A 60,948-nucleotide genomic window follows, 5' to 3' on the forward strand; every position below is an offset into this window, starting at 1 on the left:
TAATTACGCCATAGTTTTGTATGTTTTACTAGTTAGATTGGTTAAACGATTTCAAAGAAATAAAGAAAGAAAAAAAATTTATTTGGTACATAATAATATATCAAAAACAGAAACTTTAATATATAACAACTTTTGTACCAAAATGCATTTGTCGTGGTAAATACCTCAACACTGGTCTTCCGTGAGCACTAACGTGGAAAATAAAAATAAAAATAACATCACATCACATATAACCGTCTATATCCCTTGCGGGGTAGACAGAGCCAACAGTCTTGAAAAGACTGATAGGCCACGTTCAGCTATTTGGGTTAATGATAGAATTTAGGTTCAAATAGTGACAGGTTGCTATCCCATCGCCTAAAAGAAGAATCCCAAGTTTATAAGCCTACCCCTTAGTCGCCTTTTACGACATCCATGGGAGAGAGATGGAGTGGTCCTATTCTTTTTTCTGTTGGTGCCAGGAACCACACGGCACAAATATAAATAAAAATATAATAATTAAAATATGCTCGTTCGTGTTACATTAAAAAGAAATATTAAATGGACTTTGGAGATAAATTATTGATTATGAATACTGCTTTGATAATTGCCATTTTTACTCGAAAGCGAGCTCGTAGTCACCACATGGACTGAGCTAATGCCAAAGTAAGTTCAGGACTTATGTTATTAGAAACTAACACAACGTGTATGCCCAGGCAAAGGCAAACATCTTTTTCCATCATGACCTGACCAAAGATCGAACCCTGGACTTTTTGGTTCAGAGGCGAGAATCCGACAACTGTACCAAACAGGCCATAAATTCTTAACATTCATAGTACGATCGTAGTTTTGACGGCCTCTGTAGCGCAGCGGTAGTACGCTTACGTCTGTGACACCGGAGGTCCCGGGTTCGAATCCCGGCCAGGGCATGATGAGAAAAGAACTTTTTCTGATTGGCCTGGGTCTTGGATATTTATCTATATAAGTATTTATTATGAAATATAGTATCGTTGAGTTGGTATCTCGTAACACAAGTCTCGAACTTACTTCGAGGCTGACTCAATCTGTGTAATTTGTCCCGTATATATTTATTTATTTTATTAGTACTACTGGTTGAAATTCCACTCTGGTCGGATTGGTGGTATTTCGATATGATAACGCCAAAAGTCTACTACAACACAAACATATTTTCCAGTTAAGGTTTGTGCCAAAGATAACAGATAAAAGTGAACGTCATCCATCATGGATCTGCCGACTCATCAATCATAAAACAGATGCCGCAGGGTCAGAATCTGTGTATATGCAAACTAGTAATATGTTTGTATGTTAGATCAATCATTTCAAATACTATTACGCTGTTAGGCCTTTTAGTTCTTGACACTTTTTTTTGCACGTCTTATTCTGTACTTTATATCACGTCTATTTCCCTGCTGGGGTAGACAGAGCCAACAGTCTTGAAAAGATTGAATGGCCACGTTCAACTGTATGGAATCTAAATGATGGAATTACGATTCAAATACCAACCAGCAACTAATAGCATAAAAAAAGAAATCCTTAGTCAGATAAGATACGATAAAATAAGACATAGGTACCTTTTCAACATTTATAAATAAATAAATAATAATAATAAATATATACCGGACAAATTACACAGATTGAGTTAGCCTCGAAGTAAGTTCGAGACTTGTGTTACGAGGTACTAACTCAACGATACTATATTTTATAACAAATACTTATATAGATAAACAGCCAAGACCCAGGCCAATCAGAGAAAGTTTGTTTCTCATCATGCCCTGGCCGGGATTCGAACCCGGGACCTCCGGTGTCACAGACATTTGTGAATTAAGAGGGATGATGTTAATCCCGTGTCCATAACTCTTTGTAGAGGTGCCCAGGGTCTGAATAACACCACTTTCTTGGAGAAGCCAAGTCATATTTCAACACGAAACTTCTCCATCTGACCTCCGCAACATTATATAAATAAATATCGCCATGTTATTCTACTAGTACCTGTCTAGTGCATAACATATCGGAAATAAAATACAATTCCTACACAAAATGACGGACGGAAAATGGACTCCGCGTGACGTCATCGTATTGCGAGTTCGATTTTATTTTACTTTTCCCGTTATTTTTATTTCATTCTGAATAATATTTTATGGAAGAAAAAAATTGTGATGTCGTGAAAGGTGACTAAGGGATAGGCTTAAAAACTCCGGATTCCTTTTGTAGGCGACGAGCTAGCAACCTATCACTATTTAAATCTCAATTTGATCATAAAATCATTCAGCTGAGCGGTGCATTTTAATCTTTTCAAAACTGTTATATTATTACGATATGCATGGATAAGATATAGAGTGGTTCAATTCTTTAGTGCCGGTAACCACATGACACCAAAATCACGTCCATCGAGAGATATACCTAAATAAATTCGTTTCAGTTAATAAAGAAAAGCGATATATTCTCAATACTTAACCCTACTTCAGCCCAGCACAAAGGAGTGAGCCATAATGGAAATAATTTCGGAACATAATCATCCAAGCGAAAGGGAAGTATTTAGGGCAATAATTGAACGAAGTAATGAAGTCTCATTCATTAAACGTACGAGATGGACTTATGGCTGGCACTGGCGGGTGAGAAAGAGATAGAATATGTAGGGTTAACCCAAAGTTTAGTCATTATGCGGAATTTTACTCAAAGACTTTTATGCGCCCTCGTATGTTACTTTCTTTGGTTAAGTCAAGTTAATGGTCTGGAAAAATAGCTCTGTTTGGTAACGAGGTTAAGTGAAAAACGTATAGTGAAAAAGTTATGATGGATGTATAATAAATTAATTAATTTTTAAACCACCAACAACAGTAAAAACTGTGAGTCGTAAAGGTTTTTCGCGTTATCGTGGCATATTCAGGATCATGGTTATATAAGAACCCTGAGCTCCTGTCAAGAGAGGTGAGTTGCGAGCAAAAGCTAGTCAAAAATACAAACATACATATAATCACATCTATATCCTTTGCGGGGTAGACAGAGCCAACAGCCTTGAAAAGACTGGCAGGCCACATACAGCTATTTGGCTTTAAGATAGATTTGGGATTCAAATAGTGACAAGTTGCTAGCCCATCGCCTAAAAGAGGAATCCTAAGTTTATAAGCCTACCCCTTTTACGACATCCATGGGAAAGAGATGGAGTGTTCCTATTCTTTTATGTATTGGCGCCGGGAACCACACGGCACGGCGCACGATCAAAAATACGTTTAAATGACTGAGAGCACCTGTAGGCCACATGAAGAAACTACATGCTCGATTTCAAATATCTAGTTATTTTGACATTGACATGTGAGACAATAAGTTAGTCAGACTCTTTTAGGCTGTGTGTGATACAGTTAGTAAATAAGTCTGTCAGTCTTCTTCTTCCACCTGGTTTTAGTCCCGTTTCTCGCCAGAGAGGAACCCAGGGTATGCCTTTGACCATGGATCCTGAATTAGATCTGATCTGATCTGATCGGATCTGATCAGTCAGTCAGTGTGTTCTTTTTAATGTTTATATTTTTATTTGTATATCTATCTTACTCTCTTTTCTAAATCTTCTATTACGACTGTCTCGAATTAAACGGAATTTGAACTTTTGATTGACTACTAATGAAGTAGTTAGAGATTGACTAATAACTAAGAATGAAGTTCTAAACTTTTATGTCGGAAAAAATAAAAGTACCCGAAATAATTTCCTAAATATATATTAAAACCTATGAAAGCAGAAAATATGTGTTTCAATAGTATAAGTAATTAATTACACAAAACTCCGGTGACGGAATTTAAAATATCATGTTATACCCGTATAATTGTTCCGACGTGAGTATTTATCTTAGTATTTACGTTTTGATCCCCAAACGTGAATAAAATAACGTTAAGTTTAAAACCAACCCGTGTAAAAATGTAACCGTGTATCAACTTGAGCTAATTTTAACATAGAAACGACAAAAACCTTTTATTTGTAACCCTTTGTTTGTTTCAAAATGAGTAAATCTTTATCATACATAGGAAATAAATAAATTTCTAATTGCATTATATGAGCACAACGTGGTTTTTACTTAATAAAACAAATCATCATTAAATATGATGCCTTTCGGATATTGCAAACATTTATATAATAAAAGGAAGAAAATATTATCGTGGGAAAAATGGATTCCATAGACACATTGGAATCATCAAGTAACTAGAATTGTAGAATACTGACAGCAGATTGTTGAGAGCAGAGAATTGTAGTAATCATTGTCAAATATAATTTACACTCTCCACGTCAGTCTCCTGTGACTCTCCTTACTCTTAACTCCAACTAAATAAAAATCTTTTTGTTACTTGTCATTTCTATATTTTTTTTTCAATGGTATCTCCACTTATACATAACATTTAAATAAGGCTTAAAATACAGGTTTCACTCAGAATTGAACGGCTTAATTGACGAATTGTACGAATTTTTCATGGCACAATTAAATTGTGGACTTTCATTGGCACGAATAATTTTTATTCTGTAAATAAATCACACGGTAACAACCAATGTATTGGTGGGATTTTCACTTCGACTATAAAATGTTTTATTGCGTTATAGTTGTCGGCAGACATTGATTTATAGCGTATACGATAAACTTAAAGGATTCGCGTTAAAATCAACACTGAAAGTTCTTATATAAGAATAGAATAGATTTTTCAAAATTGGATACAAGGTACTTATTGACGTCACATTTATACATAAATGGAGTTTAGTCACTTTTTTGTTTTTTAAATGGAAACAAATGTATCTTTTTTTAGATTTTACGTTACAATTTACTTTTTATATGACTAAACCAATAATGCACAATGGTAGACTTGGTATATTCCAAAACATAAAAAAAACCATACAAACATAAACGACTATGTCTTTGTCCCAACCGGGGTAGAGGTCAATTAACGGTGTTTCTTTAAGTCGACGTTCGTTCAGCTGTATTGCTAGCTACTGATGTAAGTATTTTTTTTTTAAATAAAATATTAGATACTTAGAAAATGCTATATCAATTTTTATGAGGGCTCATGGTGTTTTGGTTTATGATTTTGAAAAAGTCATAGCTAAAATTACACACAGAGCCAACAGTCTTGAAAATACTAAAAGGACACGTTCAGCTGTTCGCTTTGTTAAAAAAAGTGACAGGTTACTACCCTATCGCCTTATAAAAGAATCCCACGTTTATAAGTCTATCTTAGTCGCCTTTTACAACATCCATGGGAAAGAGTTGGAGTGATCCTATTATCATCTTTTTGGAGTATAGTATCTTTCTCATTATTTACGGCGGAACACCGACACGACTAATTCCCCAAAAGATAAAATAGTTATTGAATATCAGTAATATAAGAGCGAGCTTCAGAAACCTCGAGTGAGTAAGGGAATATAAATAACATTTGGCAAGCAATGACCAGTCATGGTTACAAATTAGTGAGCGTATAGATATAAAGGCAGTAGAACAACAAATTTACTACTGTTCAGTTTTTAAATGTTCTACTGAAATATTTTTTTAAGAAGTGTATGGTTAACTACAACATACATATACATATACAATATGTATGTATATGTAATGGGTAACTTTTCTTTACCGGAACTATTTCACGACATTTTACTTTTCACATGTTTTGCAGTGAGATGTTTGTCGCGTATTCAGTTTTATTTATTTATCTAAATTTGAAGCGCATTGTATCTACAACCTTATGTCATATGTCATTCTCTACCAGTCGAACCTTTAGAACAAACTGAGATGACTGGTTCTTGACTTGGGCCCGATAGATACATGTATACAAGAGATGATCATCGCACATTTCTTAACTTCTGTCCTTTTGGCGTTAGTGCCGATTCTGTCCTCTGACCTCAAACCCGAGGTGCGCCTGTCACCACGATCGTGGGTTATGCTACTATTTTTTTTACAATTATCGATTCCCGTCAAAAATTTGCAGAAGAACCTGACCTTGGATGGTTGCAAAATAATTAATTGAATGAGCAGATTAACTCTGTTAATGATAACACTATTATACATAACTCAGAAAAAGTAGTAGGTAGAATTTGAATTGAAGAATTTGACAAAAAAGCATGACATGACAGGGAGACACCCCTGTATGCGTCATGCTTTTTTATTGTACAACATAAACCGTTTCATATACATTCTAATTAATGCCTAATTACTTAACTTCTATCTCATCAATGATTTGCAACGCTCGCCTCCGATCGGCAATAGACAGTTTCCGTGAAGTCATCGCTCAGACTTGGCTACACTGGGAGCAAGTTTAACTAGATCTGGGTTTTAGATCTACTTTTTGACCTTCCTGACCTGACCTTACAAGAGATGTTTTATGAGTTTGACATGTCGTTACTTCGTCATATCTGTATCTCTTCGTATCAATGAGAAATAGAAAAAGATTTGTGTTCCAGCAACATATTTTAAGCATAAGTATATCCTTGAGAAGAAGCGGCGAAACAAACTATACTCCAGCATTTTCAACCAACGCATTTACTAAATCTCATCTTTGCGTATGTTCACTGTTGCAAGGCCCTTTCAACATAGTGCTTCGGGACTTACACTTTTCTAAGCAGTAGATACATATACGTATAATCCCGCCTCCTTCCCAAAGGGGTAGACAGAGACTTCTGTCAATCTGTTTATGCAAGCTCGTTTAAACTCTAAAAAATAAATGGTAACACGTTTAGTCGACAGAATGTGCAGATGTCCTTTGATGTTCTCCCTCGCCGTAACAGCTTCGGTTTGCATTCAATCGAATGTTATTATAACTAAGAAAAGATTTATAAATAAACTAGCTGTTCCCGCGACTTCGTCCGCGCGGAATAGTTATTTTGGGCATCATTGAAGCCCTCAAGGATAAATAATTTTCCCCGTTTTTTTTTTTTCACATTTTCCATTATTTATTTGCTCCTTATAACTGCAGCATGATATTATATAGCCTAAAGTCTTCCTAGATTAATAGTCTATTGAACGCAAAAATAATTTTTCAATTCGAACCAGTAGTTCCTGAGATTGGCGCGTTCAAACAAACAAACTGTTCAGCTTTATAATATTAGTATAGAAGTCCTTGTCACGATTTAAAACTTAAGCTCTTTGAACGAGCGACCATTTTCAATCCGACCACCATAACTACTGGACCACTGATACCCACTGGCTAATAAGAACTAGTTCAGATTCATGGATTTATAGTTAAAAAACTGTCACCCATTGAATCGCTATCCTAAACCGCGGTTCAAATGGTCAGGGACGCCTTTGTATTGTAATCAGTTTGGGAGTTTGAGCTAATCAATGGAACTAGGTCATTCTATTAGGTATGACATCTCTTCTATAGCACCATTAGCATGGTTATGTCATGCATCTCTTTTCGTGCTGTCAATTTAATCAGTTGTAAAGTCAATCAAGGGATAGGCTAATAAACTTGAGGATCCATGCTGTCCTAACGTAAAAAAATTAGAACCTTTTATTACTTTGGATACAGTTATGAATTGAAATGATATCGAATTTAATTCTTCTTTTGGGCGATTGGCTAGCAATCTGTCACCCATATGAATCTCAATTTAGGACATGACTTTTTAATTTTCTCGTAATGTATAGTAGTACGAGTAGATTCGGCTCTGTCTACCCCGTAAGGGATTAAAATGTGGGATATGTATCATACTAATATGCGAAAGTAAGTTTGTTTGTTTGTTTGTTTTCTTTTCACGCGTTATCTACACAACCAATCTTCTTGAAATTTCGGATATGTATAGTTCAGAGTATGGAGAAGGACATAGGGTACCTTTCATTCTGAAAAATACTATCGCTCCCGTGGGATTAGCGAAAAACCTGCGCTCTCTTACATAGGTGGCGCTAAATGCGCGGAGTGAATTTTGAATCAATTGGGCAGAATGTCAGATTATGACTTGGAGACGTCTGCTAAGAATTTATAACTTTGCAACATGATCACTAGATGGCGCTAAATGCGCGGAGTGAATTTTGAATCAATGGAGATACAATTTGGCAGAATGTCAGAATATGATTTCGAGACGTCTGCTAAGAATTTATAATTTTGCAACATAATCACTAGATGGCGCCTGCTTTACGACGATTACAGCAGACACATACAGATATTAGTTTGACCACATTTATAATGAAGCACTGATTAAAATTGAAAACAAGGTCGGGAAAGAAACTACAAAATTTTGGAATGGTAAGCCCACAAAGAGTATATGAAAATGACTTAGCCGACGACATAGTTAAACTATGATATTACAGTATTACAACAGCAAGTCAACGAGTTAGTCCCTCAACTACTTCCAGAACAGAGTTATCAACGAGGGTTAAATCAAATCAAATCAGGAAATGGTGCATCTTTTTTCTCGATGCTCCAGGAGGCACTGGAAAAACCATTTTATTAAATCTTTTATTAGCGTCCATTAGAAAAGACCAAAAAATTGCTGTTGCTTCTTCTGGCATCGCCGCCACATTACTGAATGGCGGCCGCAGTGTACATTCTGTATTAAAATTGCCTTTAAATCTTATTTATGATGTAATGCTGAAACAATGTAAGCTTTTAGTGTGGGATGAAAGCACGATGGCTAACAAAAAAGCTGTAGAGGCTTAAACAGGACTCTCCAGGATTTGAGAGACAGTACAGATATTATGGGAGGAATGTTAGTTTAGATTGCAGGTGACTTTAGGCAGACTTTGCCAGTAATCCAAAGGGGTACACCGGTAGACGAAATCAAAGCCTGTCTAAAATCGTCCAGATTATGGCCAGCATAATCTCTATAATGACGCAGATGCGAGACATTATGCAGATAATCTAATAAAATTTGGCGATGGACTCAGGCATACAGACAGTGAAGGTGAAATTTCGCTGACTCAGGATTTCTGCAGTTTGGTAGAAAATGTGGAGGAGCTCATTGCCAAAGTTTATCTGGATCTGCAACAGAATTTACTTGACGATGCCTGGCTATGTGCAAGAGCTATTCTTGCGCCAACAAACGACACTGTGAACATAGTCAATGTCAATATTTTAAATGAGATTCAAAGTAAATCAAAACTATATTTGTCCATTGACACAATCATCGACCCAGAACAGAGCACTTCGTACCCAGCTGAGTTTTTGAACTCGCTTGAACTTTCAGGTGTTCCATCGCATCAGATAAATTTAAAGGTAGGTGTACCTATCATGCTGATGCGAAATTTAGATGCTCCCCGTTTATGCAATTGAACTAGGCTTAGGGTAATTCAATTAGGGCAAAATATAATTGGCGCCACTATTTTAACATGGTAGGTAAAGGGGAAAGTGTAATACATACATACATACAAACATAAAATCACGCCACTTTCCCGGAGGGGTATGCAACGCCAACGCCAACGAATATACTGAACCGATAACAATTGGAGTAATATTGAAATGGATTTAAACTTGGATTGAATTTACACACTGCAAAGGCGGTAGAGGCAGATTATTGAGATTAAATATATATAATACACGGGACAAATTACACAGATTGAGTTAGCCTCGAAGTAAGTTCGAGATTTGTGTTACGAGATACTAACTCAACGATACTGTATTATATACATACATACATAAAGTCACGCCTCTTGCCCGGATGGGCAGGCAGAGACTACCTCTTTCCACTTGCCACGATCTCTGCATACTTCCTTCGCTTCATCCACATTCATAACTCTCTTCATACAAGCTCGGCGGTTTCGGGTACTTTTGACCTGACCCTTTACCAGGACGTCCTTAATTTGATCAAGATACGTTCGTCTAGGTCTTCCCAAAGTAGTGCAAGTGTAATGATACCTCGAATCGGAGTGCATCTGGAAAAGCCATGTTTTTCCCATGGGCAGCTATATGTAATGTAGCCTGTTCGCGTGTATCCAGTCCACAAAATTTGTTTATTTTGGCACCAAATGGAAAAACTAACAATGTTGTGTATAGCAGCGTACTAAAATAATTCTCAATTTACATACATACGGTCACGTCTATATCCCTTGCGGGGTAGACAGAGCCAACAGTCTTGAAAAGATTGAATGGCCACGTTTAGCTATTTAGCTTAATGATAGAATTGAGATTCAAATAGTAACAGGTTGTTAGCCCATCGCCTAAAAAAGAATCCCAAGTTTATAAGCCTATCCCTTAGTCGCCTTTTACGACATCCATAGGAAAGAGAAGGTGTGGTCCTATTCTTTTTTGTATTGGTGCCGGGAACCACACGGAACAACCAATTTTATACTCTCATAACAAATTATCCCAATCCCATTCTAATATGGAGAAAAAACTGTTTTCATAGGATGCCTCGCGGGCGAAGCCGCGGGTAAAAGCTAGTATACGAATAAACATGAGTTTTATGAAATACCCGGATATAAAATCAATGTTAAAAACCTCAATGTAACTAGAAAAAACGGGATTCAAACTTTTTAACTCTTTAACTCCCACGCTGACTGAAGAGCATTATTTAAATCTCAAAACCGTTCACTGATCAGCTCATACTTCAAAACTTTTATGAGCAATATTTTAATCTCAAAAACTACGTATTTAAGTATTTCAAAGACTTAATCGGGCCGCATTATACGCGCTCAAAGATTTAATTCCAAAATGAAGGAGAGCTGAGACGAGTTAGCGTATGGAAAACAAGCTTCGTGATATAGAATTACTTAGGGAATTTACTAAATACTTTTCCTCCTAACTATAGTCCTGTTAACATCCTCACCTTTCTGGAGAGGAGCTCGGGGTGCGCCTTTACGACCATGATTCTGAATTGGGTGAGTCAGGTTTTTACAAAGCATCGTTAAGGAAAAGAAGAGTCATTGGTACATGACCGAAGTAGAATTTGAACTTGTACCCCCTGACACATTACGTACCCATTTTAGCAGCGGACCGATGTTCCGGTGATTACTGGATACGATTACTTAATCGTTAATTGTGAAAATATTTATTTTTTGGTAGGATTTGAGACCCAGTATCAACAGAAATTATCTGATGAAGTGATAATTTCCAATTCCATCGCTTATTATTTCAATTGTCCATTAGAATGTTCCCTTGACTGTCTTTTGCGATTTGCGCACACAAGAGAATCAATTATAATAGGATCATAATCATCATTTCAAAAAATATTTTCCAGTAAAAAAGGTATAAATTGCGTAATAAATAGGATAAACATTTGAATACGTGCACTATGTCAGACTGATTTCTCTACTCTCTCTATTTCGCGTCTGGGGTCAAAAATTCAGAATTAAATTCTTTCAACAATGGGAACTTTTTTAATAAAAGCCACCACGACAGGTGGTGACTGTTTGATTTATACACTTTTCAAATTCGCTATGGAAAATGCATAATGCGGTGTATAATTAATTCGCAATTTCAATTTATTATTAGTTTGAGTAGAGGTGTGGAGGTGACGTCAAATTTTAATTTTTCTCAATATTTTCCAGGAACACCTTAAAAATATTAGTTCGTAGAAATTTTTAGTGTTCCAAATAGAACTATATTTTTCAGTGTTTTTAAAATAATTATTCCTATTCAAGCTTAAAGGTAAACAGTACTTTTGAACACCCCTTTGGCACAGATGTCTCCAATGTGAAAAGAGTGCGTTATTTTACTCTTCCCCTTTACACGTTTTCATTAATATTCCCTTGTCGGTATTTCCTTCGTCAACCTGCTTTAATTCTTCCTCTTCAAATAATCACTACCCCATGGATCGCGGGAGTGAGGCGTCATTCCCGGAGGTTTAGATAAAGAATATTATGTAGGTACTAGCTTTTCACGAATAGTGCCACCTTTAAAAAAATCTGATTTTTCGCAAATCCCATGGGAACTTTCGTATTTACCGGGTTCAAAGGTACCTTATATCCTTATCCAGACTCTTAGTTACATACCAATACGTGAAATTTCAGTAAGATTAGTTGATAACGAGTAAATAGGTGACAATCAAACAAGCAAAGAAACAAACTAACTGTCACATTTTCTCACATTAGTTGCACGATCCTTGTATACTTCTTTCGCTTCATATATTCCCTTGGTGAAAGTTTATTCTCAAATATTTTGAAATGTCCAATATTTTGCTAAGTAACAGAGCGTATTTCGCAAAGGAGATCGTTCCGTTTCCATTACATTTCATAAATTCCAACATAACATATTCCATTCAACATTACGAGGTATTCGCCGGTACTGATGTAAAATCGCTTGGTCCGTACATCGGAACGCTCATAAGAATTCAAGGAGGATTCAGGGCTTGAACCGTTTAGGCATAACCTCATTTCGTTACAAAGGGAAATCTTGCGCCGTGTGGTGCCCGGCACCAATTCAAAAAATAATGGGACCACTTCATGTCTTTCACATGGATGTCGTAAAAGGCGATTAAGGGATATGCTTACAAACTTGGGATTTTTTTTAGGCGAATGGTTAGCAACCTGTCCCTATTTAAATCTCAATTATATCATTAAGCCAAATAGCTGAACGTAGCCGATCAGTCATTTCAAGACTATTGGCTCTGTCCACCCCACAAGGGATATAGATGTGACCATATGTATGTATATATATATATATATATATATGGGAAATCTTAGAACGGCGCTATTTGACTGGTTAAGGTATACGAATAAAAAGCGGATATAGGTTAAATCCTGCTCCAACTTTCTTCCGAGGTATGTAGGTACATTATTTCAGTATGTTCAGATGCACTTTTGGTAAGGAAATGGAAACATAGTGAGGAAAACTGCACATTCAGTCAATTGAACAGCAATGATATAATATTGTTATTTTACATTGGGCGCCGCCTAATGGTCATGCCTAAAAAAGGTTCCTAAGTTATAAGCTCCATTCATAATTTTAAAACGAATATACTTAACACTTAGTTGGCAAATAAATGAAGATAAATAGATTCAATATGAGTTAGGTTTCCTTGCAAAGATTGAGGATGTGAGATGGGAATCCCTTAGTGTAACATGACTTATCCAATACGTTGAAATGTTCAATTATTTTTATGATTAATGAAATCTCTTCCATTAGACCCGTAAAGTAGAATAAAGATTCAGATTATTCTTTAAATTGGTAGCAAGTAATCATGCGTAAATGCAATCTAACTCAAATGCCAATAAAATCCAACACGGGATTGGCGATACCAAAGAAAAAAAATTATATGTACCAAATGGGAAATGGTCATATCGATCCCAGCCCTATCACAGAACGTGAGCGATCAATACAATCTTCAACTTATATGCGAGGAGCTGGACGTCCCGCGGGTACCAACTAGCGACGCCGCGCGGGTCGCCTCGTGCCTTGAATTGTATTCTAGCCTTTGAATACTGAACTAGGTCCTTTTATTTATCGATTGGATAAAACATTGTACTGTGTTCTGATGATTAGGATTATATTTTTTCACCGTCTTATAGTAGATGGCGACTTAGTACAAGAGTTAGTAAATAGGTAGTTTTAATTATATGCTGTATTTTTTTGTACACTTAAACTACGAAATAGTGAGAAGAAGAAGAGAGTAGAGTATAAATTTGGGTTGCACCATAATCATGACCTGACCGTAACAAGCTGCAAATCGTAGGTTAAGAAAAGTTTGGGATGCAACATTTTTAATGTTCAATGTATTTTAATAACGCTTATGTAAACTTGAGGTAACTATAACCAAGGCTAATCAAAGAAAATATTTCAGAGCGAACCGTGACTTTATAATTCAATTACTAAGAAATCTTAAATTATAAGAGAGCTGCAAAAACAAAATTTATTTGTTATATCACAGATTAGTTTCCCTAATCCTGCCTAAAAGCAAAATTGGGTTACCTCGACTATATAAATTGAAACTTTCTCATCCCTATAACTTACGGCTACCGTTATAAATAACATTTATGTGTTCGTAAAGGCTGTATCGCCATAAAAATATTTCATCGGCCAGCCATTCATCTGTAACGTAACAGGTAGTGCGTCCACAAATTAAATCTTTACAGGTTTTGTAGCCAAAATTGGATTACCAGCTCATACACGCCGTCGACGTCTGTATCTTTTGTGGGCATGATAGTGCCTTTTTTCAGAAAACTTGATGGCAAAGTATGATGGATGTGAGTTTCAGGGACGATTGCTCTACCCATCTCTCTCTTTGTCTTTTGATTGATTTTGACAATCAGAATAAATGAAAAAAATTCTTTGCTAACTTTTAAGCATGCGGAAAGAAAAACAGCTAACATACACAATATTGTTTTTTTGCTACCATACAATCATGCACAATTTTTTTTATAGAACCGTCACTTATAAACTTAAACTGAAACTTGAATATAGTCAAATATAATATACTATACTATAAGTAAAATAAAATGAAAATCTTAAGACATTTCAGTCATAATGAAGTGAATTGCTAACCCCTTAAGCGGTTCAAAGGGAATTGATAGTATTTTTTAATTAATCCAATTTTCGCAATCTGAGTGCAAATCGGTCGGTGTTTTGAGAATAGCCCGAGGGACTCAATTAAGAGGTGTTCTGTTTCTTCAATTATTTTGAGGTTGTAACGTCTTAAGAACTGGAACTTTTACCAAGCTCAGATGGAGAGATTATCCAATGATTGGCATAAAATTACTTATTATAACTACTTTTAAAAAATGAATTACAAAGTTTAATTAATTCACACATATACATACACATAAAAAAGCTATGTAAGAAAGAGTAAGTAAAAATATAAAAAACAAAAAAAAAACCAGAGACAAAGGATTTATCGACGGTAATAATGAAAAATTTTCTTTTTTTCATTTACTAAGTTTAAAGTTATCAAATTGCATATTTTGGAAACGTTTAATGTCTATGATATCTCATACAATATCGCAATATGATTTGAACCTATACTCGTACATCATCCAAAACGCCTCGAAATATTCTCACAAAACCTTTAAATCTCAAAGAGTGACCAACCATCTTTTAAACACAGAGCAACCTAGTTATTTTCATCTTAAAACAACCTTAGCGCCATCAAAAGAATTCATTAGCACTTTTAAATAAAACACCTCACTTTTTCACAGCGTTAAGCTAAACAAAATGGCGGGCTTAGGTCGAGGTTTTAAGGCTTAGTTCCGCATAAATCTAGGTAGTAATAAGGACCGGTGTCACTCGCTCATTTAATATATGGCCTGCGTAATGTGTATTTAAATTGGCACACTGTAAAAAAGATTTTATTCGTAAAAAGATTTGGTAGATTAAAAATTTCTAGAATGGGCAACATTTTAACATAACAGTTTAGGGTTTTTAAGATATATGTATTCAGCAGATTGTTCATTAAAGATGTCGGGTAATTTCTATTTGTTATCGATAATATAATTAAGAAAAAAAAGGGGGGTCACTGAAACAAATAGAGCGACCCTAGCTAGTGTTTTTTTTTTCTTGTCTCTTGCTTGAACCCTGCCAGTTGTAAAGAAAACCAAAATAATTTTATTAAGTACATTAATATTTAAAACCAAATGGTCCAGTAAATTTACCTTAAAAAGTATAGGACCGATAAAATTATTTATGCCTCTTCTAAATTATGCGTAACTCTATATCAGTTCCGATAACTTTCCCGCCGGCCTGTACCTTAACGGCACAAAAGTGAAGTGTCGATAGGATTTGGCACAAATCAATACGTAATTCAACTAAATGCTGGCACGATTCTAAGTAATTTTTGCGAAATAAACAGGTGGGCGTTTCTTATCTACTTGTTTGTCCCGGTTGCGTCCTCACCTCTCTGGGGAGGAGCCCGGGGCATGCCTTTGACCATTTATCCTAGATTGGGCGAGTCAGGTTTTTACACGAAACGACTCCCGTCTGATCTCTGCAACCTTTGCTTTGTTTTGTTTATTTATTTATTAATTGTTCATGACTGGTTGAAAACCAACAAATTATTGCGCGCAGCATATGCTTAACATTAGTGACATGTAATCTTAATGCATTAAATACAATTTATAAAAGAGGAGACGATCATCTGTATTATAACAGCGGTATTCTGACAGAAAATAGCAACAATACAACAAATGAAGCGAAATCGTTTCTCAAGTGCACATGCAGAAAAGCAGAAATTGCATACGACATTGAGTGCGGCAATTCAGGAGTTTTACTTAATTACTGCTGTTTACAGCGCGGGCTGAATCACATGTGAAATGCCGGATATAGGCTAGGAGACAGGCATGGATTTTCATAAACAATTTTTTTTTATAAACATCTAACATCTTAAGGACAATAAATGGATTAAGATGGTTTGAATGGCTTGGTCAAGCCGACATTTTATGGTCAAAAATGAGCGTGATATGGTTTGTTAGCCTTTGATGGTCCAGTGTGTATTACCGCATCTCCTTCCAAGGTTTACACTCTATTTATATATTATTCGCTTCGTTGACCGGAAACTAAATCCACGCGAAACCTTTTTTAGATAATGCTGAATTTCTCATATTTTGATACCCTACGAATTTAAAATAATATTTACAATTTGTATTTGATTTATCGTATGTAAAGATTCGGGTCAGGTTTACACAAATCCCACGGAAACTATAGTATGAAACAGGATGAGAGGAACTCCAAACTCTTAATTATACATATATACGCATAATACAATAATGCACAATAAACTGACAACTAACAAACATACAAACAAAATTACTTTCGCACATACAATATGAATTAGGATATAATATAAGTTGGAATTGAGATTACACTCATGTTTATAGCTGCATAGGCTCACATCTCTTTCCACCGGCCACGATGGTAAATCTCTACTACTTTAGCTTCATCCAAATTAGTGTCGTTCGTACTATAACTCAATCTTTTCATGCATTTAATTGTTAACCCTAACTCGTGCAAACAGAAAATCGTATAAATAGATGTATTTCCCTGGACTATGCCTTCCAGCAATCGAGCGCACATGATCGTCGCATTTCACCGTTGCGACGTCGACCCGGACATAAAACCGCTTATAAATGCGCTTTTTAATATAAAACATGTGTTTTGTGTACTGCCTTTTATTTCCTGCGGCACAATTCCTGTTTTTGTTTCGATCAAACGACTGCGTTTACTGACGTGGTGTAAGTGTTTTAGTCTCTTGTTTTTTAAGCTACGGTTAAGACGCAGATTAAAGGTTTCTATTTTGTTTCATAAATATATAAACATGAAGGAAAAAGTTAATAAACTTGGGATTCTTCTACTAGCTAGTATGAATATCTGACTCTTAAAGCCATAATTAAGCTAGCTCAACGTAGTCTTTCCATTTAGTTGCCTGAATCTGCTACTTTTCCTTAAATCTTTGCTCTTAAGGTAAGAGAATGGATTAATATAATCACATAACTCAAAAAAGAGTTTTTGGGACATGATAGCATAATTTCAATAATTTATCATTGTTGGTACTTATATTTCCACGAAACATGACCACGTATAAAACACCTGGTTTCACCTGCAGGAAAACAGTGAAGCTAATGTTATAAATTTTAAAGTAAATCCCCGCGGATTTTGCGGAAATATTAAAGTGAAGATACGCGTGGGAGTCGGTTTATAGAGATCGGGAGACTAATAAAGTAGCAACTCTGTTTTTATTCGCATAGGGGTGAATTTTAATTGGATTAACGGCTTTATGGAATCTGTGATTTTATGAGTCTTTGCTGGTTAATAAATTTGACAGAATATTTCGAATCTGTAAAAGTTTAATAGAAAAATATGTAACAAAATGGAAACATGAGGTGAGGTCTATCGTATTCCCAGAAGTGTGAGATACAAAACAATGAACAACCAAAACAGTTTATAAAAACATATGTACATACATACATAAATAACTTTATAGAATTCTAGTTTCTGATCGCGTTTTCTCTAAATGCTCTTCTTGACGGTAAGAATATCAGTATGAAATCCAACTAATGAAATATATATAAATAAAATTAATATAAATCAAGATAATGAAACCTTAGAAAATATACTTTTATTTATCTACATCAAGATTTGAACTTGTGAAAACATTATAAACACATGTGTGTTTTTTTATTCTAGTACCATAATCATTCGACCACCGCCGCGTTCTTGCAAAAATATGCTCTATGATATTTTTGTGATCCATTACATTTATCTTAACAGGTTTATTTTATGTCATCGTCAAACAAAAGTTTCGTCCATTTCAAAACTGTCCGTCTATTGACCATCAAATACACGAACAGCCATCACCATAAAAAAAACGGGTCTGAAAATTGATTCGGACACTGAAAACAAACGATTCGCATATAAAATGTTTGAGAATTCGATAAAAAAATGGACGAATGGAAATGACGTTTGTCTTATTTTGTTATGGAATTATTGATTGACAGTGTTTACATTTTAATTTCTTAAAAACATAGTGTGCGGCAGCTGCCTCTCTTCGTAAAAGCCGATCAAGTGAATAAACATGAGATTCTTCTTGTAATAAGCGAAGCGGAAGAGGCGTTTGGCTAGCAATCTATCTAAATCAATTCCAACATCAAGCTTTCCAATTTAAGGTGGTCGTTTAGTCTTTAAGATCATGGGCTCTGTCTACTCTGTAAAGGATTGAGAAAGACGTTATGTATGTATGACTCTTTCACTCTTGAATCGTGATATTTTTTTGAAATAGTGTTATTAATATTGTTTGGACTTTTGGTTCCTCCCTAAAAGGAATTCGTACAAAATCAATGACTCTGCTAAAGAAAATTTTAAGGCTTGAAAGGTTAAAATTACAACAAATAGCTTCTTACTATAAATACTACTAACTTTGTAACCTGGAGCGCCGTTACACAACAAATCAAAATTAAAATCTCCCATACTACAACTTCTTAAAAACACTAAGTTATCAAATTGCAGTTTCCCGAACATTCCAAATTTTACAGCGTGAGAAATAAAATAAATAAACGAGCATAAAAACCCTATCGGATAGGCAACAGCTTTAAAACTCATAAAAACATCGGCCGAGTTTCGAAGACACATAAAACGCTCCATGGCGACTATAAAGATCACTCTTTATAAACAAAGTTGCGGGGCGAGCCTAACTTACGAATCGCTCAGTTTATTCAAACTTTGCGGGGTATGTAGGGACGCTATTCATAAGCGAGAGCGTTTTATTTTTTTTTCCTCTGTAGCTCGCCCGCGTGAATTCAGCGCGTGAAATTACACGCACGAATTTAGATTTATTTTTTATTAGTAAGATACTCTTAGACCTTCACGTGCGAATTTAGAAAAACACACCTCAAAAACACCTCCAAAAAAGTACAGGTTTTTCGCAAATCCCACGGGAACTTTAATTTTTAAGCTTGAATGAAGAGTACCCTATGTATACTTCAGACTAATAATATGTATTAAATACAAAATTTCAAAAATATTGGTTTAGTAGATAACGTGAGAAGAGGTTTCAACATACAGAGCAAACAAGATAGAGCCAACAGTCTTGAAAAGACTGAATGGCCACACTCAGCTATTTGGCTTAATGATAGAATTGAGATTCAAATAGTGACCAGGTCACGAACCCAACGCCTAAAAAAGAATTCTAAGTTTGTAAGCCCATCCCTTAGTCGCCTATGACGACATCCATGGGAAAGAGATGGAGTGGTCCTATTCTTTTTTGTATTGGTGCCGGGAATCACACGGCATCATGAAGAGGTTCCAAACAAGCGAATAAACTAACTTTAGCATTTATAATTATTAGTTGGGATAAGTTGTTATATTTTTCATTATATATTTTGCTGCCATTATAAATGATGTCAGTCATGGTAGACACCCAATGTTGGATGTAGGCAACCTTCTTATTTACGCCATAGCAACGGTTGTCATGGTTTGTTTAGTTAGGAAAAAACGTCAGAATTATTTCTATTGTCAAATATTTTTATTTTATTTCCATAATTTAGTACTTTTAATTCGATAATTTCTCTCGTCTTATCTCCTTCTGCCTTCTTGTCTTAAGTCTTAAAAAAACCTATATTTGCCACAAATTAAACTGATACATAATTTAAAACAAGCATAAAAGAAGACCTAATTTACTTAACCTATACATATTTACAAATGAAAATTTCGCTAACAAACGCTTGTAACTTAGACCACAGTCTCACGGGATTCGAACCCAAACTCCGGATCGGATAGCAACGGAAATTGAAAGCGAGCGCCACTCAAACTCAGCCAATCGCTATCTCGCCAACGTATGAATGCATTGGGCCATTCAAACTGTTACTTGCGTGTTTGATTTCAGTGTTTATAATTGCTTCTCTATTAAGGAAACAAATCAGCGTTAAGTTATCGTTATACGTATAATCACGTCGTTATATTACGGGCTGGATAGAGCCAACAGTTTCGCAAAGACTGAGAGGCCATATTCAGCTATGTGGCTCAATGATGGAGTTGAGATTGATTGAGATGACCATGGATCCTGGATTTGATGAGTCAGGTTTTTACACGAAGAGACTCCCATCTGACTTCCGCAACCTTTACAGGGGAAAGGGTATTAGATCGATCATGATTACACATCCAGTTGCCTGAACGTGCAGATTTCCTCACGACGTTTTCCCTCACCGTAAGAGCATCGTATAGTATTCAAACTAATGTAACAAAAAAATAATCATACTTACGTCTATTAATTCATTGCATGATGGTTGCGATATCCGATATCCATCTAAAACTTCACATCTCTAGAACTAACATGCCTCAAATTGAGTTAAGTTTGCAACACGGCCCGGTCAAGCTCCGGTTATCTCAGGTTCAACTTGTGTATAGTATTACAGTCTCAAGTTTCAATATTATTTAATCAACAGCATAGAGTTATCGACAGAATTGAACGGAACTTTATTATCTCTAACTAGTGTCGTTTTGCTAATAATATGAATAGAACCATTTGATAATAGGACCTTTTTACGACGACGACTAGCGATTCCTAATTATCGATAGTTTTAAAATCGATATAGGTCTTAGAACTCATCTACAACATCGATACTCTCGAAAGTTTTGTCGATAATTAGATAAGTAGACTATCGATAGTAGAATATCGATCGTCAAAAAAGGCGACTAAGCACATAGTGTATTCTATTACACGTGAAATCCACTGAATCGATTACCATATAATTTTGCATACATATAAAATACTTTTAACACTGATGGAGCCGCGGGCAAAACTAGTATATTGAATAAATAAAGAAATAGGCGAAACATAACATTTTACAAATAATATAATAATAAAAATAATTTTTAATTTATATAGAATTTATTTATGAATAGTTTAAAAATGATAAGATACGAAATATGTATTTTACTACCTAAATTATTATTTATAGATGTTTTGTGAATTTATGACTGTTATAATCAAGCTAACTACTAAAGTTTCAGTAACAAAATACCTTGACTTGAGAAACACAAATTATACTCATCATTCTCGGCCAAGATTATATTAATTTTGTAGATGTACTAAGTTATAACTTAGCCAGGGTTTACCTTACACGACTCCTGGAACTTGTTGGTAAGCGGTAGTATAATATCAAAGTACCGAATCCAACTTTATTGTAGGCAAGTTCCGCCTCAAATTGAGACTTAAGAGATTGGACTTCATTTAGATTTTTTTTAATTTTGCTACATATAAAAATCTACACAGCCTTAAGGGCACTTTGCCACGGGACTACACATTTTAAAAATTTAACTGAATGATTGTTATTTATTTTTCATAATTGAACTTAAATGCTTTGCGGGATAGACACAGCCAACAGTCTTGATAAGACTGATAGGCCACGTAAGCTGTTTCAGGTTGCTAACTTATCGCCTAAAACAAGAATCCTAAGTTCATAAGCCTATCCCTTAGTCGCCTATTACGACATCCATGGTATCTTTACCATGGATGTCCATGTACCAGGAGTATTTCTATTATTTTTTTATTGATGCTGTTATCAGCAAATGTATCTAAATTATATTCTAAATATGCTGAAAATAGAGATAAACATAAACACGAACAAAACCCTAAGCCTATTTAACTCCAAGAGTAACTTTCGGCTTAATTCATAAGAAATCCAAGTTATCGTTAAGTAAAATTTCCATAAATCCAGTTGAACCGGAGTTTAATCCTGGATTTGTAATTCATCGTCGCGATAAGAGCGACAATTAAAACGAAGGCTATGGGTCTTGAGCAATGGAGCTGCACCTTAACTTTCAAGTTTTTCAACTGACTTTCGTGAACTTAACTTTGGATTCTTCTTTTAGGCGATGTGCTAGCAGCCTGTCACTATTTGAATCTCAATTCTGTCAAAAAGCCAAATAGCTGAATAAAGAATGAATAAAGAATCCCAAGTTTGTAAACCTATCCCTTAGTCGCCTTTTACGACATCCATGGAAAAGAAATAGAGTGGTCGTATTCTTTTTTGTATTGATGCCGGAAACCACACGGCATTGTGTATATATGGGAAAGAAATTGAGTGGGGGGCCATTTCTATTACAGTTCTCATATCTTCCTCTAATCGCCATTCTGTTCCAATTCACAAAAAGATGACAACAATATCTTAAAGATAGTACCCTCGAACCCTTTATAAGTCCCTTGCCACTGAAAACACTCATAAATACACGAGCCCATAGAGTTTCGACATTGGCGAGAAAATAGCCTGTTTATGACGATGCCTGGCAAGCCGTGAAATTGAATATGTCCACTGGATTCGTACGAAACCGAATATTATTACATGCTTCGATATTGACATGGAGTTAGGGAATTCTAGAAGTGAATTATTAATGTCATTTCTCTGACACCGTTGGAACTACTTGTTAACTTAAGTTTTAATCATCTGCTACAAATAAAGGGTCAGGTCAAAAGTACCCGAAACCGCCGAGCTTGCATGAAGAGAGTGATGAATGTGGATGAAGCGAAGGAAGTATGCAGAGATCGTGGCAAGTGGAAAGAGGTAGTCTCTGCCTACCCCTCCGGGAAAGAGGCGTGATTTTATATATGTATGTATGCTACAAATAAATACTTGATTATTTTGAGTAACTAATGTGAATATATAGGATGAAGAAAAAAAGTGTCAAGGGATTGTGTTCAGTGGAAAGATGAAGTCTCTACCTACCCCTCCGGGAAAGAGGCGTGATTTTATGTTTGTTTCCCGCTGACAACCAAACAAAATCATAACAAATAAATGCCTATTGAAAAAAAAACGAACTAAAAATAATTATTTTCTAATGTTTAAAAAAGTCAAGTCTAAAGCCGTAAGTAAATTTTATTTTCATCAGAAAAGTAGTTATCTTTTGAACAAACTACGTCTTTTCAGAAATTCTTAAAAATCTATTTTTATTTAAATCTATTCAGAAATTCTTATTTATTTTTAATGAAGAATGCATAAGAGACGGACAGACGTTCTTATTTCTAATGTTAGTATGGATGGATTTCATAATGTATCCGTATGTAAAAAGTACCATAATTCATTTGTCCGTTCCAGATAAACCCGGTTTATCCGGGTAAAGCGCGGTTTCGGGTTAAACCTTGTGCCGTTTCTCATTCATCATCTTCTGAATTTTAAATTCAGGAGAAGCTTAACGTCACTTACAATTCAGAGGAAAACATACCTTATAATATAAACACAAAGAATTAATTTACACTTTTGATATTAAATCATACGTTGAAGGGTATAAAGTGTAAAATTTGAGCTCATACGAAATAGTGAAACCGACAAATACTTTTCCGTTGTTAGAATGATAGTGACATTATAACGTTTAATTAAATAGATACATACATACATACATATGGTCACATCTATATCCCTTGTGGGGTAGACAGAGCTAACACTCTATTTAGTCATACTTGGAAAGAGATGGAGTGGTCCTATTCTTTTTTGTATTGGTGTCGGGAACCACAAGGCATTAAATAGATACCTAATTAAAGAAGCAATGTCCCAGAAATACAATTTATTTTGAAATAACTCTTTACAGTATCGACCCAATTTGTATAAGGTTTTATCATTTCCTCCAAATATCTGAATAGAAATTATAAATTGTGGTTCTACGGCGAGGAAGCACATAAATTGAGACAACTGCATATGTAATCCATGATCCACTATGGGTTAGATTCCTAGAAAAAATAATATAACGACAGAATAACGGAAAAATATTCTCTCCAAAACTGAAACTTAACTTCGACAAACGTTTCTCTCTCTCCACGGTTTTAGATATCTTGTTGGTAACGGGAAAATAATTTCTCCTATAACACACGGTGTTACGCATACTGTAATAAATTTCGATAAATTCAAACCCAAAAATCCGGTTGCCTTTGTCATATCGCACACGTTAGGGTTTGGTATCGCACGAAACATATGCCTTATTCATAGCCTCGACTGAACGTGAAGGGTGCTGGTTTGTTCACAAGCGAAGCGGGTTGGAAGCGGAATAAGTTTACTAGGCTAAGCGGATTTTGAACTTGAACTTCTTGCGACGGATAATAATAAGCGTTTTTGGAAAATATTCAATCATATTCAAATTTTATAATTTTACTTAGATTTTCCTCCTGTTCCTGAATGCTATTTCGAAATCTCACGAATGAAAAAATTTGTAATAAAATTCGTAACACCGTTGGGTAGTATCACAATAGAATAATAGGTCAATGAGTATCACGTAAGTAATCACGTCAATATCCCTTACGGGACAGAGTTTTAAATAATATTCACGATTTCTCTTCTTCTGGCACTGTCGGAGCGACACTCGTAGTTTTCTTTTTTAATCTGTTCTCTCATCACCACGTCCTCACCACAACATCGCCAGGCGCGTCCGCCATCGATCATCCGCTCCGTTCCGCCGGCCGGAATCATCCGAAACTGTTCCGGTGAAAAACAGCCCAAAAAACCGGTTTAAAACGCACCACACTGGCATATAATTGCTTTTGTATTGAGCACTTGGCCGTTTGGACTCCGAAATCAATTTAAATTTGAAATACGTGAGTTATTGAAGGTTTAATCAATTTTATTGTCTGTCAATTAATTAAAGTACGATGTGGGAATAAGGGAGATATAATGAATTTTGGAACCACATACGGTTTACAAAGGAATTTCTCCCTTAAATATTTTTTAAAATTAAGAACTCTGCGTTCGATGAAAATTGGTTATTGTAAAATATTTTCCCATATAAGCAACATACATACAACGTCTTTTTTTGTTTTCCGGAGAAAATAAACACTATTTACTTTTACATACTTTTTATAGCAATAAACCAGCTTTTGCATGCGGCTGCGCACATGAAACTTGTCATAAACGCAAATCCTAATAAGTGTTCAGTCTTTTTACAGGGAATGAAAGGTACATTACGTACTTCTCAGTACTCCTAATAACTCTATACTTATACACTTCATACAACTTTTGCATGCGACCCACAAGGAGTCGATTTCCCGTTCCGTGGAAATTTCTGGAAATATTCCAAGTACTCCCTGCACTGTCAAAGGAACATGCCTTACTTTTCTACATACATATAGTCACGTCTCCCTTGCGGGGTAGACAAAACTAACAGTTTTGAAAATAGTGACAGGATGCAAGTCTATCGCTTACAAGAAGAATCCCAAGTTTATTAATCTTTTCCTTAGTCGTCTTTTACGACATCCATGGGAATGATATGGAGTTGTCCTATTGTAACTTTTCTAGCCAAGTTACAGTTTTCACAAAAGAACCCACTATTTACTATTTATTTTAAGCAATTTATTACCTTTTCGAAATAGTAAATTGGTACATTCACACTTGAAATAGTCCGAGATTCGCGTGAAATACAACAATGAGCTTTCAAAATTAGCTTTTTATGAACTTAACACCCCGTTCCGAGCTTTTTCTGAGGTGCTTTTATATGATTCATGGCTATTTGCATAGGCCTTTTGCGTTTCTTTTGTTAAGACATTCTTATTACTGTTTATTTTGCTCTGTGAAAAATATTTTCTTATTCTGTGTAGCTTTTTTTGTAAGTTGAACTAAAGAGAGAATAGGACCACTCCATCTCTTTCCCATGGATGTCGTTAAAAGGCCAGTCTTAGTCGCCTTTTAACGATTTATAAGCCTTTCCCTTAGTCGCCTTTCCATGGGAAAGAGATGTAGTGGTCCTATTATTTTGTGTGTTGGTGCCGGGAACCACACGGCACACAAATCATTCTATTATACATACATATGTATATATGGTCACGTCTATATCCCTTGTGGGGTAGACAGAGCCAACAGTCTTGAAAATACTGATAGGCCACGCTCAGCAATTTTGGCTTAATGATAGAATTTAAATTAATTCTATTATACATACATACATAATTATGGTCACGTCTTTATCCCTTGTGGGGTAGACAGAGCCAACAGTCTTGAAAAGACTGAATGGCCACGTTCAGCTATTTGGCTTAATGATAGAATTGAGATTCGAATAGTGACAGGTTGCTAGCCTATCGCCTAAAAAGAATCCCAAGTTTGTGAGCCTATCCCTCAGTCGCCTTTTACGACATCCATGGGAAAGAAATGGAGTGGTTCTATTCTTTTTTGTATTGGTGCCGGGAACCACACGGCACATTCTATTATGACTAACATTATGCACAAACCAACAGATTCCCGACACAAACTTGTATAATGGCAACTGGTACATTTCGCAGTCTTCATTAGCACATGTACCAATATTGGCGAACACAAATGGTGATAAACCTCCTAAATTGCCAACATAAACCCTTCCCGGCTCGATCTTCCATTGTGATAGGCACTATTCTCAAGTTCCTAACAAATATTTGCCAACAATTCGCATTAGTTCCACGTGAATTTCTTGCCAACACGAACAAGCCAAATTTCACCGTATAACTAGGTAATAAAGTCTCATTTTGTGGGGTAAGTTTGTTTGTTTGTAAGCAAAAAAAAAATACCCGTATGATGGAAAGTGTGTTGGGGGAATTTGTTTGTTATAGATACGGATTATGTTGTTAGGACACGGCGAGACGAACTCGTGACATTGAGAATTGAGTCATCATTGGAAAAATATCATTTGGTTTTACCAGTTCTAAACTTGTTCACAAGTTTTCCCGCTACAGAAAAAGAGCACTACATTTTTTTTCCATCTAGATTGTTGACATCTGATTATGAAAATGTGCATTCGTCCACTATTTAGATTTAAGACAGCTACAAACATTTTTAAATTGATGACCGACAAAATGTTGTATTGTAGTTTGTTCCACCGCTTCTTCTAAGCATGTGCTTTGGAAGCGATAGTAGGTATAATTAGACTTAAGTTATGTTGACGTAAATAAGTGACATATTAAAACCAATTTTGAAAATAAATGTATTCTATTCTATGTTCTTACATACATATGTATGTATATTTTTTCATTACATGTTGTCAATGCAAACTGTAACAAAGGGAAGATTTTACGCCAAGCTAGTTGTTTTAGGGAATCTGACATGTCCTTCTAGTCTTTTATTATTGGATCTGTCTACCCCTATAACGTAAGGGTAAGGGTCTATAACAGAAGAACACAATCAGTCAAAAACTATGATACAACATATTTTTCGCGATAGGCAAAAAAACATGGTATACAAACAAGAAATAGAAGACCGGATATTACTATGAGCTATATGTTTCATATCGCCTCTAATGGACCACGAAAACTGGCTACATTACATTCGGGATTTCGGTAGATAATGAAAAATATCTGGAATAGGTCTCTTTTGACGCTCTTAATACCAGCCTTTGTTCCAATATCCGACGGTCCGTTGGATTTCCTGCGTGGAATAGATGAAAGTTTACCAAATGAACTGAAATTATGGATAAGAAATGATACATTATTATTATTATTATATACTTTTAACACACTAGCAGCCCATTAAGCTGATGCGTGTGAATTTTGATGCTTGGAGATTTTTAAAGTTTGTCTAGCCGATTCTTAAAACAATTGACTGAAGGAGCAGTTATGACACTCGTAGGAAGCTTGTTCCAGTCTGTAACAACACGATTAGAGAGAAAATTTTGTAGTGGATTCTTTTTATTTTCGTGCGGCATGACTTTAACGATTAATACAGCTTAAGTTTAAAAACTTGACGCTATCAATAGGTACCAAATGTTATATGTAGTGATTGATTTGCGATTGTTTTTTTGGGAATATTTTTATAATTTAAATGTTAACTTACAATTTGGTTCGCGGCACTAACTTAAAAGAATAAGACCACTCTATCTTAAATGGATGTCGTAAATGGCGACTAAGGATACATCTATAAACTTAGGATTCTTTTTTTAGGCGATGGGCTAGCAACTATTTGAATGTCAATTCTATCATTAAGCCAAACAGGCGAACGTGGCCTATCAATCTTTTCCAAACTGTTAGCTCTATCTCCCCGTAAGGGATGTAGATATGTATGTATGTATGTTAACTTACTAGTGTAACTGAATAGGAAAACAACACAAGAACTCTTTTTTATTGAGGGTGATAAACAAGCATTGAATTGGTAGGCATTTAGGTGCTAGACAAGCTATCAACAGTAAAAACTTTATTAAACCTTGTTACTATTAATGTAATCGAATATACGAGTATAATGGAATTTTCTACGATGAGAAAGTATTTTTTATTTTATTTAATGGAATATATAAATTATTTTTTCTAGTACAATATGCGATGTAGTAAATGCTTATTTTATAACGAGGCAATAAACTATTTCAAAGTAAAAAGTATCACTTACTCCGCTCACTTGCAGGAACCGTCGAGTAAAAAATATTTACCGCACTTAACTTCAGAAAGGAACAAGCCTCTATTGATAAACTTATACAAAGTTAGCGACTATATTTCCACTGCGATAAAGATCTGAGGAAATAAAATTTGCAAGTTGTATAAAGTCGCAGTGAGTTTCGAACCGAGATCTAGTCGGTATAAGTGAGTTCCACAGGTACCGGCTTAGTGACACACGGCCGCTGAGATCTTACAACTGACAACAGTATAAAAATTATCTAATAATTATTTTAAGATAAATAACTTAATTCATCATTTTTCTGGTAATCGATCTGGTGATTTTCAGAGATCGTGGCAAGTGAAAAGATGTAGTCTCTGCCCTCCTCCCTCCCTCCGGTAGAAGGCGTGATTTTATGTATGTATTTTTCTGATGTTAGTCACGGTCGCACCCTCACCACTCTGGAGGGGAGAAGTTTTTACACGAAGTTAATCCCGTCTGACCTCCGCAACCTAACCCATATTGGATCTTGGCATCACACACAGTTGTCTGAATGTGCAGTTTATATATATATAGTTTATATATATTGTGTATATCAGTTTGAGTGCTAACACTCAAACTAATATACATAACTCAGAATAGAGTCATCGTTACACGGCCGAGGTGAAATTTAAATCACGCTTTTTTTTGTCCTTTTGTTATGGTGTTCTTTGAATAAATTCTTTTTACTTTTACTTTACTTTTATCGGATACCTTAAAGTTTCAATCACCGTATACGATTTTCACTCTTATTTTGTTTTGACTCATCCCCCCAAGAATTCGGCCACGATCCTAGAGTGGCCGCGACTAGCGATTTTACATGACTGACCAAAAACGGTTGGTGATTTCATTTTATTGAGATTAAACAATTAGGTATTCTTGGTTTCTATTATTTACATGTTACTGCTTAATGTTGGCCATTCTAATAATCCGTGTGTCCGCAACTCAGGGGGATTTCGAGATAACCGTCGACGGAATTTCTCGCGAACCGACCGTGTTCAGGTTATAGTGATTTATGTGTGACGTCACCATGAGGAACTCTGTGTATTGAATTGTTTTATCCTGGACTAGAGTATGTCCGCGGCTCTGTCAGCGTAAAAAGAAACTACCGCTCCCGCGGAAATTTCGGGAAATGTTTCTTAGTGCACCTTTAGATCCAATCTCAGATCTCAAGACCCTGCGTTTTGGACTGTGCCTTTACATGTGAGTCAGTCAATAGGATCTACATTATGTGTGATCTATGTGAGGTATGTGTTTGTCCTGAAGGTAAATAAAATACTTTGGCACATTTATAATGTTGTAATGCCTTGTTGCAGTTATACATATAAACAGAGATGTTTGGAGTACCCGTAATCGTCGAATATACATGAAAAGAGTAATGAGAGTCTGTTGGGGTCGTAGCAAGTGTAAATCCATAGTCTCTGCCTACCCCAATGGGAAACAGGGGTGATTGTATGAATAATTCACGAATACATAAAAATACGTTTCCTTCTCGGAGGAGTAGGCAGAGATTACATCTTTAGACTTGCCACGATGCCTACATATAATCGTTTCTTCCACATTCATAACTCTCTTCATGCAAGCTTGTCGATTGAGACACTCTAAGCCTGACCTTCGCCAAAAAGTTTACATTTTTATTAGGGATTATGTAAAATACACAGATCTGTGTTAGAAAAAAAGGAAAGTTAAAAAGAATAATGAAAATTTCATGGACAAAAATAAAATTCTGATGAGAGCGTGTTGCGAAGAGTTCAGAACAAAAAAGAAAGAAAGGGATAGGCCTACAAACTTGGGATTCTTCTTTAGGCGATGGGCTAGCAACCTGTCACTATTTGAATCTCAATTCTATCATTAAGCCAAATAGCTGAACGTGGCCATTCGGTCTTCAAGACCGTCGGCTCTGTCTACCCCGCAAGGGATATCGTATGTATGTATACATACGAATTATGAATAACAGAGATGTTTAACATCCACAAAGCCAGATTTACACGAATAAAATCGCTTTTTTATCGATACTTCCGAATAATACCGAATATTTTCGATCGGAAAATGACATTAAAAAAACACCAGTCATGTAAAAAGGCGTAACACGTAATATAAATATTATTTATGGCATAATAACAGTGTTCCTGGCGTATATCCATATTTTATTTATTGTAGAATCCCATGGGTTTTTGAAACATTCTATAAAAATATGTGGTGTTTTAACACAAAGAAAGTTGTGTCTACACAAAGAAAGATATTGATGCTTATTCTTCTTCCTCCTGGCGCTAGTCCAGGTTACATCCTCACCTTCCTGGAGAGGAGTCCAGATTGCGCCTTTTGACCATTATGCTGGATTGGGTATGTCAGGTGTTTATCCATCTTACCTCCTTCGCAGGAGAAACATTGGTTTATGCATCGAGTTGCCTGAATGTGCAGGTTTCCTCACGATGTTTTCCCTCACCGTAACTCAGTGCATAGTTCAAACATAAAACAATTAAAACAGAAACCTCCATCAATTTTAAACCACGGGTAAAAATAGAGTATCGATTTCCAAATTTATATCAGAAATCAAATAAGCTAATACAACTTCAATATGACCTTCCGAGAATATAATACCTCTATTTATAAAACTCTCATCAATATTTCACGACCTCTGAAAATTCCTTCGAAAAGCCCAAAAATGACAAAGAAAATAAAACAATTGGAACAACCCTTTGTTCATTGAAAGGGACTTAAACCTTTATTGTTTAAGTGGAGTACACTTTGAAACACTTCGGTGGAGTAGTTATGATGCCGATATCCTTAGGCAAAAGTTCCCAGTTCGAATCAAACAAAGACATAATAAAAAAAAGACTATTGTCTGATTTATGTAGAAGAATTTGCGATGAAGGAAACTCACTCCTACACTATCCCTTACGAGGTAGACAGAGCTAAAAGTCACTCCAAGACTCTAATAAGGCCGCAGAGATACCGTTGGATTGCTGGGAAAGAAGAATTCGAATATTTTAATTTTGTATTGGTGCCGGGAACCACACGGCACAAGGAAGAGGACATAAGACATTCTTCCCAAAGGAGAGACATATGGGATAGTCACCAGAATGATAGCAATGAAACACTCAAATTTTCAATTCAGAGGAAATTATTCAGAGGGTAAAAAAAAGTATTACGTATTCTGTTTAAAGAAAAAAAAAGGCCAGTGACGACGAAAATTAGATTTTGACTATACGCTGTCGACATATCGTCCTAATAGTAAATTTAAAAGAGACCTTATTTTGTTCCTTTTGAGGTTAAATTCACCGTACGACTTCGATAGGTTCTAAGAAAGGCTACTACAAAAGGTATGTAACACAGTAACGCAGTGAGCGATATCAAGCAAGCAAGATATTTATACGATTAAATCGCATTTTCCCGATTGCCGTGTGGTTTCCGGCACCTTAGAAGAGAACCGCCGCTCTATGTGCTTTTAAAATGGTTTTAACTATTTGAATCTCAATTCCACCATGAAAGCTCTCTCTGTCTACCCCGCTAGTGATATAGACGTGATTATTATGTAAGTAAGTATGTATGTACAAATGTTTTACAGCTTTTGCCCGCGTTTTTCTTAAGTTTCAATTTGAGTGTTACTTGACTTACTAAGCTACTTCTGGATTTTGGTCATTATGCTGACCCCAGGCTTTGCACCAGAGAGGGTCGTAATAAGAGCAAATGCCAGGAATATAAGTAGCAGAGGTGAAAAAGAATGAAATGCGATAACAGAAATCGACATAGATTCACATAATTTCTAATCATGTTCTATACATACATAAGTATTACTCCTCTTTTCTATTGAGGTAGGAATAGCCTACATCTTTCCACATACTTCTTCAGCGTCATGAACATTCATCATTTTCTTTTCTTTTTCTAACATAGTCAAGATTAAAGAGACTTAAATAAAAATAAATCTATACATATAATAAAACAGTAAAAATATTTCGTCAGTACGTTTAGTATTTTTGTCTGAAGTAATAGGGGGACACTTAGAACAAATAATAGAAAGCAAAAATATTTTTTTTGAATTTCTTGTCTGTCTGTATGTATGATCAAGATTCAACTCGAAATTTACGCGGAGGAAGTCGCGGGCAACAGCTAGTATTATATATTTAGAATTCTGTACTTAATACCAATTATAGCTTAGCATCATATTTGGATGGAATACCGGCCTAAACAGGGACTTTAATGAAATTAGGTGAACAGTATGTAAGCCACACGTTGCGGGCACAATACTAGCTATACATAGACTTTGAGAAAATTGGGTTCTTTCACTGCTTACGAAACCGAATTTGGTCTGGATTCGGAAATATTGCACACGGCTTTGTTATGTTAATTATATTTATTACAATCGGAATAATTTTAGGATTCTAAACGATAATTAAGTAAATCGTTAAAATATACCCAGCAGTATAAAAAAGAACCACTCCATAGCATTCCCATGGATGTTGTAAAAGGTTCTTCTAGTAAACAATGGGCTTGCACCTTAGCATTATTTTAGTCCCAATTTCATCGTTGAGCTATACGGTTCGAACGTAACCTTTTAGTTTTTTCAAGACTCTGTAATTATATGTATAAGTGTATGTAAATAAATTAGTTGCACACCATAATACTAAAAAAATCACGATGTCAATGTAATAGTTTCAATATTTTAATGACCTTTTAATTCAGTAATAGGTATACTAAGGGAGTGTGAATGGGACTATACTATATACTATAGATGTAGACTCTGCCTACTCCCCCGGGAAAGATGGATGATTTTATGGATATAGTAATCAAGATATTTCAAAAAAACCTGATTAAAATAAATTTTTCTCACAGTTGTGCTGGTATTGTCGATAATTCCATCCACAATGCTGACAAAAGAATAGAAATAATATGAAAAAAAGTCGACATCGTCCGCCTTTGGTTGTACCTATGATTTAGTTTGTTTCAAAGAATTTGCATTTACATTACAAACAAGTAAGCTTGCGAAGACAAAGTACCAATAGCTGGTGCCTTAAAAGTGAAAACACACGAAACGGAATAATGAACGGTACCGAAACCATTTTATGAAACAAAAAAGAAACTATAAAAGGTCTTCGTAGTATTTGTTAACGTAGCACTTTACAAATATTCCTAGTACTTTTTTGTATTTACGTACTTTTTTATTATATTTACGTACTAATAAACCAAAATACTAACAGTAGTTCAGGTCACTCATAATCATTGGTTATATTTAAAGTATGGGGTAGTCTAGTCATCTTCCAAATGCTAATTCTAACAGACAGAGACGAGCGACCGGTAAACTTAAATAGAGTCAAAATCCTCTTTTCAAAAAAAATATCAAAAGATTTATCATATCACTGCTTAAGTTTTTTACTAAAAGAAACAAATTAAAAGCCTATTAAAAATATATTATATATAAAAATTTGGCAAACTTTCCAAAAAGGCATTCAAAATCCAACACATCATTTGGAAATAAAAGGCAAATCATACATCTGAATGGAGCTTTATAAGTAAAGAAATTTCTGACAGCACCAAAAAAACAGATGTTTTTTAAGTTTGGACCAAGCTATCTGTCTAGTAGGTGCACTTTATTTACGCGCTTCTTTTTTTTTTTTTTTGAAATGAAATTTATTTATTAACATTTAGGTTTGCTACAATTGGTTATACAATTGGTCCCACACTAGGCAACATGCCTGTCCTATGGTAACCAATGTTATAGAACATATATATAACGTTAAAAGTAGCCGACAATAAGTTTACAGGAGTTAATAGTTACATGCTATACAAGACATTAATCAAACTTCTAAATTACATAGATATCGTTTGTTTAAAGGAAAAAAGGTGAAAAAAGAAAACAAATATATAAATTACAAGTGAAGATGCTTCGCAGGACCTGACAGTAAATTAGACTGGAATTTGTAAAAACTGTTCAGTATCAATATTATCCCATTTAATTAGGAGCGATTTAATTTGGTGCTTACATTTAAAAATGCTCGAGCTTCTGATGTTCGTAAGACGCGCTATTTTGTTATATACAAAGTTCGAAATGAACGGGCTAAACCGATGGGCAAACTTAATATTCACACACGGCAAGTTAACCATGAATATTCGTTTCCTAAGCATATCTTGATAGTTTGGTAGTTTCAAAACTAATTTGTGTTTATTCAGAGCTAACCTTAGAATGAATAGTTTTCGAACGCTTAGTACCTCGGCCTCTTCATATAGAAGGGTTGTAGCGTGACGATATGGCTTTCGAAACATAACTTTCAGTACAGCTCTCTGTGCACGCTCCAGTTTTATTAGGTAAGTAGCCGCTGCACTACCCCATACTACAATGCAGTAGGATATGATTGATTGACAGAGTGCCAAATAAATGGTTTTCAATAATTCGAGATTGGCACATTCTTTTAATATCTTCATAATAAAGATGAGCTTACGCACCCTTGAGCAAGTTACATTGATATGGGTCGAGAAGGTAAGTCGTTCATCAAGCGTTACTCCCAAATATCGGACAAACTGAGATCTCTCAATCTCCTCACAGTGTTCTTCGGAGCACGGCAATTCCGTAAGCATGCATTTGTGTAGTTTTATTAAGGGATTCTGCTTTGGAGCCGAGGCTGCTGTTTTATGGAAACATAGTAATTATGATAACTGTGACATCGGGGGTCCCGGGTCCAAATCCCGGCCAGGGCATGATGAGAAACGAACTTTCTCCGATTGGCCTGGGTCTTGGATGTTTATCTATATAAGTATTTATAATTATAATAAAATATAGTATCGTTGAGTTAGTATCTCGTAACACAAGTCTCGAACTTACTTCGAGGCTAACTCAATCAGTGTAATTTGTCCCGTAAAAAAAAAAAAAAAAAAAAAAAAAAAAATAGTAATTTCGTTTTTTTTATATTCAGGGTAAGAAGATTGTCTGATAGCCATTTTGATATCTCAGAGAGGCCTTTGTCAACTTCCGAGAAACACTTTTGCCAATTTTCAGCAGAGAAAATAATGGCTGTGTCATCTGCGTAGCATATTATCGACTCATTCTCCGATGCCAGGGAAGCAATATCATTGATGTAAATCAAGAATAGAGTTGGCCCCAGAATACTTCCTTGAGGCACGCCAAAACTAACCGGTTTACGTTCGCTAACATCTGAGTCTATCTTGGTGCACTGGTTTCTTCCATGTAAGTAGTTAGCAAACCAATTTAGCGCTGTGCCTCTCACTCCCATTAATGCCATCTTTTTCAATAGGATCGGAACGGAAACTGTGTCGAACGCATTCTTCAAATCAAGAAAAACGCCAACACAGACCCGTCCTCTATCGAGATGCCCCGCTATACTATTTACTAAAAGAGACACGGCGTCTTCTGTTGACTTGTTTCTCCTAAAACCAAACTGAAATTCTGATAATAATTTGTGTTTTTCTAGGAATGATATCAGTCTCGAGTTTACTAGACCCTCCAAAAGCTTTGACAGAGCGCTGAGAAGCGAAATAGATCTGTAGTTTGCTGGGTTGTCTTTTGTGCCGTTTTTGTGAATCGGGGATACAACAGCTGTTTTCCAGGTATCGGGAAATATTCCCATTGACAAGCTAAGATTAAATATATGCACCAAAGGTACCGCAATTATCTTCCCGATAAGCTTTATTATCTTATTTGTAATGCCATCAAGACCAGGCGCGCTGTCAGTTTTAAGTTTTTGAATCCGAGACCATACCTCTTCTGCATCAGTTGGCATAAGGAAGAGGGATTCCAATGGGCTCGCGACAGTTTGAGAGATTCGTGCGACTATGGCCTCCTCGGTCTCGCTCCTTTCATTCAATATTTTGTTTGCCAACGTTTGACCGATGGTTGAAAAGTAATCATTACAGTAGTTAAGAGATTCAGCGGGTGTGCGCTTGATTCCTAAGAGTTCTGTTGGCGAGGATTTTTGGATTCGTTTATGAGTAATTGTACCTATATTTTGCCACAGTTTTTTTGGATTTTTTAAATTGTCAGTTAATTTTTTTGAATCATGATCCGACTTAAGTTTCCTGAGCAGGTTTTGATAAAAATTCCTATACCTTAAGAAGGTCAGTTTTAGGGTAGGGTCATTTGGATGCTTTCTAACTTGCGCATGGAGTTTATCTTTATGGTTTGCACACCTTATTAGACCCGGTGTCATCCATGGCTGTATATTAAACTGAGAATGACTGATTCTAACTAATGTTGAGTTCCTTAAGATTGCTTCATTTATTAATATGTTTAGTTTGTCAGCAGCTAACGAGGGACAGTTACTATCCATGATTTCTACCCAGTCAGTCTGTTCCATATCTTTGGTCAGTTCTTGATAATTTATTTTGGTACGAAATCGATGTTTGTCTGGATTTTTATTAGGTGGATCAAATGTTACTCCGGCCATTTCTATGTGGTGATCTGTAAGCTCTGTATGGCAGACTACTGAGGTCGCTGAAGCTTGATTGTGGACGTAAATGTGGTCCAGACATGTTTTAATTCGTGTAGGTATGGTAATCGTAGGGATATAGCCTAATTGAGACATGAGACAGGTGTATTCAGATATCTTATCATTTTCATCCTCATCTGGGGTCGGTTCACAAATGTTAATATTTATGTCACCGGTTATTATAAGACGGGTTTTTTGAGTAACTTTATTAATCATACGTTCAAGAGAATGTAAGAAAGGTTTAACATCCTTGAATGATGGTGACCTATAGATTGCCAATAAGGAAAACACGCCTGGAATCTCAGCCAGAATACAATTGGCATCATCCAGTGGCATTTCTAAGAAAACTGGAGACCAGTTGCTTTTTGTGTACAACACCACGCCCCCACATTTATTAATAAATTTACTAGTGCGGAAGGCAACGTAACCAGGGATCTGAGGAATGACAGATATATCGCTTAGCCAGCACTCCGTCAGAACGATTGCATCAAATTTTATACTTAATCTAGCAAGAACTATCAGAAAAGAGTTGAAATTTTTCTGTAAGCTTCTAATATTTATATTTAATACTTTGATACTGTGTGCGGGCATGAATTCTGCACATTGTTCAGCGATATCAACAGAGTGGCATGAGATACTAAAAGAATTATCGACTTCGTTAATTAGATCTAAGGAGGCCGTAGCCGGCCCCAAAATGTATACTTTAGATTAATATTATTCACAGCTGCCACACTGTATTGTGAGAATAGTGGGAAATATATGAAACAGTTTATTAGAAAAATATAAATGCGAAGCAAATCCATTGAGTGTGTTATACAACGATATAAAAAACTGTAAAAGTATGCTACAGTAAATAGAGTGAATAATCTCAGAAGGTGCGAGTCCAACGACAGGTTATCAGAATCAGCGACTCGAACGCTCGAAGAAGGACTGCTGGTCTGAAGTCGCATGCAACGCTGGCCCACCCAGGCAGTGGATGTCACTGGAAGAGTTAATTCGTAGGGCTGAGCTCCTCTCGTGTTTTTTGACATAAATGTTTCCGTTTTTGACCCAGCAGAACTTGTATCCGCACTCTTGTGCGCGGGTACGTGCAGCGCGAAATAACTGCCTATTTTCAGTTGTCAATCTCTCGTTTACATACACCTTCCGAGCTGGTCCGCCCTCAGCGATATCTTTGCTGTCTAACGTTCTCCTTGATCTGGCAGTAGATAAAAATTTATCCCTGGTGGCCTTTGTAGTAAATCGTACAACTATAGGTCGAGGATGGCGTTTCACCTCGGGGTCTTCACCAGCTGATTTCCGTTTAGCGCCAGCGCGGGTAGCTTCATCGATGTCTTTAACATCTAAGTCTAGCCCAATCTTAGTAGCCGCGAGCAAAGTCAGGTGTTTGGGCTCCTCGCCGTCAGTCTCGTGGACACCCAAAATCTCAACTTCCTTTCTTAAAGCTCGTTGTGACATCTGGGCAATACGCTCTTGAAGTGTAAGAACGGTGGTCTCTAATTCTGTATTTCTACGCTCCAGCTCTTCCTGTTTATTCTCCAATATGTCTATTAGATTTCCTTTTTCTAGCAAGGAAGTTGCAAGAGTTTCGAAACGTGATGTCACGTCCATTCGAAAGAGATCCATGTCTGCTCGCATTCCACGAATTTCATTGGCTAATATTCTAATATTCTCCGAGGCGGATACTTCCTGAACGTTTTGAGACTTTGTTGCCACTTCATTTGTGTCCTGTGATTTCATGGAAGTCTTTTTACGCATTGTGACATTGTCGGTCTCCGAGCTTGCCGTAGAGGAAAGGCGAAGCGGCGTGGTGGTGTCCCCCGTTTTTCTTCTGGCTGCACGACATTCAGGACATATCCATATGTTAATCTCCTCAGGCTTGAGACCCGCAGCTTTAGTACATGTCAGGTCAAAAATCTTCTTACAAGACGAGGACGTGCAACAAATATGTCGACCACTAATTATTTGACGACAGCCAGCACACGTATGCCCTCTCTGTGGGGGAGTCATCCCTACGCCAAACTTTAAGAAAGCAACCGTAGTGTCGTAGAACCGAGCGGCGCGGCGGCTTAGGCCGGGGCAGCAGGTAGTGTCCTGTACCTGTACTAATGTTCGCCTATAAAAACGATATCTGTTATCGCTGAACCGGTACTAACAACGTAGTACCGGGCGACGACACGGTTACGTTGCGATTGCGACTAGCGGCGAGCGACAGTTGTTATCGCTGGATCGATCGGTGCGACCATAGTACGGGGGCTCCCGGCATAAGCGAAGATGACTCACGCACGCGCACGTAGCTTAGCGCAGATGAATGTAATTGTGGTATCACTGTTTATTACTAAATATTTACACATTCACTTTTGAAGTCCAATTTTTATATTGAGAATCACAAAGCACTTTTATAAATGTTTCTGTTCTTGTATAGTCACTGGTAAACCGCGTGATGTTTTGTCCGGGAATAAATTATTTGTTAAGAGCGGTACGAAACACGTCTAAACTGATTGGCGGCTGCCTACCCTCCTCAGTTATGAAGTATGAAGTATACTTTGTAATAGTATGTAATTCCCTTCTGTTATGAAGTATACTTTGTAATAGTATGTAATTAAAAATATTTTATAGGTGGCTTGTAAAAGACATGATGTTTCGCAATAGGTCAACATAATTTAAAAAAAAAAGTGTTCTTTATTTTAAAGACATTCGCTGTCGCAATACATGCTCGTATGTTTCCAAAAATACAGAACGTACGCAAATAGCCGTCCTATTTCGACGATAAAGGTTCAAAGCTGTTTTGTTCACATTTGACGTAAAACAGGCATGAATAAGACCAAATCCGTTACTCTGTACCAAGAAAGACGGACTCTGGATGCAGCAAAATAATATGGTACTTAAGAGGTATGTGGAAGTGAATGAAAGGAACAATATAATAAAGATATTTCTCTAGGAGTAAGAAGTGCCCTTGTACTAAATTTCTCCTTAGTCTTTTTTTCCTTGATGTACATAAATAAATTAATTAAATTAAATGAGGGAGAAATAATAGAGAGATAAATTATTATTTAACTTTAGACTCCAGAAAGCACTAAGTGAGTACCTGAAACCGACGAACTTGCATAAAGATTGTATAAAGAATGTGGTTAAAGCGAAAGAAGTATGCAGGGATCGTGGCAAGTGGAAATAAGTCTTTGCCTACCTCTCCGGGAACGAGACGTGATTTTGTCTATGTATGTATTACTCGTATAAACTTGGGATTCCTCTTTTAGGCGATGCGCTAGCAACCTGTCACTATTTGAATCTCAATTCTATCATTAAGCCAAACAGCTGAGCGTGGCCTGTCGGTCTTTTCAAGACTGTTAGCTATGTCTACCCCGCAAGGGATATCGTCGTGATTATATGTCTATGTGCATTTCACCGACCGTGTAGAAGTAAGAAAATAAAGTTATTTCCATAAATACATTAACTAGAACAATAACTGTAAGCAAAATAAACAAGAAGTTGTTCACTCCAGTCATCAAATTGACGTGTTTGCGCATTGACTAAGGAACTGGCTTTATTTTTATTTGACTTCTAAACTTGGTTACAGATTGGCTGATGTGGACTTACGCTGAGTAAATCTTAGCTTTGAATTTATTTGTTTTAAATTAATTATAGCGTTGGCTGTTCAATGGATTTATCGGAGGAAAATGGATAGATTTTAAAACAGAGAATTTAAATTAACAACTGTATTCTTTATATTCCTTTTATTTTTTAAAAGAGAAATTGTGGGTTTTTATAATTCGATTTTATATTTTTATACATCGTCACACATTTAAGAACCAATCTGTGTGAAATAAATGCATACACATAGTGAGTACTTAAAAGGCATAGGAGATGCGTCTTATTATAGGCAAAATACCTTTCACACATAAATTTTGATTTCTTCTTTACAATTTAACTAGCGATCGCCTGCTGTTCCTCTCGCGTGTCAATTGTAGTCTGTGTTTTTCTGCTGAATAGTTATATTACTGCAGAGTTTCGTCCAAATCCATTTAGTTATATTTTTTGTACATACATACATATAGTCACGTCTATATGCCTTGCGGAGTAAACAAAGCCAACAGTCCCGAAAAAACTTAAAAGTTCGGCTGTATGGCTTCATGATGGAATTGAGATTCAAATAGTGACAGGTTGCTAGCCCATCGCCTACAAGTGGAATCCCAAGTTTATAAGCCTATACATTAGTCTACTTTTACGACATCCATGAGAAAAATATGGAGTGGTTCTATTCTAAAGTGCCGGCAACCACACGGCACACAACAATATATTGATTTTTGTGAATTAGTAAAATACAAAGTTTCGCATTAACTATAACATAATTAGTATTGATTAAGTATAGTTAAAATTTTCATTTCCAATACTCCATTCCAGAAAGTATCCTTTATAAATAAAAAAATCCAATGTTGCAGATAAAAGATCAGCCGTTAAATAAACCGTGGTCTTTGACGTAAGAGAACAATGGCTGGCTGTCGATAGTTCACAATAGGGGCTCTATCGGGTTATAATGTCGATACAATTACCAGGGCCGCTGATAGCAGACTTGAACCATTATTGACTAGTTTGAAATCTGATTTTCACAAAACTTTCATCGCCCATATTCGAGACAGATCTTTAAAAATCATCCAATCTGAGGAATTTATTTATTGCGTCTTACCTACGTAGCGTAAGCTCAACGTCACATGTCAACAGCCAATCACAGCGAAGTATACTATGCCGACATTGTTAACAGCCAATAGTGTGGAGACTCTAAATCAGTTAAGCAAGTTTCTACGTATTGGAAAATTAATTTAAAGCAAAGAATCCTATTTTGATTATGGATTTAAATTTGTATAAACGTCCCTGATGCACAAGATATATGATATAGATACATGATCACAACCAATATATACATATCAATGTACCAATGTTCTTTTTCTGCCAATTTCTAATCGATACTCTTGCGGCGAGCGAAAATATTCTGAGGAAACCTGCACATTCAGACAACTGGATTAGTAACCATGATCCAATATGGGCTTGGGTCCCCCTGCATGTTGCGGAGGTCAGATGGTTGTCACTTCATGTAAAAACCTGACTTACCCCAATCCCGAATTTTGATCAAAAGCGCATCAGGAATCAGCCTAGGTGAAGACTGAACTAACGCCAAAGGGGATGATGACATGACACATGACACAACTACATACATGCATGCATAATAGTTAATTTAGCCGGGAACCTATAAATATAGAATTTGATGACAAACCAAAATTAATCTTTATTTAAATCCAATAACGGCAATAACGTTGAAAATAACAAACTATCTGCTCTACGTGATTCTTCAACAATAAAACTGTAAACGTTTTTATAGCTTTGTTTTTATCGGGAATGGAATCAATCCCATTGCTTTTAATGCAACACTGTCGAAAAACAAGTAGCCTTTGACCTATTTGCCGCCGTGGTTATGTGCCTCTGAACCACGGGTCTTGGGTTCAATGTCAGTCGAGAAATAATTGAATACGAACTTTTTCTGAGTGGCCTGGGTTTTGGATGTTTATGGTATATACTAGACGGCTTCATCCGCGTAAACTGAAAGATTCTTTTGGTTTCGGTTCCTGCTGGAATTTCAGAAAATCTTCTCTCAGTGTACCCCTAGATCATAAAAAAAACTATGTGCCAAATTTCAAACCTCTAGATCAATGATTTATATTTAAATATATATACTCTTACAGTCAAGAATATCTGAAACCGACGAGGCTGCATGAAGAGAGTTATGAATGAATGAAGCGAAAGAAGTATGCAGAGATCAAAACAAATGGAAAGACGTGGTCCCTGCCTATCCCTGCGGGAAAGATATGTATTTACTCTTAGTTTCAGACCAAGCCGTTTAGGCTGTGTGTTGATATGTCAGTCATTCAGTAGGTATCATGTTTTACCTTTTCTTTTTTATCTTCCCGTAGAAATAAACAAAAGTGGTAAATTACTTTCTTCAAAGTACAAACAAAATTTTTACCAAGTTTCATCGAAATTGTTAAACGTGATAAAGTAAGAAATTCACTTTCTAATTACTTAGATCATCATATTTCCTCTATTTATAATACTAGTTCGCACTAGGATTTTTTAACCAGAATACGAGTATTCTTTCATCTTGGACCGACCGACTCATTTATACTACCAGTTCTATGAGTGACTATTATGTATAAATATATAAAAAAAAAGAATAGGACCACTCCATCTCGTTCCCATGGATGTCGTAAAAGGCGACTAAGGGATAGGCTTATAAACTTGGGATTCTTCTTTTAGGCGATGGGCTAGCAACCCGTCCCTATTTGAATCTCAATTCTATCATTAAGCCAAACAGCTGAACGTGGCCTATCAGTCTTTTCAGGACTGTTGGCTCTGTCTACCCCGTAGGGGATGGAGACGTGATCGTATGTATTATGTATAAAACTAAATGAAAATCATAATCAATGAGTGTTTATTGACATGAAAAGCCAGCGAAATTAGCTCGGATGCAACGTATGCACTATGCAACGCTAATGCACCGTTATCATATCACACACGCCTCGCCGCGCAGATCTCACCGAACTTATCAGGAACCGTTGGCTGTTTCATTCAGTTATAGACTACCTGTCTCTCTTAGTTACATATAATTATGTAGTCCATTTCTGGTAGTGAAATAAAGATTAAAAGTAATGGTAGGTACCTACGCACTTTTTAATGATCAATACATTTCTAAATTATAATATGGTTAATTAGCAAAAGTATCACATTAGGAATTTTTTATCGTTTTTTTATTAATTTTACTTTTTCTTACAAAAGATTAATTTTAAAATGTATTTTTAATTAAATTTTTTTTTTGTTTATTTCATTTCCTAATAAATTGACGTTACATATATTTTTCCTTTTCCTTACGGGGAAGACAGAACAAATAGTAGCACTAGCATTCAGCTTGGCTTAACAATAGAATCTAGATTAAAAATAAAAGGTTATCAGCCTATTGCCTAAAAGAAGAAGCCCAAGTTTATCAGCCTTTCCCTTTTGTACAAATTACTTATTACTTTTTTGTTAATATCTGCAATAATGTGTAGATAGTTGTTTATCGCTAACCAAATTGATAGCACAATTAACTTGATAAACATTATACTACTCGTATTAACATTGCATATAAATGTAGATGAAGCGAAATACGTATACAGGGACCGTGGCAAGTGTAACTCTACAGTCTCTGCCTACCCCTCCGGAAACGACGCGTAATTTCATATATGCCTGCATAAATGTATGAATTTTAGAAGCATTTATCAAAAAGGTAGAAATACCTTACTCTCAGTCCTCCAAAAATAATGCACAAAACCTGGGTGAAATAAAAGAAAATCCATTAGAATCCTTAAACTATTGCAATAACTTCTTTGCTGATATTGGGCAGCAACTCGCAAATCAAATTTTAGATCGACTTCATGAAACTCAGGATTCCCTTGCAGCTAAGATCAAATCTTCAAACCCTTTTTATTCTTTCTTCTTTCATCCCACAAACACAGAACAAGTAGACGGGTTGATCTCTCAACTTAAAGAATATTGTGCCCCGGGACTGGACAGCATTACCAATGGTCTCATTAAATACATAAAACCGTATATCCTGCACCCACTCACACACATTTTTAACTTAAGTCTATCCACTGGATCTTTCCCCGATATCTGGAAGATTGCAGCAGTCATTCCTATACACAAATCTGGACCATCTGATGATCCCAACAACTTCAGACCCATTTCGCTTTTAAGTGTTTTTTCTAAATTACTAGAAAGAATAGTAAATGCCCAACTGGTGCAATTTCTGGAATCACACAAAATCTTATCTAGCCAACAATTCGGCTTTAGACAGGGTAGATCTACCGAAGACGCAGTCACACTTTTGACAACATTAACAGCAAATCATCTCGACCAGGGAAGAAAATGCGCGGGCGTTTTCCTGGATCTGACAAAGGCGTTCGACACGGTGTCTATTCCAATCCTTTTGAGTAAACTAGAGTCTATAGGAATCAAAGGTATTTGCCTAGACTGGTTTCGCAGTTATCTCACCGAACGAAGACAATGCACTAAAGTGAGCTCCTTTGTCAGTGACTCCAGGGAAACAACTTTTGGAGTACCTCAAGGCAGCATTTTGGGCCCGACTCTCTTCTTAATTTACTTGAATGATCTGTCTTCATTGAGTTTGTCAAGGGCTGATATAATTAACTACGCCGACGACACTGTCATTCTTTTTCACGGGGACTCGTGGACTAGTGTATTTCATTCATTGCAAAGTGGCTTGAATGAAATAATGTCTTGGCTAGATAATAACCTCCTATCTCTTAATGTAGCTAAAACAAAAATGATTTGTTTTCACAAAACAGCCGCTTCCGCACCGAAATCAGTTTCGGAAATGGTGAGACATGTTTGCTGTCAAGATTCAGGTGATCGAATGACAACGGTTTGCACTTGTGATCGTATAATGAGAACTCAGTCCATTAAATACTTGGGTATTATTATTGACGAAAAATTGAACTTCAATAACCACATTACTGAAACGTCCAAAAGAATAAGAAAGATAGTATACGTAATGAGAGTACTTCGTGATGTAGCATCACCCCAGTTGCTTAAGACTATTTATTTTGCTTTATGTCAATCAGTGCTAACGTATTGTATCCTTGCTTGGGGTGGAGCGGCTGCTTCCCATCTTATATACTTAGAGAGAGCACAACGTAGTGTGCTAAAAGTAATGATCAAGAAACCTCGCCGCTACTCCACGGATCAGTTATTTGAAGAAACCAAGGTTTTAAGTGTCAGACGATTTTATATATTTAAAGTTATTTCTCTTACACATAAAGAAACCCTCAAATCACCTAACTACGAACGTATGTGCAGAAGACGAATATTCAGACTACCACAAAAATTGGTTAATACAGCATTTGCAAAAAGATTTAGTCCGTATTTAAAGCCCTTCATGTATAATAAATTTAATAGGGTATGTAGAATCCATAACTTGTCTTTGACCAAAGCAAAATTTAAAATCAAAACCGAATTGTTGAATTGGTCCTACATAACCACAGAAGCTTTTAGCAAAAGCGTGTGGTAAATGTAGTTATTATCACTATATTTAATGCATGCTTACTTACCATAATTATAATATCGTACCGATGTTCTTTAGTCCGCTTTAACTCTGACTGTTAATCCCATCTTGAAAGGTTACCCACGAAACAGGCTTAGCCTAGTGTGGGAATCTTTGTTAATACTGTGTAGCATGTTTTGTTTCTGTCCAAGTTTAGATATTAAGTACTTTTATTTACTTTTATGTCTTCCTTTTGTATGGAATGTATGTAACATGTTTTCTTTTAGGCCAATAAAGATTTTTAAAAAAAAAAAAAAAAAACCTACTAATAATTGCCGTGTGGTTCCCGGCACCATTACAAAAAAGAATAGGACCGCTCCATCTCCTTCCAATGGATGTCGTAAAAGGCGACTAAGGGATAGGCTTATAAACTTGGGATTCCTCTTTTAGGCGATGGGCTAGCAACCTGTCACTATTTGAATCTCAATTCTATCATTAAGCCAAATAGCTGAACGTGGCCATTCAGTCTTTTCAAGACTGTTGGCTCTGTCTACCCCGCTAGGGATATAGACGTGACCATATGTATGTATGTATGTACCTACTAATAATTCTGAGCTTCCCAAAATGTTGCAGCAAACGCAACTTATTCAGGGGCCCAATTAAATTGGTGAGTTTTATACGAGGTTTTTACGCCCAGCCCCGTCGGCTAATAAAACTAGTCGTAAAGTTAATTTGATGTTCTTGACACTTCTTTCTTGTGTCCATTTTCGTAACGACTGTTGTAATTAATTCGGCTCGTAATAACTTTGGGCGTATGACTTTGGTTTCAAATCGTTTATGCAAGTACTAATTCATTACTTCGACGTATTTACTTGAGTGCGTGTGGGTTTCTTTTTAAACAATTAATAATAGCAACGTGTGATCAACGGATAGACAAGAATAGAACTGTTCCATATCATTCCCATGGATGTCGTAAAAGGCGACTAAGGGAAAAGCTAATTAGCATTGACTTTTTCTTGTAGGCTATCTGAATTCCATAATGTAGCCACACAGCTGAATGTATGTATGTATATAATGTGGATATAGGTGTGTTGTAATATTTCCGGGAATGAGAAAAACAGAAATTTCAGTTTGACACCGGCGGTAAAAGGGGACACTGACGGACTGATATCAACGCAAAGCCTTAGCCGCTGCGTCTAGACCACAGAGCATCTTCTTAATTTTTAATCAATGGTCCAGAGATTTGAAAGGCACATAAGCCCATGTAATGGTCTAGGGGTAATCCTTACGAACTTGTCATTTTAGGGTACTCTCTAAAATTAGATCACCTAGATGTTTTTCTTCCAATACTCCTATTCACACCCCCTCTCATTTCTGCATGTTCCCGGTTGCACCCTCCACAGACATGTTCTGGAGCCCGGGGTCCGCCTTCCAACTCTTCTCTCTCCACTTGCTCCGGTTTTCAGCGTCCTCGGATTTCAGTCCATTGGCTCGCTTCAATTCCTATTCACACTCTCCTTATATATTTGCCAAGTCATCGCATTGACACACGTTGTTCCGACCAAATTTACCATCCGGTAACAACCAACTGGGAAAAAATACCTAGAAAAATCCAGTAAACAGATAACAGGAAAATAGCTGTCAAATTGATAAAACATTATTATTGATCGAAATCAAAAATGGCCACTCCCGGCGTAATGAGATGGAGATACTTATCTCGACAATCAACAAAGTTAGATTAAATAAGTTATTTTTGTTATGAATTTTAGCGAAACTTCATTAAAAAAGTTTCCAGACAAACACGGCCGGTTATTGGAAGAATTTAATTTTTCAATGTTTGTCGTTGAAATAAATGACAAGAGGGGACATTAAAAATCTTAAAAAAATATATATATACGTATATGTAAGTATAAAACCTTAATGAAACCTCTCATTGCTCTAAATGCAAAACTATTAATCTATAAAGATCCACCTAACCACGATTATTTTAAGTCTGTGCACTAGATTTAGCCAGAAATATGAGTTATTTATTAAAATATTTAGTTAGAACAAAACAGCAAACTCTTTGCAAGAATTATCTGTTACAAGCTCAATTTACCTGCTTCGGACTTTTTCTATTTTTTATATGTATGTGGCGTAGAAGGGGTACCTCTCAGGTCGATTTCATAAAGATGATGTGGACATTATCTCGCCACCGCATGCGAAAAGAAAAAATGTGTGTGTGTTTAATCTCTTTCACACAATAACTGCTGAACAGATTCTCTTGAACCTTTGCAGCAATATGGTTTAGACGTTAGAATAACATGATAATTTTAAATATACAGAGATTAATAGAATGCCGTGTGGTTCCCGGCACCAATAAAAAAAGGATTGGGACCACTTCATCTCTCTCCCATGGATTCTGTAAAAGGCGACTAAGGGGTTGGCCTATAAACTTGGAATTCTTCTTTTAGGCGATGGGCTAGCAACCTGTCACTATCTCAAATCTATCTTAAAGTCAAATAGCTGAACGTGGCCTATCAGCCTTTCCAAGACTGTTGGCTCTATCTACCCCGCAAGGTATATAGACGTGATTATATGTATGTTTGTATGTATACAGAGATAAAAGACCGACGTTTTTATAACTTTGTTCTAGGCCCGCTCTACGTAATAAGACCTCATTGGTCTCAATGTTAATTTCGTCATTATATCCAGCAACACTTTTCGGACATTTTGTAGAATTTTACAAAAGGATTTAGGAGTAAAATACCCTTCCAATGTTTAGATAATTTTGGTAGGTATTGCCAATAAAATCTAATGAAATAAAATGCTAAATGAAAGAATGTTGAATGGTTATTTAGGAACTAAAAATAGACTTCCACATTCATCCTGTCATCACTGCCTTGTTTTAATTCTTCAACGTAAATAACCCTTCACCAAGCCAGCATCGGTTACAATTAACACATACATACATATGGTCACGTCTATATCCCTTGCGGGGTAGACAGAGCCAACAGTCCTGAAAAGACTGTATGGCCACGTTCAGCTGTTTGGCTTAATGATAAAGAGATTCAAATATTGACAGGTTGCTAGCCCATCGCCTACAAAAGAATCCCAAGTTTGTAAGCATATCCCTTAGTCGCTTTTTACGACATCCATGGGAAAGAGATGGAGTGGTCCTATTCTTTTTTGTATTGGTGCCGGGAACCACACGGCACTTACAATTAATAACTTTGTAAAAAGCGAACCGCATCCAATCATTCTTTTTTAAAGCCATTTAAAATGTTTAAAACCTTCTCCTAAGTGTAACAAACAAGTACCTGAAAACCACATCAAAATCGGTTCAACGAAAAGCGAGATAGTCGCGGACAAATATACATACATACAATTAAACATGCATACAGGTCAAACTTAGAATCACTGATCCCTCACTCCTCTCCAGAGTGGTGAAGATGCAACCGGGACTAAAGGAGGAAGAATATTTTAAGAGAAATTATAATAAAATATATTTTTTCTATAAATATAATTATAAAACACTTTTATGCAGCAACAATGTGTCGCAGAATTACATTTTTACCACAAAAAGTAGCCGGCACTTGGAACTTTACGACGCACCAATAAAGTTAATCGTCGACGTACGTACATATATCACGTCTTTATCCATTACGGGGTAGACAGAGCCAACGATCATCAAAAAGATTGAAAGGCCACGTTAAACTGAACGACCTTTTTGTGGAATTGAAATTCAGATAGTGATAAGTTGCTAGCCTTTCCAAGAATACACAGTTTTTAGTTGTTTTTTGTGTGTTTTTAGTTTATTAGCCTTTCCCTTTTACATTCTGCATGGGTAGAGAAGCAGCTAGTATATACAATTTTTTTGCTAATAAACCTTGAAGCTTGTACTGATTGAAACCATAATAATTTAATCACCTTTTTCGACAACCACGTTAAGAGATGAAGTGGTCCCTATTTTCATGTGAACGTATCCACACGGCACCAATGTTTCCCAGAATACCGTTTTTTTTTATTGCCTCCACTTGAAACTTTACGATGCATCAATAAAGTTAATCGTCTACATTTCGTAAAATTGAGGCAATCCTATGGAATTCCACCCACCTTCGCACTTCAATCTACAGGTGGCGATGAAAAACTAAATTGTTATAAGCCATTGGACATTATCGCATTAAAATCTAAACGTTCCAATTTCGTGTTCCAATGTCGATTGCAATTTCACATTTTATACATACATATAATCACGTCTACATCCCTTGCGGGGTAGACAGAGCCGACAATCCTGAAAAGACTGAATGGCCACGTTCAGCTATTTGGCTTGATGATAGAATTTAGATTTAAATAGTGACAGGTTGCAAGCGTATCGCCTAAAAGAAGGCTCCCAAATTTATAAGCATATCTCTTTGTCGCCTTTCATGACATCCATGGAAACGATATGGAGTGGTCCTATTCATTGTTTTTTATTGGTGCCGGAAACCACACGGCATTTTCATATTAAAAAAATATAAAATACAGTAAATACATACATACAATAAATATAAAAACCAGTTTATGGAACTCGTGACTGTCAAAAAAATTATAACATTAAGCAAACCGGATAGAATATGTAAAATCGCAGGAGAAAGTGAAAATGCAGACTAGTCATAACAGGCTTAAAGATTATTTATTAATTAATACTAAGTATATCCAAAAAACATTTATCAATAAAAATAACTACAACAAATCGTACATAATATTTTCTACCAATTCGTTCTATCTACCCCAATAAGAAATATTTTATTAAGAAAATAGTCATTCAAAGATATATTTATCACATTCTTGAATAATTTGATGTACATTCGACCAGAACCTGGGGTGAGGAAGTAGGAACAGCAGCACATTCACCAGGTACCACAATGTCCCAGGGCGCTTCACGCCGACACGAAATGCTCTTAAGGCAAGATAGGTTATTCATGACAAAACCCCTTGAATTACGAGCATAGCATCTGCCCGCGAGTTTGTTTTGCTGTCATTTCAAAAAGACCAAGTCTAATGCCGAAGCCCGTCCCACCTAGGAACCTCATGGGCTCGTTTGCCGAAAAGACTGTTAGGATCGTGAAACCCTCGCCTAAAAACTTTCTTCTGGGCTTTAGTCCCGGTTGCATCCTCACCACTGTGGAGAAGAGCCCAGGGTCTGCTTTTGACCATGGATACTGTATCTGACCTCTGCAACCCTTACAGGTAAACCTAACCCGTATTGTTTCGATCATGGTTGCATGTATGCAGGCTCCTTACCGTAAGAGCATTGGTTAGTGTTCAAACACATAACTTCGAAAATAGTCATCATGGTACACAGTACGTAGTGGTATTCGAACCTGTGACTTTCTGCGCATCATGCATTTTAACTGGGCACCTTACCGATTCGGCCACCAACGCTTTTACTGACCTACCTTCGCTAAAAAGCGTCCCACTGTAATTAATGCCCATCGGGCAAACTATGTTCTTACAGTAAAAAAATAACATACATACATATGGTCACGTCTATCTCCCTTGCGGGGTAGACAGAGCCAACAGTCTTGAAAAGACTGAATGGCCACGTTCAGCTATTTGACTTAACGATAGAATTGAGATTCAACTAGTGACAGGTTGCTAGCCCATCGCCTAAAAAAGAATCCCAAGTTTGTTAGCCTATCCCTTAGTCTCCTTTTACGACATACATGAGAAAGAGATGGAGTGGTCCTATTCTTTTTTGTATTGGTGCCGGGAACCACACGGCACGGCGGTAAAAAAATAACATTTGATGTAATAACCTCCTAGTCTTAGTCAAAAGTATATACAATAGGTCAGACATAGAAGAATTCAATCCTCTTCATCGGCGGGCTGGATGTTGAACCTGGAAGAACCCTGTCTCTTCTCTTCTTGTTGTTCCTCCACTTCTGGTATCCGGTAGCCCATGAGGGCTGCCCCATAGTTGCCAAGTCCGGTGTCATGGAATACTATCTGGTGAAATAAAGTTCAATCTAAGTTATGGTGATGAGCAAAGTAGTGGTGGTGATTGCATGAATTGTACACAGCCTTTTATGTCAGAAATGAAGTTCTAACTCAAAACTGTTTTATATACATACGTTCCTTGATTATGAAGAAAATAAACGAGTTTAGTGATAAATTCTTTATACGCTTATATTATATTATGAATCCCAAGTTTATAAGTCTATCCCTCAGTCGACTTTTACGACATCCATGGGAACGAGATGGAGTGATCCTTTTTTTTTTTGATGCCGGGAACCACACGACCAACAGCCATATAAATATTGATTGGGGGGAAATAGAATACTATTCTATTTTTTAATAACCTTACTTCCTTAACTTCAAATATTATACACGAGCAAGTTTTTAAGAATGTGCATTTGTCACTCTTTCACGCAAACAGCAACTAGTATTTTAATATTTCAAGTAGGTTTAAAAAGGCAAAGGTTATATACATTTAGCCTTGATATTTTTCATGTTTGTTATCAGTGCATTCCCTCATAATTAACCTCCCATTACATATATAACGAGAAAACAAACTACTCTACCGAAAACCATACGAACTATGTCACCTTCTCATCAATCAAATAACGTATATAGTATATCTCATTCAACTTCTCGAAGCCCAGCTCTTCGACCACCTGCTGAGAACGGCTCGTGGTGAATATCCCAGAAATGGCGGGAACGTTGGCGTTGGCACATAGCAATATGGCCGCCTTGTACATCTCCTTTGCTATACCTGAAAAATCCATACATATTTATTATATGTAACTGGCCAATGTCTGGACTTGAAAGACATTACCGAAAATCGATATAGGGCTTCTATTTATGACCGACAGAAGCCAAAAATGTGATATTTAGAATATATGCCTGTTTGTCTGTATGTTTTTAATCACATCACGCGAAAACTTTTGCTCCGCTTTAAATGTGGTTTGTTTGGATTGGCCCAACCTAAAAACTGGTATATAAACATTTATTTGAGTTATGTAACTTCTTGATAATTTAGTTTCTTTTTTCTTCATTGTATAATGAACATTTAATGTTTTATTTCCTTAAAGAAATAAATAACATTAAACAAAATTTAACAATATATTTTCTATTATAAACAAATATTATTCAATTTTGTTTTTTTTTTATCTTGCCCGGGCTTACCCCGCTACAGTTAAACGCGATAAATATTAATTTACTTTATAACTTTCATCCATTAAAAAGAGAATATAACCACTACGTTTTTAATCCATTCTAATTCATTCTGTGTAATTTATGCCGTATTAATTTATTTATTTATATTTAAAGATAAAAAAAAAACAACATACCTCTATGTCTATACCGCGACTTCAAAGCCAATAAGTATATTTTGAAGTACTTCCTCACGCCCAGCCTACTGAAGATATCCACTGGTTTCTCTATGGTGTTATAGAAATTCATGACCGTTGAATATAGCGGATTGTGTGTCAACTTCACTCTACTGAAAGTACGTGAAAATGCGCCTGAAAAAATAAATAGCTAAATAAATACACAACAACAACGCCATTTTTTTTTTGAGAGGTAAGCAGAGACGACATCTTTCAATTCGTCATGATCAATGCATTATTTACCAACCGTTTTTTGATGCGAAGTTGTCGGTTAAATTAGGTCATTATGATCTGAATTCTCGTCAAGACATCCCCAAATCATATCAAACTAAATAATGATATATGTAAGTCATCAATCCCCAGTCCTACAAAACCTAAAAAAATATTTTTTTTTTTTGTTAAAAAAGGGTTCGTGTGGACCAATAGAAAAACGAATACGACCCCTCCATCTTTTTTGATAAGTTGAAAGGCGACTAAGGGATAGGTTTATTAACTTGGAATTCTTTTAGGCGATGGGCTAGCAACCTGTCACTATTTGAATTTTCATCATACAGCTGAACCTGACCTTTCAGTCTTTTCCAGACTATCGGCTCTGTCTACCCCGCAAAGGATACAGACGTGATTATTGTATGTATGTATGTTCAAAACAAGATTCTGAAAATAAGTATGTTACGGAGCTACAAAAATAACAGTTGGTACTTCCTATCGGATAACATATTCACAATGTTCCCTCGTCACTATTCGATTCTATTCGCGTATCGATTGGGAAATAAATGCGATTCGCCCTGTATCTATGGCCGTAACATTAGGGGGCAGATTCCCTGAATGCTTTGAGCCTAAATTTTTACTGCATTCGTAAAAAGAATTCCAATTCAGCTGTAGGATTTTGCTGGTGGTGCAAGTAATAAACTGATGCATGGCCTAATTAAACAGGATTAATCGAAAAGAACAAAATAAATAAAATAATAAAAATAATAAACTGGGAAACGATTGCTAGAAAAGTAACATAATTCTGAACAGAAGTTATATATATTCCACAAATCTTCCTCTATCGTAGATATGTATTTGTCATTACACTATAAATGGATGCTGTGTGGTTCCCGGCACCAATATAAAAAAGAATGGGACCACTCCATCTCTTCCCCATAAATGTCGTGAAAGGCGACTAAGAGATAGGCTTATAAACTTGGCATTCTTCTTTAAGGCAATTGATTAGCAACCTGTCACTATCTGAATCTCAATTCCACCATTGGGCCATAAATCTGAACGTGGCCGTATAACGTGGAACGTATTTTCACGACTTTTGGCTCTGCCTTCCCCTGCAAGGAATATAGACGTGACTATATGTATGTATGAAAACAATATTCATTTTATTTTTATATAACTTGCAATGTATGAAACTTAGTTCAAATAGAACCATATGACCTCACTTAATTTGGTGTAAATCGCTTTCAGCTTATGATTGTGCCATGATTCTTATACTTAAATTGGATTCGAAGCAGTCGATCGGTATAGCTCTGTGTTAGCGACGGTACCAAGTCGACGTAAGGTGAACTCCAGCTGGCACTTTTTACGTTGACTGTACAGTAATTGTGGGTCTTATATAGATAATACCTCTTTCTGAATACTGTTCGGAATTGCCCTAATTTTACCACGGTAACCGTTTTTGTGTTTGACTTTAAATTCTGAGACCCCGACGAGCTTGCGTGAAACTAGTATGAATGTAGATTAAGCAAAAGAAGTAAGTATGCAAGCATCGTGGTAAGTTGAACGATGTAGTCTCAGTCTTTAAATCGTAGAAGCATGAAAAAGGAAGGGTGTCTAAATTCTGAGCCGTGATTCCCAAATGAAGTACTATTATCTTTTGATAAAAGACAATGAAAAAGAATCACTAAAACCTCGTCTATGCAAATGAGTGATTATATTTTTTTTATTATTTTAAGAAACATTTTTAATGACAAAAAGTTTTCTTCACTTCCAGACCAGCATGATAGCTTGGAATTAATTTAATGAATAAAATTAAATAATACATACAAGCGTTTACCAAAAATCCTCACTTAATGCAACCCCTAGACCATAAAAGAAACTTACAAGCTAAATTTCTGGACCCAATAGTTTGGGCTGTTCGTTGTTTGTCAGTCAGTCAATCAGTAACAGAAGAATTTTATATATATACATAGATAGATCGTTTTCACCCGCAACTTCACCCGTTTTCACCCAAATTCACCTCCAAAAGAGTTTTTTTTAATTTTTTTGTAAATCCGTCGTGATCTAAAGCTTGTACCGGGATGAAATGTAACCTATGTCCTTCTCCAAAATCTTGATTATATAACTATATGCAAAATTCAAAGAAGATTTGTTCAGTAGATAACGCGTGAAGAGATAACAAACAAACACTTAAACTTACATTTCGCATTTATAAAATTAGTTGGGATACATTATTATTAATGGGCTATTCTAAAACAAAATAGAATTCCCCAACTAACCATTGACGTTTCAGTTCTAGTTTCAGAATAGTTGATGCTTTTAATTGGTCACGTACCAACGACGTGGTCAACAGCTATATATAATTCGATGTTCCGTCCGACTGGGCGGGAATTTGTCCGTCGGTTCGTGCATTTATAGAATTACAGGTCGACATCGGATACCAATTCATACTAATTATAAAGAAAAAACTTTCCATTTGTTTGTAAAGACTTTTCTTTTTAAGAAAAAAAGAACAGAAAAACTGAACCAGATTATTGATCCTATTCCCTTAGTCGCCATTAACGCCATCCACAAGATGGCATTGTGATGTATTTTACCGATATGCATTGTTTTTATACTCTATGCATTCCGATTCCGATCTGATGTAAAAATATTCTAAAATAAACATGAAGACGACGAACTCTAGCTCCTTTTATTTTCTACTTTTATAGACCCACAAATCCAACAAAATTGCTTGACATTTCTTCACACTCACTTTTCTCCTGAATCCTCATGATGAGCACTCCAACCAGTTTATCAGTGCCTTCTTTGACAGCGGCTAAAGACATCTTATCCTTCATCCATATCCTCGCGTTGTGGACAAACTCGTCCACTCCCTCTTGGTCTTCCGTTATTTTGACAGATCTGTATGTTATCTGAAACGTATTCAAGTGAATTTTTAAATATAAGTACGCCTGTATCCTTAATGGGGCAACTAGAGCCAATATTTCTAAGTCACGTTTAGCTGTATGGCTTAATACATACATACATGTAATCATGTCTATATCCCTTGCGGAGTAGACAGAGTCAACAGTATTCAAAATACTTGAAGGCCACGTTCATTTGTATGGCTTAATAATAGAATTGATAGTCAAAAATTGTGACAGTTTGTGAGTCTATCGCTGGAAAAATACCTAACTTTATATAAGCATTTCCCGTGATCATAATATTCAAACATCGCAAATATGATAACCTATCTTTTCCGTACATTTTCTCTCTTGTAACGATCGAATCCTTGCTTACTTCTTTGCTTTTATCCTCATTCATCAATTCATCTTATCATGCAGAGTCGTGTCATTTAAGACTCTTGAAGGAAGTTATAGAAATAGATTCATTTTAAAAAATAGAATTTAAAGTATCTACAACTTTCCAATATCAGCGCACACATACAGACAAAGATCGGTATCAACAAATATATTCATACAAAAGAGTAATGTGAAAAACTCTCCACAAAGAAAATGTGGTTAGACTTAACTGTTAAAAACCTTGAGAAGGAAAAAAAAGATTTATTTGAGTAACTTTTCAAGGAAAATATGTTAATGAACAAAATTACAAGTTACAGGCGTCCAACAGTCTTTTTTCGACCACTTTCTTAATTAACAACCGAGTTTTATACTTATTAAGAGATTTACTTCTTTAGTTACTGTTTTGACATAGATTTTTTTATAAATAAGTACACAAAGCTAAAAGGAGTCTTGCATTTTCCCACTTCATTGAAAAAATTGCAAAAAAAACCTATTTTATATATTATAGTTTCTGCATAATGTAATCCACAGATTATAAATTTATTTGATTTCTTTGGATATTTTTAATCAATACTGATCCCTTTTTCTATTTATTTTCTCCCTTTTTATTGCACTAATTCCGTAATTATCAAATGTTTATCACTGTTTACTTGATGTTTATATTTTTCGTTAAAAATTAGAAGGAGCTCAATATTTACATAGTACTTCAGTGGCAGTCTTATCAACCCTCGAACAAACCTATGAATATCTCAAAAACTACTTAACCGATTTTGATGCCTTACAAACTTCTATAAAAAAGGTATTGACAGATCCTACATACATTTTAATTTCAACAAAATCAGACCGACCGTTCGAAAGTTATCGCGTTACAAGCATACACGCATACATTCAAAAATTGTAATTCAAAAAAGTATTTTCGGCCCAAGTCTAGCAATTAAAGAAAAGGAAAGGTCAGAGTGGGAAGACCTAGACGAACGTATCTTGATCAAATTAAGGACGTCCTGGTAAAGGGTTAGGTCAAAAGTACCCGAAACCGCCGAGCTTGCATGAAGAGAGTTATGAATGTGGATGAAGCGAAGGAAATATGCAGAGATCGTGGCAAGTGGAAAGAGGTAGTCTCTGCCTACCCCTCCGGGAAAGAGGCGTGATTTTATGTATGTATGTATGTCTAGCAATTAATACTCACATCTTCAGACAAATAATGTTTCTTCAGCAGTCTTACCGCATCTTCATATCTTTTGTCCTGGAGGTCTTCGAACCTGACCCCACACGGGACCCTACCCCATATACTTGGGGCCTTTATCCTTTCTTCCAGAAGCTTCATCTTCTCCACTTGAGCTTCTGCCCCGGAAGCCATGTTGGCTTAAAGATTCTATATATTTATTTTTGTTTTACTGTAAAATATTTAAACAAATTTTAAAAATGCTCTTATAAAAAATGTCTTAATGAATAGTATTTTCGTTTTGATGTCAGAGTATTGTCATCATAAACTCTGATATTGATTTATGTCATACGTAAATTATGAAGTTTTATAAATACTAAGGTTTTATTGTTTAATTTATTTTCGGTTTATAATTTTTAAACTTCTCCAAATTCAACGTTCTTTAAAAGCGAAACTACGTTTGCATGTAATTTTGAAAGTAAGGGCTTACAGCAAAGTTTAGAGACACCTACTGTATAAAGAAAAGATACATGCTCCTTTTCCCTTAGCCGCATTTTACGTTATCTATGACAAAGAGATTATTGTTACATTATTTCGCTGTGCTTAGTTCTATTTTTTCCTAAATTAGCTCTTTTATCTTCCACGGATTAAGAGATGTATCTTCTTTTCAAAGAAGGATTTTATGTTTTTTTTTTAATTATCCTCACCCCCTATACTCAGCTCGGCCACGGTCAGTTGTATGGCATCATGATAGAATTAAGCTTCAGATAGTGACAAAACCCATAGTCTTAAAGAAGAATCGCAAGCTAAAAGCCTTACTCGCTAATATGGGTCATGTTAGTTAGTCGCCTTTTACGACATCCATAGGAAAGAGATGGAGTGGCCCTATTCTTAAAAGCCGGGATCCATACGACGACACTCCAATACTCCCCCAAAAAATGCTACCTCAGATGAACAGCTATTTCTCCTAAATGGTTCCCTCAGGATAAGTAAATACACTTGTTTTGCGAAGGAAAGCGAATCGAGTTTTATTTAATCAATCCTAACACCTGGTTTGTTCCGATTCCTCTTAGAATTAGGGCAACCATGATAAGAAAAAGAGTTGAAAATTATTTTTGCAACATTCTCTCAAAGCGGAATATGTAAAGGAGATTTTAAGACTTTCGCTATTAAACCTTGAAATTTTAAATTAAACCTCACGTAGTCAAATCCCTGTCACGATTACCATATGGCTTTTAATAGAGATTATGACAAAATAACAGATTAATCAACTTATGTAACATTTAGGAGCTAATTATAATTTTAATAAGAATGGCAACCCAATATTAATATTATTTAGTTTTACATTCATTCATGTTTTAGATTTAAGAGATCAATACTTGTAAATTGACGTCCAGTGAAAATGCTGCAGTGTAGTTTGTTCCGCCGCTTCTTCTACACGTGTGCTTCGAAAGCGGTAATAGTTAAAATTAGATTTTAGCGATGTGACTTCAATAAGTAATACCTTATATCCAATTTTGAAAATAAATCTTTTCTATTCTAATTGCTGTTTATAAATGTAAACGTGGACACCCTACAACAAATAAGAGATGAAATGCGTTGATTACTGAGCAAACTATAGTCCCCGCTTAGTTCTTGATTAGATGCAATCCCAATTATTGTGGCCGGCGCTTTTGGCGAACAATAAACGTAAGGGAAAACGTTTACTTATCAAATTAGTGTATTTCATTAATAATTACCCGTGTTTAGGTTTATTTATCATAATTAGCTGAATCGATTGTTGCCTGCATGGAAGGTATTAAGTTAATGAATAGTTTAATCAAAATAACACGACACTGCTAGAATAAGATGCTAAATGATTGAATGATGAATTTTGTTTGTAACGAATACACTAAAAACTACTGGACCGATTTACAACAAAGATTTAAAGTAAATTGGCATAAAGATAGTAAAGACCTTCAAGAGTAACATAGGCTAGTTTTTTTGTAAATTCCTACAGGAAGGGAGCCCGTGCAAAGTCTATACATGGAAGGTGTGGAAGCTAATGTTATAGCACAAAAATAGTATTTTTTTTTTTTTTTTTAATTTTTTTACTTATTTATTTATGTATGAAATTAATAAAAAGAATATCTAGTGATCTCTCTATTTTGACATAATGTCATCGAAATCAAATGTATCTTAGTTAATAAAAGCTACTTTGACTACGTTCAAGAAAATTATTTATTTCTAATCGGATACAGGTCAATCCGTGCCTTCTCAAACGGACCAAGCTTTGAACTCAACGGTAGTGACAAAATTTCACCGTTATCAAATGTTAATGACAAAATTACATCATTAAGTCATTAAAATTCAAAAGCAGTCCAATAGGTACCAGTTTAATTTCATGAATATCATAATGGGTACAATTTATTGTGAATTTTGCGGTAGGGACTATAAAATACGGCTTATAATAGACGAATCGAATAATAAACACTTCGATTTCACGATATTGGCTCAAAATTTCGACGATTCTCGTGAAAATGGCCCGTTTCTATTGCAATAGAATGTTAAAGTTAATATTTGCATGTCTATGTCTGGTGATAATATTTTGTAGAGATACTAAAGGATAATTAATTAATGTTTCAATAAATGAAACTCATCATTTTAAATCAAATTTAATTATATGTGAATCAATCATACATACATCTGACATATTACACAGATTGAGTTAGTTACAAAGTAAGTTAGGATTTGTGTTAAATGTGAGAAACACTTAGATAACCATC

At 35.8% G+C, this 60,948-nt stretch overlaps 2 protein-coding genes across 2 annotated transcripts; both read right to left on the bottom strand.

Annotated features, from left to right (window-relative positions):
* Positions 1–37,993: 37,993 nt before the first annotated feature.
* LOC106131949 (uncharacterized) lies at positions 37,994–39,100 on the bottom strand. The gene has a single exon (XM_013331230.2). The coding sequence runs from the start codon at positions 39,098–39,100 to the stop codon at positions 37,994–37,996; it is 1,107 nt and encodes a 368-aa protein (XP_013186684.2).
* A 12,907-nt stretch (positions 39,101–52,007) lies between these two features.
* LOC106131988 (uncharacterized) lies at positions 52,008–58,378 on the bottom strand. Its single transcript, XM_013331269.1, has 5 exons — positions 58,208–58,378; positions 56,493–56,652; positions 53,492–53,665; positions 52,748–52,914; positions 52,008–52,148 (listed from the first exon to the last, which is right to left on the bottom strand). Exons 1-5 carry the CDS (start codon positions 58,376–58,378, stop codon positions 52,008–52,010), a joined length of 813 nt encoding a protein of 270 aa, XP_013186723.1.
* Between the last annotated feature and the right edge of the window lie 2,570 nt (positions 58,379–60,948).

This window comes from Amyelois transitella, chromosome 26, assembly GCF_032362555.1.
Source record: "Amyelois transitella isolate CPQ chromosome 26, ilAmyTran1.1, whole genome shotgun sequence".
NCBI classification, from domain to species: Eukaryota; Metazoa; Arthropoda; class Insecta; order Lepidoptera; family Pyralidae; genus Amyelois; species Amyelois transitella.

Bases quoted from the DNA above. Each gene is read 5' to 3' on its own strand.
- LOC106131949 (XM_013331230.2), bottom strand. From the start codon at position 39,100: ATGACTCCCCCACAGAGAGGGCATACGTGTGCTGGCTGTCGTCAAATA.
- LOC106131988 (XM_013331269.1), bottom strand. From the start codon at position 58,378: ATGGCTTCCGGGGCAGAAGCTCAAGTGGAGAAGATGAAGCTTCTGGAA. The intron at 56,653-58,207 runs GTGAGTATTAAT...AATACGTTTCAG, and splicing joins AACATTATTTGTCTGAAGAT to ATAACATACAGATCTGTCAA. The intron at 52,915-53,491 runs GTATGTTGTTTT...TGGATTTTTCAG, and splicing joins GTCGCGGTATAGACATAGAG to GTATAGCAAAGGAGATGTAC.